General features: G+C 43.7%; 1 protein-coding gene, 1 long non-coding RNA gene and 1 pseudogene across 10 annotated transcripts; 2 read left to right on the top strand and 1 right to left on the bottom strand.

Annotated features, from left to right (window-relative positions):
• Window positions 1-22785: 22785 nt before the first annotated feature.
• LOC102952054 (melanoma-associated antigen 10-like) lies at window positions 22786-30190 on the bottom strand. 9 transcript variants are annotated; one of them, XM_042975178.1, is made up of 6 exons: window positions 29961-30190; window positions 26724-26799; window positions 26315-26386; window positions 25849-25952; window positions 24549-24632; window positions 22786-24472 (listed from the first exon to the last, which is right to left on the bottom strand). In XM_042975178.1, exon 6 carries the CDS (start codon window positions 24403-24405, stop codon window positions 23335-23337), a length of 1071 nt encoding a protein of 356 aa, XP_042831112.1. In that variant the 5' UTR covers window positions 24406-24472; window positions 24549-24632; window positions 25849-25952; window positions 26315-26386; window positions 26724-26799; window positions 29961-30190; the 3' UTR covers window positions 22786-23334. The 9 variants fall into 9 exon arrangements, with proteins under 9 accessions (XP_042831112.1, XP_042831114.1, XP_042831111.1 ...); XM_042975180.1 differs by lacking the exon at window positions 29961-30190 and adding an exon at window positions 28706-28830 and having other exon boundaries at window positions 26724-26809; XM_042975177.1 differs by lacking the exon at window positions 29961-30190 and adding an exon at window positions 28706-28830 and having other exon boundaries at window positions 26315-26394.
• Window positions 30191-30278: 88 nt separating this feature from the next.
• Window positions 30279-61580, top strand: LOC122235524. Its single transcript, XR_006213584.1, has 3 exons — window positions 30279-30338; window positions 31901-31965; window positions 61421-61580. It is a non-coding gene; the product is annotated as an uncharacterized LOC122235524 (long non-coding RNA).
• Window positions 61581-66270: 4690 nt separating this feature from the next.
• LOC107181203 lies at window positions 66271-70691 on the top strand (annotated as a pseudogene).
• The last annotated feature ends 1398 nt before the right edge of the window (window positions 70692-72089 follow it).

Here is a 72089-nt window from a genome sequence, read left to right as displayed (position 1 = left end):
CTTTGTCAAATGCTTTTTTTTTGCACCTATGGAAATGATCATATAGATCTCATCCTTTCTCTTATTGATGTGATGTATCATGTTGATTGATTCATGGAAACTGGACCACACTTGCAGCCCAGGAATAAATCCCACTTGACCTTGATGAATGATTTTTTTAATGTATTGTTAGATTTTGTTTGCTAAATTTTTGTTGAGAATTTTTGTGTCTAGGTTCATTGCAACATTGGCCTGTAGTTCTCTCTTTCTCTTTTTTTTTCTTTGTACTACCTTTATTAGGTGTTAGTATCAGGGTAATGCTGGCCTTATAAGTTGAATTTAGAATATTTCCTTCCTCTTCTATTTTTTGGAATACTTTGAGAAGAACAGGTATTAACTCTTCTTTAAATGTTTGGTAGAATTCACTTGTGAAGCCATCTGGTCCTGGACTTTCTTGGTAGTTTTTGAGTATTATTCAAATAGTCTATTTCTTTCTGTTTCAGTTTTGGTAGGTTTATATGTTTCTAGAAATTTAACCATTTCTTCAAAGTTGTCCAATTTGTTGGCATACAATTTTTCATAATATTCTCCTATGATCCTTTGTATTTCTGTGGTATCGGTTGTTATTTCTCTTCTTACTTACTCTTCTGATTTTGTTTATTTGAATCTTCTCTCTCTCTCTCTCTCTCTCTCTCTCTCTCTCTCTATTTATCTCTCTTTTTCATGAGTCTGGATGGAGGTTTATCAATTTAATTGATTTTTTTCAAAGAACCGGCTCCTGGTTTCATTGATCTGTTCTATTGTTCTATTGTTCTATTGTTTGTTTTTAGTTTCTATTTTATTTATTTTTATTACTGGTTTTGGAGTTTATATTCTTCTTTTTATAGCTCTTCAGGTGTAAGGTTACTTTGTTTATTTGGGATTTTTCTTGCTTCTGTAAGTAGACCTGTATTGCTATAAACTTCCCTCTAAGAACAGCTTTTGCTGCATCCCAATGATTTTGGACCATTGTTTTTCATTTTCATTTGTCTCACGTATTTTTTTAATTTTCTCTTCGATTTCCTGGTTGACCCACTCATTGTTCAGTAGCATGTTATTTAACCTCCATGTGTTTGCGCACTTTGCATATTTTTTCTTGTGACTGATTTCTAGTTTCACAGTGTTGTGGTCAGAAAAGGTGCATGGCATGACTTCAATATTTTGAATTTGTTGAGACTTGTTTTGCAGGCTAACATGTGATTTATTCTGAATAATTTTCCATGTGCATTTGAAAAAAATATGTATTCTGCTATTTTAGGATGGAATTTTCTGAATATATCTGTTAGATCCATCTGGTTCAATGTTTCATTGAAAGCTACTGTTTCCTTGCTAATTTTCTGTTTGGATAATCTATCCATTGATGTAAATGGGGTATATATAAATAAGGTATTCGTGGTTGCAGGCTTTTTTCTTCTTTCAGCACTTTGAATATATCCTGCCACTCCCTTCAGGCCTTCAGACTTTCTGCTGAAAAATCAGTTGCTAGCCTCGTGGGATTTCTCTTGTACATAACTGTTTTGCTGTGTTTAAATTTCTCTCTTTGTCACTACTTTTTGCCATTTTAATTATTATGTGTCTTGGCATGGACCTCCTTGGGTTAATTTCGGTGGGGACTCCCTGTGCATCCTGGATCTAGATTTCTGTTTCTCTCCCCGGATTTGCAGTTTTCAGCTATCACTGCCTCAAACAAATTTTCTGCCCCCTTTTGTCTCTCTTCTTCTGGGACCCCTATAATGCAAAAGTCATTATGCTTGATGGTCTCACTGTGTTCCCTAAGTTTATTTTCATTTTCTTCCCCTCTCCTGTTTAGCTTGATTGCTTTCCATTACTTGGTCCTCCAGGTCACTGATCCATTCCTTTGCTTCCTCTAGTCTACCTTTGATTCCTTTTAGTGTATTTTTTATATCGGTTATTGAGGTCTTCGTATCTGTTTTTTTTTTTATGTTTTCTATCTCTTTGTTGATGGTCTCATTGAGACCATCCGTTCTTCTCAAGTCTAGGGAGTATCTTTATGAGCATTACTTTAAATCCTCTATCAAGTATATTACTTATTTCTGTTTCGCTTAGGTTTCTTGCTGCGCTTTTGTCCTGTTCTTTCATTTGGGACATATTCCTCTGTCTCCTCATTTTGTCTAACTATCTGTGTCTGTTTCTATGTGTTAGTAATGTTAGCTATGCATCCTGCTCTTGAAAATAGTGGCCTTACGAAGAATAGGTCTTGTGGTGCCCTGCAGTGCAATGTCCCCTGTTCACCAGAACCTGGCCATTCAAAAATGTCTTCTGTGTGTGTTGCATGCGCCCTACTGTTGTGGCTGAGCCATGGTGTCTGCAATGGCTCTTTGCCTGTTGTGAACATGGTTTGGGCCCAGCGCTGTTAGTGGGCCAGTGTGTGGCCATCTAGGGCTTGAGTTGAGTCAGACCAGGTTTTTGACATAGCTGTGGTTTCACCAAACTGCAGGGGCGTCTCCCTGTATCGTCCCTCAAGAAATTTTCATTGGTGGGCAGGGTCTTCGGTCAGACTCGATGCCTGCCCCCAAGCCCACCGCTGGGGCGTATAGTCAGACTGGTGTGTGTAGTTATGTTCCCCTCTCCCCGGAGCAGAAGTCACTTTGGAGTGGTGCCGACCCGTGTCAGGGCTGCTTGCACACTCGCAGGCTTATGGAAGCACTTTGGATGGGCTCCAGTCAAGGGCAATCAGAGGGGGCAGGTCCACAGAAGGACAGTGCCGGCAAGGTCTGTGCTAGTCCACTGCAGAAAGAGGGCTGCAGCCGCCCAGAAATCTCTTGCGGAATCTGGCCAGGTGGGAGGGGGCAGAGCCACGGAAGCGCGTGCAGTGGTAGGGTGCACTGTTAGCAAGGCAGGTGGAGAGTGCGGGTGTCTGTATATCTAGGAGGGGGGGCAGAGGAGGGAGAGGAGGGAGATGGCACCCACTAGCTCTTTTGTTCTTGAAGAAGGCTCTGAAAGTTCCCTGACCTTCCAGCCCACACTCTGATATTATTAAGTATATCTCCTTCCCGTGCATCCCATGCATTTTTCAAACTGCTGCTTCTAAGCTGTATCTCGGCTGGGCTGTTTGCTGTGCTGTCTCTTTAAGGTCAGGGATTCCATTTCTTCTCACCCTCCCGGCTCTCTCAGAGCCAAGCCCACTGATTTTTAAATTCCAGGTGTTAAGCCCCACTGACTGTAAAAACCTCCCAAAGCCAGGCCCTCTGGCCTTCAAACCACATTTTATGGGGGTTCCTCTTCCCAGGGCTGGCCTCCCGTGCCTCAGGTGCCCAGTGTAGCTTCTCTCCTCTCCTCTCTCCACAGCCATGGCGTCCCTCCCTCCTGCAGACTCTCCCACGAGTCAGTTTGGCTCCCAACCATGTCTCTGCCTTTCCCACCCTCTTCTGTGTGGCCTCCCGTCTCCATTTAGCTGTGGAGAGTCTGTTCTGCTCGTCTGCGGGTCATTTTCTGGGTTACATACGCTGACGCGAGTGTCCTCTAGGTCTGTCAGGGGGATGAGGTGAGCCCAGTATCCTCCTACTCTGCCATCTTCCTTGGGATTCCCAGGTGCGCTTCTTTGTGGAGAAGCGTGGGGATTGGGGCTCACTCATGTTCAACTACTGTTAACTCAGAGCCAATTTTGTTTTGTCTGTATTCTCCTGCATTCGTTTTCTATCGCCGCAGAGCGATTTGTTAGCATTCTTAGAGGCTCCAAGCTACCTTCATGTATCATCTCACAGAAGCTCTGAAGTCTAGTGCCACTGGGTTCTCTGCTTATGGTCTTACCAAGCTGCAAAGTATTGCCTGGAGTTCGAGTCTCACGTGGGGCTTGGGGCCCTCTGCCAGGCTTACGTGATTGCTGGCGCATTTCAATTCCTTGTAGTTGTAGGACTGAAGTCCCTGTTTTCTTGCTGGCTGTCAGCCGGGGGCTTCTCTTCTCTCCTACCGAGCGCTCTCAAATCTGTGGCACATGGCCCTCTGCGTGGGCAGTTTACAACATTGTTGTTTGCTTCTTCAAGGACAGCTGTTTCTTGTCCCTTTTCATGGCTAGCCCCATTATGTCAGGCCCAACTGGGCAATTCTCTCGTTTTATTAACTCAAAGTCAGCTTATTAGGTATCTTAATTAAATCTCAAGACGTTCTGATGCCATATAGCATCATGTAACCATGGGAACAAATCTTCTCATATTCACAGCTCGTACCCACACTCAAGGGGTGGATGTCATTCGTGCATGTCATTCGTGGGGGCCATCTGAGAATTTCGTCCACTCTAATCACCCACATTATTTGGAAGCAAATCTCTGACAGACTATCAATTAATAAATATTTGTGTGTACCTCCAAAATATAAAGACTGATTTTTAAACATAACCACTATGCCATTAGCACACTTAAAAATTTTAATTCATTAATACCATCTGATATACAGTAAGGGTTCAAGTTTTTCCTATTTTTATTATTTTTAAAGTTTATTTGCTCATATCAGGATCTTAATGAGCTTTGAGTATTCAAGTTGGGCGATATGTTTCTTAAATTCTTTTAAATATACAGGCCCCCCCCTCCATCTTTTTTTCTTCGTAGTTTCTTTTTTTAACGTTTATTTATTATTGAGAGACAGAGCATGAACAGGGGAGGGGCAGAGAGAGAGGGAGACACAGAATCCGAAGCAGGCTCCGGGCTCTGAGCTGTCAGCACAGAGCCCCATGCGGGGCTCGAACTCACAAACCGCAAGATCGTGACCTGAGCCGAAGTCAGACGCTTAACCCACTGAGCCACCTAGGCGTCCCTGTAGTTTATTTGTTGAAGAAACAGGGCCATTTTTTCTTTTTTTTAAAGTTTATTTCTTTATTTTGAGAGAGAGAGAGCATGCAGGAGGGGCAGAGAGAGAGGGAAAGTGAGAGAATCCTAAGCAGGCTCTGCACTGTCAGCACAGGGCCCGATGTGGGGCTCGAACTTACAAACCGCGAGCTCATGACCTGAACCAAAACCAAGAGTCCGACCCTTAACCTACTGAGCCACCCAGGTGCCCCAGGGCCATTTTTCATATAAATTTCTTAGAATAGATTTTTGTTTTTATTAAATTTTTATTTTGAGATAATTGTAGATTCACATGAAATTTTAAGAAATAATACAAAGATGTCACGTTTACATCTACCCAGTATCTCTAATAGTATCAACTTGCAAAACTATATTATGTAGTGAAGAGACAGAATATTTTCATCATCACAAGAATTCTTCATGTGCCTTTTAATAACTATATCTACTTCCCTCCTGCCCCTAACCCTCCATCATCCCTATCAGTCATTAATCTGATCTCCATTTCTATACATTTGCCATTTCAGGAATGATATACAAATGGAATTATGCAGTATGCAACCATTCAAGATTGGTTGTTTCACTCAGCAAAATTCTAGAAAGACCCATCCGAGTTGTTGCATTTTTCAAGAGTTCATTCCTTTTTATTGCTGAGTGTTGTTTCATGGTATGTATAGACCACAGTTTGTTTAGCCAATCTCAGACATGCAGATTGTTTCCTGTTTGGGGCTCTTATGAATAAAGCTACTATCAGCTTTCATGTACAGTTTTCCATGGACATCAGTTTTCATTTCTCTGGGATAAATGCCCAGAAGTGCAATTTCTGGGTCATGTGGTAAGTGTATGTTTGGATTTTTGGGGTTTTTTTAAGAAGCTGTCAACTGTTTTCTAGAGTGCCTATACCATTTTACATTCCCATCAATTTATACATGACTGATAGTTGTGTAATGATGTCTTAGCATGGTTTCAATTGAATTTCCCTAATGGCTAGCACATCTTTTCATGTGCTTATTGGCCATCTGTATATACGTAGTAAAATGTTTTTTTCATTTTGCTTACCCACTTTCTAATTGGATGTTTGTTTTTTGCTGTTAAATTTTGAATTATCTATATATTCTAGATATTACTTCTTTATCAGATGTGTGGTTTGCAAATATTTTCTCCCAGTCGGTAGTTTGTCTTTTCATCTTCTTTTTTTTTTTTTTTTAACGTTTATTTATTTTTGGGACAGAGAGAGACAGAGCATGAACGCGGGAGGGGCAGAGAGAGAGGGAGACACAGAATCGGAAGCAGGCTCCAGGCTCTGAGCCATCAGCCCAGAGCCCGACGCGGGGCTCGAACTCACGGACTGCGAGATCGTGACCTGAGCTGAAGTCAGACGCTTAACCGACTGAGCCACCCAGGCGCCCGTCTTTTCATCTTCTTAACAGGGCCATTCACAGGGCAAAAGCTTTAATTTTGATGAAATTCAATTTATGCATTTTTCCTTTTATGCATCATGCTTCTGATGTCAAGGCCAAGAACTCTGTCAAGCCCCAGACCCCAAAGATCTATTTATTTTCTAATAGTTTTATAGTTTTTCATCTTACATTTGTGTTCATATTCTGTTTCGAGTTAATTTTTGTAAAAGTTGTGATATTTAGGTCAAGGTTCCTTTTTTTGCCTCTGGATGTCCAAAGGTTTCAGGACTATTTGCTGAAAAGGCTCTTAAATTGCTTTTGTACCCTTGTCAAAAATCACCTTGGCATACTTATATGAGTTTACTTTTGAATAGTATATTCTATTCCATTGATCTATGTGTCTATCCCTTCAACAATATCATAGAATGTTTATTACTGTAGCTATAAAACAATTCTTGAAAATGGGGTTGACTGATTCTAACTAGTTTATTTTTTTCTATAATTGTTTTAGTCATTTTACTTCCTTTGCCAATCCATATAAACTTGACAATAATTTTGTCTATATCTATACAAAAATTCTTGTAGGGATTTTTATGGTAATTATATTAAACATGTATATCAATTTGGGGGAGAATTGGCATCTTGACGATGTTGAGTCTTCTGGTCAATAAATATGGTATGCCTCTATTTAGATCTTTGAGGTCACCTCAGCTCTTTAAACCTGTAGGATCATGTCTTTTACCAAAGTTGAAGAGTTTGTAGTAATCACTTCTTTGCATATTTTTTCAGCCCCTACTTTCTCTTACTCTGAGTTTCCAATGACTTGGATTTAGATCGTTTGTTATATTTCCACAAGTCATTTAGTCTATGTTTTTCAGTCTATTTTTCCTTTGTTGTTCAGATTGGATAATTTCTACTGTTCCTTCTTTGTTCAAATTTGTCCTTTTAGTTCATGGATTGTTTCCTCTGTCTCCTCCATTTTGCTGTTAGCCTATTCACTGGATTTTTATTTTAGCTTTTGCATTTTCTCAGTTATAAAATTTCTGTTTGTTTTCTTTTTTACATCATTTATTTCTTTGCTGAAACTGCATTTCTGTTCTGAGGCTATTTTTAATTTGTTTTAACTATGTTCATAATATCTTATTGAAAATTGTTATGACGGCTGTTTTGTTTTTTTCAGTTAAATCCAAGTTAGTTAACATATAGTGTAATAATAATTTCAGGAACAAAATTTAGTGATTCTCACATATACTACCCAGTGCACATCCCAACAAGTGTCCTCCTTAATGCCCCTCACTCCTCTAGCCCTTCCCCCAACCCAACACTCTGCCAGCAAGCCTCAGTTTGTTCTCTGTATTTAACAGTCTCTTACGGTTTGTTTCCCTCTCTGTTTTTATGTTAGTTTTGTTTCCCTTCCGCTATGCTCATCTGTTTTGTTTCTTAAATTCCACATTATATATTTGTCTTTCTCTGACCGACTCATTTTGCTTAGCGTATTATACTCTAAAATGGCAAGATTTCATTCTTGTTGATCACCAAGTAATAGTCCATTGTATATATATGCCACATCTTCTGTGTCCATTCATCGGTCGATGAACATTGGGGCTTTTTGCATACTTTGGCTATTGCTGATAGTGCTGCTATCGGGGTGCATGTGCCCCTTCCAATCAGCACTCCTGGGTAACACCTTGTTGTTGGCCTCCAGTCGTTGCCATTCTCATTCAGTTTGAGATCTTCATAGTGCTTGGTATGATGATTTTCAGTTGACATCTGGGCATTTTGTGCATTATGTTATGAGACTCTGAATCTTGTTTAGACGTTTATTTTAGCTGGCTTTCTCTGACACTGGTTCGGCAGGGTAAGAGGGAATGTCATCATTTTCTTGCTGACAGGTGGAGGTAGAAGTCTCGATTCCTACTTTGGCTTCTATTCATATTCTGTTCATAGCCTCAGATCCTCTCCACTGGATGGGGTAGAATTCCAGGCACCCAAGTGGTCTCCACTGTCACTGCTGATGCCCAAGGGTGATGATGGTCCCCAGTATCCATTTGGCCTTCTCTGATGCCACTCTGGCAAGGTGTTTGGAGTGTGCCTCATTACAACCCGGTGAAGGTGGAAGTCTGTGTTCCCACTCGGCCTTGACTGGTGTATGTGGGATGGGGCTGCAATTGTTTCTGTGGAGTAGAGTGGTTATGGTCTAAAATATTTCTGTCTTGCTAGGTTGCTCCTTTCCTGGTCTTTTAGCTAGAGAGAGTAGGCTTTTGCTGGGACTTATTTTTTTTCCTTTGGTCCATATCCATTGGCATTTCCTGATTGCTGGCTTCTTCAGCTCCAGGTCTGGGATATATGACACAAGACAACAAGAAACTAAGGGAACTCATCATTTTTCCGTTCCTCCCATCGCTAGTCCCCAAGCCAGTCTGGCTTTCCAACTTTCGGTGTCTTTTTACATTTGTTTTAAATACAATATCTAGGATTTTTAGTTGTTCTTAGCAGGAGTAAAAGGTAAAATACATTTACTCCATGTTCTCAAAAGCAGAAGTCTCCAGACTGAATTTTGATGATTGTATCTACAAGGTCCGTCTATTTTCCCTCTGCCTTTCAGATCAGTAAATTCTATTGATCTCTTCAAGTTCACTGATGCTATCCTCTGTCACCTCCACTCTACTACTGAGCCCATCCAGCAAGATTTTTGTACCAGTTTTATATTTTTCAGTTCTAGATCTCCTACCTGCTGCTCTTTTCATAACTTCTATTTCTTTCCTGAAGTCTAGTTTTCTTTTGTTTATGGAGAATCTGTAGTTGCCTGTTGAACCAGTTTTATGAAGCCCTATTTAAAATCCTTGTCAGATATTCCGGGACTCTTTTCACCTTAGTGTTGGCATCTCCCAATTGTCTTTTCTCACTCCAATGGTGATTTCCTTGGTTCTTAGTGTGGAAAGGTGTCTTTCAACTGTGCCCTGCACATTTTGGACCTTATATTATGAACTCCTGATCCTGTTTCTTTTTCTTCTAAGCAAGCAATTCCCCTGTTGAGACGCCCAACCAGGGCCTGTGGGTGTCCATGGTCGGCTTCCCTCTGGTCTCCACCCACAACTCCCCAGCAAAAGTGGGGTGCTGACACACACAGCCTTACTCCAGACAGATGGAGTGGACGTTCAGCTCCCTCTTTCACTGAGCTGACACCTTCCTGGCAAATGTGAAAAACCAACGAACACTTCACACCGGCTTACTTTTTTCCCAAAATTGTTTTCGTTATTCTATTTCCTGATTGTTTTTTGTCTTTTGAGTAGGATAAGGTAGATTCTCAGCTCACCACTGGCCCCAGTGATACAAGGGAAGTGGAGGGGAGAGAGGAGGTAGAGCCCTGAATAGCCCTGCTTGAGACCGCCTGGCTCAGCATCACGCAGAGGGAAGGGGGTCGGTACCCACCGCATCCTGTCCATGTTACCTTTGAAGGGGAATCTGAGCACCTCCTACTCTGCCACGTGGGAGATGGAAGGTCAGCTCTCAGCTCCAAAGTCTTCATGACCCAAAATGAGGCAAAGATGTCTTAAACGTGACACACAAAAAACATGGCTTATAAAAGAAAAAAAAATGATAAATTGGCATCTTCAAAATTAATTTTTTTTTCTCTGAGGCGCTCACTTGTTAGGAGAATAAAAATCAAGCTACAGTCTGGAAGATGTTTTCAAATGAATGTCTAATAAAGGACTTGCATCAAGACTCAGCAGAGGTCTCAAAACTCAAAACTTAGAAAACAACCCAATTTTAAAAATGGGCAAAAAGCATCAGCTGACACTTCACCAAACTGGTCGTATGAATGGCAAATGAATAAGTGAAAAATTGTTATACATCATTAGCCATCAGAGAAATGCATTTTAAAACCACAATTTTATACCATGATACACATTTGAAAATGACTAAAAATTTAAATATGTATATGCACATTACTAAGTGCTATAGTGTTATCAAGTATGATAACTCTCGTACATTACTGGTGAAAATGTGGAGTGGTACAGCCATTGTGGAAAATGATCTGGCAATTTCCTGTAAACTCACATTTACCATATGATTCAGTAATCCCATTCTTGGGAGAAAGGAAAACTTATGTTCAAACAAAGGCTATACACAAATGCTTATGACAGCTCTATTCGTGTTTTCCAAAGCCTGAAAACAACCCAGAAATATCCTTCTACAGATGAATGGATAAAGAAACTATGGTGCATCCACACAATGGAATACTACCCGGCAATAAAAAGGAATAAACCATTGACATCCAAAACCAATTGAATGATTCTCAAAGGCATCTTGCTGAGTGGAAAAAGCCAGCATCAACAAGTTACATACTTTATTACTCCATTGTTTTTAGAAAATATGAATCTGCATTTTAAAAAAAGAAAAAAGAAAAATATTAAAAGTTTATTCTGGTGAAAACAATAAAGTGCAAACATTTTACAACTGAATATCTATAGAAACACTTCAAATCAAAATCAGTTGGTAGAACTCAGGGATTGATGAGTTTCAGAAAGAGGGCCATGGGCCAAAACACAGAGAAAGAACAATGCGTACAGGAGGAAAGAGCATGTGTGGTTCTTCTAAAATGGAAAAGAAAAGAACAAAGAATGAATAATACAGTGGTGAGAATATTTCTGAGGCAGAAAAATAATACATGAATGTGAAAGAAAGCATTAATAACTTGGTTAGGACAATGTGTAAATGAAATTGTTAAAATGGAAGAATGGTAAATGCAGGTAACACATATATGAGATACAGCTAACAACCAAGCAAATAACTTTTACAATAAAGAAATATTAACAAAACCAGGAATCATAGTTCTTTTTACATTGAATTTACTTTGTGAAAGGTAGTCCTGTGTTAGCGTAAATAACTACGTGTTGAATAATAGTCTGAAGGAATATAGTGATTATCATTATGTAAATCTTATGAAAATCAAGGAATGTTTAAATAAAAGTACATTTTCAGGCATGACTCTGAGTTAATGGCAGTTATGACTGAACAATAGATGTTCAAATACCACAATTTATTATAATCATTGACAAGATAAATGTAAACAACATTCATAATAATTAATATGATTGTTATCATTCCTCCTACCAATATTGCCTATATGCAGTGCTTCATATCAATATTGAATCCAATCATGTCATGGAGAATACGGTTTATATATAAATATAATTTTCCTTTCTAAAATATAAGTTAACACTTTTACTGGAGGGAAAGCCTTAAAAAACAAGACAGATTATTACCTGTGTTATACTTGAAAGTGTGAGGCAAATTGGATGACTCACATTGTATACTCATTGGAATTCAGTTTTTTTCTTTCTAGTTATGCAAGTCGTAAATATGCCAGAGGCTGAACAGAGTCCAGCAAGAATATGATCAATATTGAAAAAAAAAAACATGTAGAGGATATGTGTTTATTTCTGGTAGTCTGTATCACATTTTAAAGTGTTTATATTTTATAATTATGAAGGTAATTTTTATGTGTTCAGAAGTGTTGGAAAATATTGAAGCCATCAATAAGAAAATAAAGATATCACTTATAATTTCACTAGCAAGAAGAAAACATTGTTGCTATTTCCTGTGGATTCTCCCCATTGTTTGTATGTCTATATGAACAGTCTTTCAACCTTGGTTTTAATTTAAGTAGGTTTGAATTATTAGGATATTCGTCAGATATTTTAGGTTTGTATTACACGACTCCTCCTTCCTCCCAAAATTGATTAATAGGGACCAAATTGATACTCTTATCTGAAACAGCTAAAAAGTGACAAAAATAGACGAAACCATGATTTTCAATTTATCGGACATCACGCAACAAAGGACCACGATCTCAGAGATGAAAACAATGAAACGAGCCTGACAATCGTTGCAGCTTAGAGCCTGGAGAGGGACTGCAGGTCAAAGTGCAAAGAGGGGAGCCTGGCAGTCACCTCGAGTTGATTGAGATGGAGCTGGGCAGCCAAGGAGTCCAAGGAATCCAGAATTTGAAGTACAGAATACCAGAGAAGAGAAAGCTGCACAGAGAAAAAGCTCCAGAGCTCACACAGGGCTAGGAATTGTTCTTGTTCCCATCAGAGTGGAGAAACTAATTGAGCATTGATCAGAATAGTCAAAGGATTTGGGGTGCCTGGGTGGCTCAGCTGGTTGAACATCCAACTCCTAATTTTGGCTCAGGTCATGATCCCAGGGTCATGGAATGGAGCCCCACACTCAGTGCAGAACCCGCTTGAGATTCTCTCTCTCTCTCTCTCTCTCTCTCCTTTGGCCCCTCTCCCTTGCTCACACTCTCTCTAAAAAAAAATAAAATCTTTGGGGGGGTGCAAATGAGTAAGGGGCAGAGAGAGAGAGGATCTCAGGAGGGGCAAGGGGGGCGAGAGCGAAAGAGAGAGAGAAGCGGGGCACACCTGAAGTAGGGCTCGTGTTTTACCCAAAACAGGGCTCATGTTCATCTGAAGTGGGGCTCAAGTTCACCTGAAGTGGGTTGATCAAGCTCACCCGATGTGGGACTCGAGCTCATGAACTGTGAGATCGTGACCTGAGCCGAAGTCAGATGCTTAACGACTGAGTCACCCCTAAAATAAAAAAAAAATTTAAAAAAAGGGTATTCAAAGGATTTTGCCTTAGGAATCAGGCAATATTTTTTTTTTTGAAAGAAAGAGTGCACGTGTGTGCACACACGCACACAAGACTGGGGGAGGGGCAGATGGAGAGAGAGAATATTAAGCAGGCTCCACACCCAGTGCAGAGCTCGACATGGGGCTTGATCTCACAACTGAGATCATGACCCGAGCCGAAACCTTAGAATCAGACATTTAACTGACTGAGCCACCCAGGCGCCCCAGAAATGAGGCGATATTAACCATAGATTACACATTAGTCTGGTCTTTCCCAGCTGAGTTTAAAAACTGGACCTGTGCTGTGGGTTGAATTGTGCCCCCTAAAAGGATAGGTGCAAATACTAACCATGATATCTGCGGATGTGACCTCATTTGGAAATAGAGTCTTTGTGGGTATAATTAATTGAATCAAAGTCCTAAAAATAGATAGTGGTGATGATTGTGCTTTAAGTGCCACCGAATTGTACACTTTAAACATTTTTTTTTAATTTATGTATTCTGAGCGAGAGAGAGAGAGGGCGGGGAGGGTCCGAGAGAGAGGGGGAGAGAGAGAATCCCAAGCAGGCTCCTCACTGACAGTGCAAGGGGACTGTGGGCCGTGTTGGGGGAGCTCAGGCAACAGGAGAAAGTAAAATCAGTAAAAGTCCGTGCTGTTGTTGAGGGAGCTGGAACTTGAACTGAAAATACTTTTGAAAGAAGGAAACATGGGTGCAAAATCAGAGAAGATCCCCCATGTTATTTGGCGCTGAGAAGCTGCCAGGAAAAGGCACTGGCAGGAGCCTCTTTGCAAAAGAGAGTCCGAAGCAAGGCTGGGAAGGAAGAGAGAGGGGTTGGCGTCGGCAGGAAGAGCCTGTGAAAAATCCTAGCAGAATTCTAAGGGGGGGGGATAGTGGGTTACAGGGATGGCAACCAATCCCATGCTGAGAATCGAGACTGATGAGTGTGTAAGACAGCGTGTGCCGACGTGTCTGGTGAGGGGTGGGGCCGTGACGGGCTGGGGTGGGAAGGTAGGGGGACACGGAGGCTGGGGCCTCACAAGTTGCTGGCAAGGCCGGAAAACCAGGCAGCAAAACTGGGTTTCAGTGCGCTGGGCAGGATGGAGTCCACACAGATACGTGCCTGAGCAGGGACATGGCAGTCCACGGTCGAGGAAGAGTCTTCTAGCACAGGGCTTTCCCAGCAGTGCTCAGAGGGAATCCAGAGTTCTGTGGTTGGGTGACAGGGCCACGGTCCCCAAGGAAGAAGGAAAGGTACTGAGCCAGCAAGACTCTGGGATTATAGTCCTCGCCTCAGCCAGACTGTTCTGCCTTCCTCATTGCGGTGTTGAGACCTAAAATTAAGGCCTATGATTAAGGCTCAAGAGTTTTTAAATTTCTTTCTTTCTTTATTTTGAGAGAGAGAGAGAGAGAGAGAGAGAGGGAAAGAGAGCAAGCAGGGGAGGGGCAGAGAGAGAGAGAGGGTGAGAGAATCTCAAGTAGGCTCCACGCTCAGCTCGGAGCCCATCGCAGGTCTCGATCCCGCAAGCCGTGAGATCATGACCTGAGCCGAAATCAAGAGTCAGATGCTTAACCGACCGAGCCACCCAGGCGCCCCCAAGGCTCAATATCATGTGCTGCCTTGACATCTGGGAAATTGAGAAGGCCTTGAAAATCTAATTCCCTGTCCTCCTCTCCACTCTGCTCTTGAAGAGGTGGTCTCCTAGCCAAACAATCCTCCTTACAAAGAGAACCAGGCCAAGTTCTTACTCATCTTTGACTGGGTTTCAGTTCCTGCCAGCCCGCGAAACGATTCAGGCAAGGCTGTCACATCCTGCTGTGGGAGCCAGGGGTCATCCCACTGTCCCGATTCTACAAAGTCCATCTACCTCCCCCCTTCTGGACTGTTCACTCTCTTCCCGAGTGCACCCCCCATGTGGCCCTGCATGGCATGCTGTGTCCCCCTCCCCTGAGATGTAAGTACATGACCCGTCAGTCTCATCATACTGTCAGAGGTCGTGGGCTCAAGCAGCCCCAAGACCTAAGGCAGGAGTCCCTCCCTCACCAGCAGGGTGAATAGGAGATGATTGCAACCCTTGCATCTGTGGATTGGACTTCTGTAGAAGGCTTCAGTTGGAATGAGAAGTCTCATGTCTAAAATTTTGATGACCACTGTCCGCCAGTTAGATATAGAATGGATCAAGGAGAAATGGCCTCCAGGTACCCTGACCCAAGTTCAACGTCCAGTCCCTTGCTTGGTTCTCCATGACCAACTGTAGTTACTGTAGAGCCGACAGCTCCCTAAAACCAACACACTTGATTAGAAGAGGGGGTACTGGAGTGTGTGAGCTTAGATTCGCACAAACAGTGCCAAGAGCAGAGTCTGAGAAGTGACCTAAAACAGCAGATGTGCGACTGAAAACTCTTATCGCTGTGTATGTAAGATCAGCCACAAATAGACGGGGATATCTATGTATACGCATGTGTGTATATTACATATATGTGTGTATGTGTATGTCATATACAAAAGTATATGTAAGTATATACACGAGTACATATAGCTGTACGTGTTTTTAGAAGTACTCACCCAGAGATATACCAGAAAAGGTTCTCCTGTTTCCTTATACTCGGTGAGTACTTTTTCCCTTTAAAGTCTTTCCTGGATTTATTAAACTTTGATTTTAGCTGCAACCACATGACCCTAGAGATGTGGCCTGATCAGGTCTCTAGCCCAAGTCCCTCTCTTTGTAGTACAACCCAGGTTTCCTACTGCCCTCTGGACAGCTTCACCTGGACGGCCCACTCAACCTTGCCGTCAACATGGCTCACTCGTACCCTCTCTGTCACACCCCTCCTCGTTGCTACCCCTGACTCCAGTCCCCACAAACTTTCCCCCTCTATCCTTGATCTCAGGTAGGACAAACAGCTTCTGCCTAGTCAGCAACCTTCAGAACTCAGAAGCATTAGACACTCCCCACCCCCTTTCACAGAATCTCCTTAAAATCTGTCTCTTGACCTTCTCCCGCCCGCAGCCCGAATCAAGTGCCTTGTCACTTTCTTTTGCTCTGTTTACTTGGGGTTTTTAACTCATTACGTGCTCAATAAATATTTGCCGAATCACTAAATGAGATCACGGATGAATCGATCAAAACGCAAGAGGGTCACATTCGATGATTCAAAATGTGGAGCGTGTCCCCTGCCTGGGCCTCCCGACTGCATGGAAGAGACCCAAAGTGCTACAGCTGTTCACATAACTTTAGAATTCCCCTGGGAAACTCTCACCGGGAGTGTCACTTAGGACATCTCCTCCCTACATACAAACATCATCTTAGAGGTGGAGGAACTCTCAACGGGTAGTACACGATGCTTCCGGCACAGGACCCCACAAACCCCCTCACCCCCCAGTGATCTCCATGGGTTTCCATCCACATCATGCAAATGTCTGCACCCTTGGGCCAATCCTCTATCTGGTGGCAATGTAGACCAAAGTCCTAGCCATGGGACACCTACCCTCTAGTGTGCCAAGAGCTCAGAATCTGTGGGAGGCAGCCCGAGCCAGGGACAACACGGGGACCCGTTTCGAGGCATGTCCACACCCAGCCCTTTACCTGCAGAGTCACCGAGGTGATTAGTCCCAGGGCACTGTGTCTCCACTTCCCACCTCCTTGCAGCCGCACACTCCCTTCCCCTGCTCATTAGTATCTCTGGTCTGTCTCAACCGTCACACGTCGGTCACCACCCCCGTGCACCCACATAGCCCCAGCCTCCACAGAGGGGTCCACCGTGCGCAGGGGAAACACATTCTGGTGTCCAGCCGGCACCAAGGCAGCTCTCAGCCCTGGGACGCCAGCAAGGGTGCCCTGGACCACTAGAGTACCCAAGAGTGCTGCTCACCCAAATGACACAGGGAGCAGCTGTGCTCTTCTTGACAGGACTTAGGGTGGCCCTAAGGTAGGGGCTGGTGCCCGGCATGCTGCGGGGCCACTCCTCCAGTTGACCTATTTACTCAGACCTCACTGAGACGTCCAGCCAGTGAGGACGATTCTGAGATCTCCCAAGCTGATTCAAGTAAATTGTCCAGTACCACCCACCCAGGTTCCCCACCATCTCTCCTTCTGGACGCTTCTCCCAATGCTGAACTCCGCACTCAGAGCCCTGCCAGAGGCCCCCTGCACTCGGTTTTGCATACGGTCTCTCGTGTGGACTCTGACCCTTGCTCTCCCCACGATGCTTTCAGTTCCCCTCACTGACTAAGGGGGTCCTGTCTGGTCCCCTCCCCCAGCTCCTGGTCATTCTGGCCGAATCCTTGCTTTTCAAAGTAAAAGAAAAATGTCCTGCTGACCTTTCAGGGTTCTAATCATGCCCAGAGGAATCTTTTTGCTCAGGACATCACTGCATAAATCCAGCTTTACATGGATGAGAGATTAATTTTCTGCCTACCTAACCTAATGAGAAAAGGGGAGACGCAAATTAAAATAACAATTGACACAATAGTTTTCACTCATAATTTTGATAAAAATTGAAAAGATTGGTAAAATGTTTGTGAGCGTATAGGATATTCACATATAGTAATTTGTGAGAAAACATGGTGGAACCCGATTTAGGCAATATTGATTAAAAGTTTTAAATATTCATAACCTTTGCATGTTATCCCAACTTCAGTGGTTTGTCTCTTTTATTAGAAAGCAAATTCATTTTCCCAAGAATTCATGTTTAGAAAGATGTTGATTTCAGTTCTGTTAACCATAGCAGCCAATGGAAAACAATTGTGTGTCCATCAGGACGAAAAGTGTTTAATTATTTATGGCACATACATACTTTAGAATTCTAGGGAGTAAGCGCTACCATGGAAAGATCTTTCATTCACTATATGAAGTGCCAAAGGTAACTGGAAGGTTAATATACACATCGCTACCCAGTATGTTAAAAGGAAAACAACGTTATATATACATGAAAAGCCTAGAATAAGCTTGAAAATAATACACACCAGATCGGTAATTGTGGTTAACTCTGAGAAGAGGGCTGAATTTTGGAGGAACTTCGTAAAAGGGAGAATTGTGATTGATTTGGATTTTTGGAGTTTTGTTTACAAGAACGTATGAACGACTACCTTTGTAAGTAAAATACTTTCAAAAGCCTAAGGCCAGAAATAGGAGGTGTGTATTAATCAGTTAAAATAACTGCAAAGCTGGGGCGCCCGGGTGGCTCAGTCGGTTGAGTGTCCGACTTCAACTCAGGTCACGATCTCACGGTCGGTGGGTTCGAGCCCCGTGTCGGGCTCTGGGCTGATGGCTTGGAGCCTGGAGCCTGTTTCGGTTCTGTGTCTCCCTCTCTCTGCCCCTCCCCCATTCATGCTCCGTCTCTCTCTGTCTCAAAAATAAATAAACGTTGAAAAAAATTTTAAAAAACCCTGCAAGCTGTGGCAATCGACACAACCTGAAATATGATCAGCTTAACACGTCATTCACATAAATTCTGATGTGGGTTGGCAGGGACTTTTCTCAGGTAACTCAGGGATCCAGACTGCTTCCATCTTGGGGCTCTACATCTCAACATAGGGTCCCCATGTTTGCTGCAAACGACAGGTGGGCCACCCAGGAAGGAGAGAGAGACAAGGTGTGGATGAGCACTTCTGATGTCTCCCAGAAGCTGACCCCCACGAGGTGCTTAAGGAAAAGGAATTTGCTATGACATCAACCCTCTTCAATTCTTGGAGGAGTTTCTGAGAAAAACAAGTTTGCCTTGAAATCCACCAGCTTTTGCAAGAGCCTACGATGTGACAGGTGCTCTCAAATACAGGGTCACATCTAGTTTTCCAGGGAGGCTCTCAGTCTTAGCGGGGAGGACTCACCCTTCTTCACTCACTAGCACTCTTTCGAACTGACTGCCTTTTGCAATAACTTCTATCATCTCAGCAGACGGAGGATTTTCTCCTTCCTTGTAATGCAGAGTCGGAATCTTAATTTATGAGCCTCTGCTGCCTTCCACACAACTGTAACATCCTGAAAAGCTTTTGGCACACTGCAAACCAGGATTTCGCTGTGGGGCCACTACACAGACAAGGAGTAACGGAAGGATGGTTGTGTTAGTCAGCGTGGGCTGCTCTAATAAGATTCCATCAACGGGGTAGTTTAAACAGAAATTTCTTACTGTCCTAGGGTTTACAAAGTCCAAGACCAGGGTGGTGGCAGATTCAGTGTCTGGTAAGGACCTTCTACCTGGTTTGCAGCCAGGCAGCCAGCCAGCTTCTCCTTTTCTCATCACATGGCCGAGAGGTCTCACGTCTCCTTCTTTTATAAGGACACTAATCTCATCATGGAGGCCCCACAATCATGATCCCATTGAAACCTAATGACCTCCCTAAGGCCCCACCTCCTAACACTACCCCACTGGGGGTTATGGTTCCAAAGGATGAATTTGGGGAGAACACAAAACATAGAGTCCATAACAGTGATTGTTTTTTTTCTTTTTAAATCAGAGCTAGTATGTCTGCTAAGGAACTGTTCTTAACTTCCTAGAAGGACTCCAAGGATTTTAAGAATTCAGCCTCGGTAGATGTTTGCTTACACAGAGATTTCCATGGCCTTTCCTTATCTACCATTTATGAGGGAGGCTTTAGGATTTGCTTGTTTGTGTTTAGTTTTTTTGTTTTTTTTTTTTTTTTGAGGCTTTGGGTTTTAACCACGTGGGTAAACTTATTCATCTGTGTATGTGTTCAGTGGACAACGTCAGAAACAGGCAGCCCATTAAAATCTTACCGCAAATATCATGGTGGTTTCAAAAGTAATCTGACTTCAGGGGCGCCTGTGTGGCTCAGTCAGTTAAGCGTCTGACTCTTGATTTCGGCTCAGGTTATGATCTCCTGGTTTGTGGGATCGAGCCCCGCACTGGGCTCTGCACTGACAGTGGGGGGGCCTGCTCGGGATTCTCTCTCTCCCTCTCTCTCTGCCCCTCTCCTGACTATGATAAATAAACATTTTTAAAAAAAAAACTCTGACTTCAGAGTTATGTCCCGATAACCGGTAGATTACGTGTCATATCAGACTCCACTCACAAGCCTATTGGGAAAACACTCTGACAGGTTTTTAAATACACCCAGTGGGGATGATCCTAGGGCTGTCATAAAAAAGTACCCCAAACTGGCTGGCTTCAAACAACAGAAATGTATTCTTTCGTAGTTCTGGAGATCTAACAGTCCAAGATGAGGGTGTCAGCAAGGGAGCTCCTTCTGCAGACTTGGAGGAAGAACTCTGTCTCCTGGCTCTCTCCTTGCTTCTGCCAACTGCCAGCCATCCTTGACGTTCTTTCCTTCCAGATGCTTCACTCTAGTCTCAGATTCCATTCTTCACAGCCCCTCTTCCATGTCCTCCGTGTGCTTAAATCTCACTCTCCTGTCCATTATCATGCCGCTCACTGTTTTTAGGGCCCACCCTAAGTCCAAGAGAATCACAACTCAAGATTCCTAAAAGGCATTCACGTTTGCAAAACCGCTACTTCCAAATAAGGCCACATACACACATACGAGTGTGCCCCGTTGTTCAAAAGTTCACACTATGCCACTTCACTGTCATGAAAGATCTAGGTCAGTACCCGTTTCTGCTACCTGAAAGAAATCCAAAGAATCTTTTAAGAAAAAAAAAAAAGGTGAAAAGCAAAACTAGATGCCAGCATTTGTCCCGCAGCGAGCCCTTGCAGGGGAGGTACACGCCCCGAGCAGAGAGGGCAGTGCTCCCCAGCTCCTTCCCCTAGCAACTACACTCAGCGTCTCAGCCTCAATCCACCATAACTTTGAAGTTGTCTTTGAGCATCTGTACTTTACCTTGATTTATTCTGTGCATCTACTAGCAAGATGTGTCCTTTAGTATCAGAAAAGCCTAAGAGAGGTGATTTTGGGGGTCTGGGGATGCTAAAAACGTTTTCCATATAATTAATGGTAGTCTTTCCTCCACGTTATCATAGGGATGCTCCACTTTCAGATACAGGGGGAATTCGATAGGAGATCGGGGCTTGGATATATCTTTGGCGGGGGGGAGGGGGGGCGGGGGGGCGGTCACCATGCAATTTACTACAGATGGATCTAAACAACACTTGTCAAAATCAAACTTTGAAGTCCATGGGGCTCTTGCAATCAGGGCTCCAGGGTGGTCTGGGACAACCAGGGGACTTCTGCAGGGGTAGGAATGTCCTATGTTAGGGGCAAGGCAGATGGTTCAGGGGTGTCCACTGGGAGCAGAGCACAGCCGTCAGAGGAGACAGTGAAAAGCTGGGCAGTAGGCCGGGGTTCAGAGTTGAATGGGAGGACACATGGGACGACCCAGAGGAAGGTGCTGTAATTCAGGGAATTGCTGGGACTGGACACAAATGCCAGGACCTGGGCAGAATCAGCTATGAAGGTATCAGAGGGATCAGAGCAGGAGTCCCCTAGATAAGTGAAGCTCCATCAGTTCCCAAATTATGTTTTATTCTCATTTCCTCTTCCTTCTTTAGGGGCCTGCTTTTAGTACCTTGTCACATCGTCCCTCTTTTGCCACCTGAGAACCATTATGAAGTACTAAGAGAAATGGCGTGGGACAGAAAACCTGCCTCAGGTTATGGGGAGTGGAAACAATGTGGACCCTAAATAAACTCAGACCAGAGTTATGGTCCCAGCTCCATCACTGGGCTGGGTATAATCTTAGGGATATTACTGATCACTATGAGCCTTCGATTCATCATCTGTCAAATGGGTTTGACGATGAAGCAAGGCTGCTGGAATGTATGTGAAGGAAAGTAGCTGGCACAGTGCCTGGCATTTATTGGATCTTTAACAAATGGCAGCTATTTCTAATATTATTTTGTCCCCAGACCCTACTGCCCCCTCCTCTGGGATTTTGTGTTTATACAGGACATCTCAGACGATACACAGCTCAAGAGGAGACAGAATATCAAATCAGGCAAAAATGCAGCTTCACAGATAAAATTCATTACATTTTTTCTCTTAGGGGATATATTAATTTGGTTATGGGTTAGCCTTTCTCAGCTGATAGAACTCAAGTTCCCAAACTTTGAATCAAAGACCAACTCCTTTCTTCCCTTCTTGCTGTTCATCCAAAACACTATTTTCCTTCATTTCACTCTCCCCCAAAACCGAAATATGCTTAGATTTGGCTTAATTACACTCAAGATAACCTACCTTTAGGGGCACTTGCGAGGCTCAGTCAGTTGGGCATCTGAGTCTTGATGTCAGCTCAGGTCATGATCCCACGCTTGTGGGATCGAGCCCTGCGTCATGCCCCATGCTGAGCGCGGAGTCTGCTTAAGATTCTCTCTCCCTCTCCCTCCGAGCCTCTCCCCTGCTCGTGCACACTCCAAAATACAACACATAAATACATTTTTAAAAAATAAAACCTACCTTTAATGTTATTTTAATGGTGTAGGCTCTGGTTCTCTCAGGCCAGGGAAGAGTGGCAGCCAAGTGGCTTCAAGGGACTATTACCCTATGCTCAGGAAATCATTGCAGACGATGGATAGAACACCTAGTCACTGCACTGTGTTAACCGTGCTGGGACAAGAGCTCAGGCCATCTTCCATACCTGCCCCGGATGGAGATTTCCCTCTGGCTTCTCCATGATACAAAATTGACTACTAGGCAGTTTCCTATTCCAGGCTTTTCTGTCACCTCTAGAACACATCACCCTGCTACCACACACAGGAGGAACTACGGTTCCTAAACTGCCTTGGCTCAAGGGCATTTCTACTTGACTGCTCGCATCTGGAGTTTCACCTCCTCGCTCCTTGTTTTCGCATGTTCTTCACGTATTGGAAGACATCTCACCATCTTCCTGGTGATAGCTGCTCCTAGCCCCTACCGTTTTATAATTAGGGGCGTGACTTCCGCTATCAACACAGTGCTTTCTAAGGAGAAAATACCCAATTAACATTTGGCAAATAAATGAGCCAGTAAGCTGGATCTTTCATTTAATAAGATTTATTAAGATTATGCCTACTTCCTTCAGTAAGCCAAGCAAGTCCAGGTATATGTCTTTTAATTTTACAGAACAATAAATTAGTGGTTAAGGGAATCCAAAAATGAGCCACCTTTTACATTCCATTTTTTTCCCATTTTCTTTCACATTTCCAAGGAAATTCCCATTCCAGTGTTGTTATCTTGTCCCAGATCACAATATTTGATATTGTGATATTTGATATTTTATTTTGTAAAATATCAAAAGTCATATTCTTAAATCTGAGAAACATCAACAGATATGTGACAAATTCATTCACACACTTAGATTCTAAAGCTAAAAAACCTTCCAGTAAAAGAAACAGCATTTGAAAAACACCAAAAGGTAAAAAAAGATAAACTTCCAAATCATCTATGTAGAACAGGAACACAAAGTTGTTGCACACTGTGTTCTCCCCAGTTTGACCCTGACCCTCTACTCAGAGCCAGGACTGCCCTCTTCAAATAGAGAGTGAATATTCGGGCTCCCTCTTCAGTTGGGGCGGAAGCTGCTGATCAATGCTGTGCAATGAACATAGCAGCAGTACTTTCCCCAGATCCAATTCTGGCCCAAGCCCTCTCTTTCTCGTATTTTAAAGCCTCCTCATACCAAAATGAGAAGGAATGGGAGTCAATCCCTTTGATCTTAAGCAAAAATTCTAGAACTCTCACCTTGGTGATTTCAACATGGGCCCTGGGACCCCACAGGAATTCATAGCGTGGAGGATTGCTGTCAGGCACCCGCCGGTATTCTAGGTAATTCTCATACACCCAATCTATGGTGATGAGCTTCCTGGGCTCCCCATAAATGAAATGCTCCCTCCCGGGATACACTCCCATAATATTCAGGAAATCCCAGAGGTCTTCCTCAGGGATGCAATTGCCCTCTATGAAGATCACACCCAGGATGATTATCAGGAGACCGTTCTTAGGCATGCCGTGGGTGTCACTAGACACCTCAACACTAGTGAGGTCCAGTGAGTTGACAAAGACATAGGAGGGGACAGAAATGTCCACCTCCCACATATCAATGCCAAAGATCACCTCCATAAACTTAGAAGCTTTCTTAAAGATCACAGGGAAATGTTTCCTGTACCTTTTCATGATAACCGTCAGCATTTCTGCCTTTGTGACGGGCTCCTGCAATTGGTACTTAAGAATCATGAAATTCACTAAATCAGCTACCCTCTCATCTAGTGGGTCTGTGGGCGAAGATTCGGTGTCTGTTGAGGTCTGCGGGAAACATATATCTTCTTCTTGGCTACTGGAGCCTCCTTCTGATGTGCTCCGTGATACGGAGAAGAAGCAGGGGCTCTGAGGGTTGTGGGGAGGACTCAATGTTGTGGCGGGCTCCTTCTCAGGCTCCTTCTCCTCCACCTCCTTCTCCTCTTTGGAAACCGGGATCACAGGAGAGGAACGCAGAGAGGAGGAGGTGGAGGGATAGGAGAAATTGAAAGAGCAAGAGGAGGAAGTCTCCTCCTCCTCCTCAGCCTTGAGAACGTGGGCCACCGCCAGGTCCTGTATCTCATTTTGGGCCTGAAAGTCTGGTTCCAACGTGAGCCGCGGACGCTTTGGAGAGTGAAGCATGATGCCTCTAGTTGGCAGCAACAAGTAGAAGTGTGAGCGGGATGGTGGGAGATCGGGTGCCACAGGCCTGGAGACAGAGGGAGAGGATCAACAGTCTCAGTAGAGAAACACATCCTTGGCAGCTCTGACAAAGGCCAACTTACAGGCTCTTTTGGCGGCGGGGGCGGGGGGACGCTCTCGGGCTTCACAGGGCTCCTGTCTTCCTGGACAGTTCGTCCTCTGGAAACCTGTAGGAGGATGTGAGAAAGTTCCTGAGGGTGCAGCCAGCCGGCACAGCTCAAGGCTTCCAGAGCCAACACTGGGCAGGTGGAGTCGAGCACTGGGGGGTCCCTTCTGTTCTGACACGGGCGGGTCCTTGATAGACATTCAGGATGTGTACCTCACCTTGGCTCCTAGCACTGCCTGGGCCTCCTCTGCTCTGCTGAACTGAGGACATGTGTCTCACACCAAGACCTCACCTCATCATACCCGGAGCCCCGAACAGGCTCTGTGAGGTCCCTCCTGCCCTGCAGTGGATGATCCCCTCTGTGCTCACTAAGGTTCTCACCTTTTCCCTAACAAGACCTGCCCAACCTTGGCCCCCTGACCTTGGCCAAACCCTCTCCGACTTCCCTGCCTCTGCCAGCCTCAGGCGAAATTTTCTGCACAGGAACTCACCTTCCGGAGACCAATGAGAAGGAAATGAAAGAGGAACACATTTGACCTTATGAGCCCAAGGCCTCCCTGGGTGACAGCAAAGGCCGGCCAAAGTCTGTGGGAATCCCTCCGTCCTAGGCGAGCGTTACCCTCGTTCCTCAGTTTGATGCCTGATAGGGCCTGTGACTCCTCCCTCTGCTGTCCTGAGTCTGGTCCCTTCAGAACAAGCCTTCACCTCCCTGAGACCACCAAGAGAGTGGCGGCACACCACATCTGTTCACTCTGGCTGGAGCCTCCCAGAGCAGACAGCAGGGGCAGGCAGGGCTGGGTGTGCCTTCAGTCCTCACTCAGGGTCCCTATCTGAAATCCTGGCAGTAACGGGGCCACCTCCCTCTGCTGACCTGACGTGGCTCCTCCTCAGAGCAACGCTCTCACCTCCCCGAGAAGCCCTGCACAAGAATGAAGAGGCAACACCTCTTGCCGCCTTTGCTAGGTCCTTCCAGTGCTGACAGCAAGGGCTGGTCCCCATCTGTTCTGTGGTAAGGCTAACCTCAATCCTTCCTCATGGCATTCATCCCTACTCTTGGCATGGCCCGGACCACCTGCTGCTGACTTAACATCACTCCCTTAGACTATGACCTCGCCTCTCTGGGACACCTCCCTCACCCTGGAGAAAGTGAGGGCGTGCCATATGAAGGCAACCCTGCTTGGGTCATCCTAGGGCTGAGAATAGGAGAAAGCCAGACCGTAGGGGATCTCTTCTTTCTGGGGTGGGAAGTACCTCTGTTCCTCACCAAAGGCCCTTACCTTAACTCCTAGCAGAGCTTGGGACTCCTCCCTCTTCTGATCTGATGTGGCTTCTTCAGTTCCCCTGCCTTCACACTCAGAGTAAGGACCTCAGTTCCAAGTCCCTCAAAACAAAAGTGAAGAGACATCACAGCAAGCCACACCTTCCCAGGTCTTGCTGACATCAGGGGCGAGGCCTCCTCTGCCCCAGATGCAGGGGGTTTCCCTCTGTCTTTCCTCAGGGTGTTCTTTCTTCCTGGTAGGGCCTGGGCTCACTTCCTCTGAAATCACCCTCTCAGACCAAGGCCTCACTTTCCAGAGACCCCCTCCACCCACCCCATGCAGGAAGTGAGGGTATAACACATCTGGGCATTCCTACTCAGATCCTCCCAGAGTGGATAAGTGGTGACAAGGGAGAGTTTCCGTGAGGCTCTTTCTGTCTGGGTTGGGGGGCACTCTTAGTCTTCCTTCAAGATCCTTACCTTACCTTGACTCGTCACAGATCCTGGAACTCTTCCCTCTGCTGATGTCACCAGCTCAGGCCAAGCTCTTCACCTTCCTGGGATACTCCAAACAAAAGTAAAAAGACACCAAATCCAGCCACTCCTGCCCGGGGTCTATTCCAGTGTGGGGAATACACCCAATCCTCCCTCGAGGTATTCATCTGTACTCCCAGCAAGGCCTGTCCTACCCTCCGCTGACCTAAAGTCTCCCGCTCCAACCAAGACCTCACCTCTGTAAGACACTCTATCCCCTTGACTCCTGGCAGGGTCTGTGGCAGAAGTGAGAGTTCCTCCCACCTGGCTACTCCTGCTCAGATCCTCCCAGGGCCGTGATTCTGTGGGTCCTTCTTTTCAAGGAGAGGGGCTTTCAGGCTTCGCACCAAGGATCCTTACATTGACTCCTGACAGGGCCTGGGAATCCTCCTCTTCTGAACTGCTGTGTCACCTCCTGAGACCAAGGTCCTCACCTCTGTAAGACACTCCCCCAGACAACGTAAGGAAATGCCACATCTGGCCAACCTTGCCTGTGGACTCCTGGGGTGGACACGAGGGGTGGGACAGGGCTGAGGCCTCCCCTCTCTTGGGGTATTTTCAAGGCAGGCCAAGACCCCATCTATCTGAGGTGGAAGGTCCTCTCCATCCTCCCTCATAGTCTTCTTCTTAATGACTGGCAAGGCCTGGGACTGTACCCTCTAGTAACCTGATGTTACAACCCTCAGAAAAAGCCTCACTTCCCTCAGACTTCCAAAGTGTAAATCAGGAAACGCTGCGTTTGGCAACCCTGCTGTGTGGCCTCCCACGGCTAACAGCAGGGCTAACTTTCTGTGACACCTTTCTGCAGGATGAGAGATACTCTAAATCCTCCCTCCGAGTCCTCACCTTGATACCTGGCAGAGGGCAGTACTCCTCCTGCTGCCCTTGGGCTACACCCATCAGATCAAGGTCTTCGACCTCCCTGAGACCCCGCACCAGAAAATACGGAGGGGAGGCCACATCCAGTAGCCACCGCCCTGGTCCTCCCGTGTTGCCAGCAAGGGCAGAACAGCACTGGGTCCCGTCTGGGACCCCTCTGGGGAAGGGGGTGCCCTGAGTCCTTGACCTGACTCCCGCTGGGCCCTGGGACTCCTCCCTCCGCGAAGCTGCCCTTGCCCCTTCAGGCCTACGCCTTCATTCCCCCGACAACCTCCAAGCAAAACTAAATAGAAGCCACATCCTGCCCCCCCTGCCCTGGGTCTCCCAGGGCTCCCAGCAGGAGCCGAATCCCCTCTGCTCTGCAGGGGGGGCATCGCCTCTGCGCTCCCTCAAGCACTCAGAATGCTCCCTCAGACAAGGCCTCACTTCCCTGACACAGGCCCCGCCACGCCCTGGAAGAAGGGAGGGGACACCCCATCTGACCACCGATGCCCGAGTCCTCCCTCCGCGGGGACTGAGTGGGGCCCATCACGAAGCCTGCAAATAGTCACATTGACTCCTGACAGGGTCCGCATCCCCTCCCTCCTGCTGACCTGGGGACGGTCCCTCAGCCCTGGCCACCGTCCCCTAGAGATGCCAGGGACGGCAGTTGGGGGGGGGGGGGGGAAGGACCGCCACCTGGGCTCCACGGTCCAGCCCGGCTCCTCGGGGCTGACGGGAGGCGCAGGGGGTTCTGGGCCCCCGGCGTCCGCACTGGACGGTCCGATCACTTGCCCCCGGGTCTGCCCCTCGAAGCCCGCCAGGGGCCCGGGCTTCGCCCACCACCGAGCCGCAGCCACCTCGGCACAAAGAGCCGCCCGTCCCTCAGCCGCCCACGTCCGGGGCCCCGCGCGGGGCCTCGCGGGGCGGCGGGCAGGGGCGGCGCACGCCCTCCGTGGCGGGAGCGTCGTCCCCTCGCCGCCTGTCCGGCCGGGGCCGCGTCCCCCCGCCCCGCGAACAGGCCCCCGGCGCGCAGACCCCGCGGGGGGAGGTGCGGGCCCCCCGCCCGCCCCGGGTCCTCACCCGCTGCCCGGCGGCCGGCCCTCTGCTGGCCCCTGAGTCGGGGGGCCCCGCACCCCCAAAATGCACATCACCGCCCGCCGTATTCGCCCATCCCGCTTTGGGGCTTCCCCAGGGCGGCTGGCTCAGAGGGCCGTGGGCCGTGTCCCCCTCCTCCCCCAGGGACCTCACCCTGCAGCCTCGCAGAGCCCAGGCCTCCTCCCCCTGTGCCCTAAGTCCGCAACCCCCGGGCCAAGCCTCGCGTCCCCCAGACGCCCAAGACCAAGGTCGCCAAACGCCACAGCCCACCACACGTGCTCGGGGCTTTCCAGACCTAACGGCACCGGCGGGGCCCAGCCTGGCCCCCGTCCCCGCGGGGGGTGGGGGGGTGGGGAAGCCTCCCGCCTCTCCCTCAGGGTCCTCACCTCCGAGCTTGGCGCAGCCCGCGAGTCCTCTCTCTTCTGACCGGAGTGGGCTCCGGTCAGGCCGAGCCTCACGCCCCTCACGCGCCCAAGACGCAAGGCCAGCCGCGCCACGTACGGGGACCCTGCCTGGGGTCTCCCCGGGATGACCGCAGGGGCGGGGCGTGGCTAGACGCTCCGTATGCGCGGGTGGGCGGTGCCCCCGCGCCTCCCGCCTAGCTGCTCTGAGGCCCCGCCCCTCAGGCGCCCCAGATACAAGTCGCGAAGTAGAACATCCGGGGACCTTGCCCCGTCTCTTCAGCGTTGGCAGTAAGAGCCGGATGGGAGTGGGGGCCCCGTGATCTGTGGTGGGGTCTCGCCTCACTCCTCCCGCGGGGTCCGTATCCATCGCTGGCAAGGGCTGGCACTCGTCCCTCCCCGCACCTGAGTCGGGCCCCCCCAGACGAAGCCTCGCGTCCCCCAGACGCCCAAGACCAAGGTCGCCAAACGCCGCTGCCCACCACGCGTGTTCGGGGCTTTCCAGAACTAACGGCACCGGCGGGGCCCAGCCTGGCCCCCCTCCCTGCGCGGGGTGGGGGGTGGGGGGTGGGGGGTGGGGGGTGGAAGCCTCCCGCCTCTCCCTCAGGGTCCTCACCTCCGAGCTTGGCGCAGCCCGCGAGTCCTCTCTCTTCTGACCGGAGTGGGCTCCGGTCAGGCCGAGCCTCACGCCCCTCACGCGCCCAAGACGCAAGGCCAGCCGCGCCACGTACGGGGACCCTGCCTGGGGTCTCCCCGGGATGACCGCAGGGGCGGGGCGTGGCTAGACGCTCCGTATGCGCGGGTGGGCGGTGCCCCCGCGCCTCCCGCCTAGCTGCTCTGAGGCCCCGCCCCTCAGGCGCCCCAGATACAAGTCGCGAAGTAGAACATCCGGGGACCTTGCCCCGTCTCTTCAGGGTTGGCAGTAAGAGCCGGATGGGAGTGGGGGCCCCGTGATCTGTGGTGGGGTCTCGCCTCACTCCTCCCGCGGGGTCCGTATCCATCGCTGGCAAGGGCTGGCACTCGTCCCTCCCCGCACCTGAGTCGGGCCCCCCCAGACGAAGCCTCGCGTCCCCCAGACGCCCAAGACCAAGGTCGCCAAACGCCGCTGCCCACCACGCGTGTTCGGGGCTTTCCAGAACTAACGGCACCGGCGGGGCCCAGCCTGGCCCCCCTCCCTGCGCGGGGTGGGGGGTGGGGGGTGGGGGGTGGAAGCCTCCCGCCTCTCCCTCAGGGTCCTCACCTCCGAGCTTGGCGCAGCCCGCGAGTCCTCTCTCTTCTGACCGGAGTGGGCTCCGGTCAGGCCGAGCCTCACGCCCCTCACGCGCCCAAGACGGAAGGCCAGCCGCGCCACGTACGGGGACCCCGCCTGGGGTCTCCCCGGGATGACCGCACAGGTCGTCCGAGACCAGGACCCGATGTCTGGGGTGAAAAAGCCCTCAGTCCTAGCTCGAGGTCCTCGCCTTGGCTCTGGGCTCTGGCTGAGCCGCTCTCCTCTCTGGAGCTGAGCTCATTGGCTGCAGCACAAGCCCCTCCCCTTCCGGAGAACATCAAGGTGGACGTGAGGAAGCACGGATGGCTATCTGCTCCAGGGCGACGGAGGGTTGACGCCAGGCGTAGGGTAAGCTCCCTGCCACCACCCTCCCATCTGAGGCTCTAGGCGTACCCTGGGCCATGTCCAAGGTATTTACATTTACTACTGATAGGGCTTGCCTGTCAGCCCTTTTGCGGACCTGATGCGGCCTGCAGTCCAAGGCCATTTGCCTGAGACTCCCTCTCTCGGAAGAGGAAGTCAGGGAGGCAGCGCTTCTGCCTGCCCGACCTGCCTGGGACCTCCCATTCTGATACCGTGGGCGGCTCTCTGTGCGTCGCCCTGGGTCTGGGGACGTAGTCTTCGCAGTCCTCCCTCCAGATCCTCGGGATGCCTAGCAGAACCTGGGTCCCCTCCCTTCTCCTGACATGAAGCTGGGCCCCTCACATCGAGGTTCTCACTTTTCCCTGATGCCCTAGTAGGGGCATCAGGGGACACCGCGTTTGGCCACCAAGCTCTAGGGCCTCCCAGGGCTGAAAGCAGGTCAAGGACTAGATTCTGTGGTGCTTCCTCTATTTGGGGCCAAGCTATATAGTCCTCCTTCAGGGTCCTCACCTTGATGTCTGGCGGAGACCAGCTGCTCCCTTCTGAGCACATCCAGTGACCATGCCCTGGAGCGTCCCAGGGCTAACCACAGAGACAGGGCAGGCTTCTTCTGGCCCTCAAATCCTCCTTCAGGACCTCACCTTGTCACCTGGCGAGATCTGGACTCCTCCCTTCGCTGACCTCTGTCTGCCACCCTCACACCAAGGCCTCCACCTTCCCGAGACCCTCAAGCTGGAAATGAGGGGCCTGCTCAGCCTGGGACCCCTGCTCGGAGTCTCCCAGGACTCACATCAGCAGTAAAGCACGATTCTGTGGGATAACCTCTGTTCTGGAATGGGTGGGCCCCTTAGTTCTCTCTTAAGGGTCCTCACCTTGTGTCCTGGCTTCTCAGTTAAATACCATGAGGGAAATTAGAAATCGTCCCTGCCTGCCAGCGACTCTTTGAGAATGGTTTCAGGTTCCAGGCTATTGCATTGTCCAGTGCAGTGATTTTCTTTTTTTATAACTGTCACTCATAGCGAGAAATATATTATACACATTGTGCATCTATCCAAAGTGTTTATGTAATATTTTTTTCATGAAAAAATACTTATCCTTACTATGGGTGATTCATTGTGATACTATTCCGTTTTTAGTTCATACTTTATATTCTGCTAAACTAATTTTTTTGAAGAGTCCTTACTCATTAGCATGGTTTCAGATGATTATTAGGAGACTGGAGTCATAGTGCCTCAGTGAACCCCATCTTCCCTGCCGTTTTGACATTGCCCCCCCCCCGGGGGGGCTACTGGCATTTGTGCCCTGAGGCACGGTCTCAGATTTCTGCAATGAAGCAGGAGCAGAAGTTGAAAAGGTTTGCTCCTCCCTGTCCTGCCATCTGCCTTCTGTTATTACAAGCTACGAAGTCTCCCCAGCTTAGGCCCAGAACTTCCTCACCCCAAACATAAGTACCTATTCAGCACAGTCCTCAGTCTCCCCCAGGGGTTTCTCATGTTTGGTTGTTTCGATTTTATTGTTGATATTTGTTTTTATCCTCCCTTCCGTAGTTTTCTGGGCTTCATTCTGGGAGAAGACAGCAGCCCAAGCTCTGTAGTCATCTTGACATCTACAGGTAAGACGTTAAGTCTGTAAATACGAATTGACATCTTTACTATGATGTGTATTCCACCAATGAATATGCTATACTGCTCTGTTTGTTTGGGACTTATTTTACCAGAATCTATCAGTAAACTTTTATAGTTGTTTCCGTAAAGATCTCATACATTTTTGTGATGATTCGTTTAAGGTAATTTTTGGATCCTGTGGCTGTTGGGATGTCTTCTATCACGTGTTCTAATTAGTTACTGTTTTTGTGTGACAAGCCTCTGGCTGTTTGTTAGAGTGAACTTATACTATCTTTCTGAGGTTTCGTATTCATTTGAATATTCCACATGCTTATTCCTTGGAATTTTCTACATAAGTGATCATATCACCAAATAGTATCTTTCTTTTCAGTATTCATACTCCTTACTTATATATCCACAGCTATGGTTTTGCATTTCAGTGTAGTTTTGAACAGTTGAGGTGATAGCATATACCTCTATCTTTTCTCAGACCTTACTGGAAATGCTTCTAACATTTCACACGAAAGCATGTTTGCTGTAGATTTTAGGAAAGGGAAATTCCCTTGTAATCTTAGCTTGCTAAAAGATTTAAAAAAAAATTCCCATGAACTTGTGCTGAATTTCTAAGTTTTTTATTTCTGTACCCACTGATGTAATAATGTTTTCTTTTCTCCTGTTATGGACTGAATTACGTACCCCAAAATTCGTATGTTGAGTTCCTAAATCCTAGTAACTCGGCATTTGACTGAATTTGGAGATCTTGCCTTTAAAGAGGTAATTAAGGTAAAAACAAGGTCATATGGGTGGGCCCAAATCCAGCATGACTGGTGTCCTCATGAGAAGAAGTTAGGTCATCCTTTAGATGACACATAAAGGAAAGATCATTTGAAGACACAGGGAGAAAACAGCCAACTGCAAGCCAAGAAAAGAGGCCTCAGAAGCAACCAACCCTGCCATCACATTGATCTTGGACTTTTAGGCTCCAGAATTATAAGGAAATGAAGTCCTATTGTTTAAGCCACCCAGCCTGTGGTAATTTGTTATGACAGCCCTAGCAAACGAATATACTCCTTTAATTTGTTAATGTAGGGAATTACAATGGAAAGTATTTTCTCATGTTAAATCATGTTTTCGCTCCTAAGACACAGTTTATTCATTTAATTCACTGCTATGCTGAATATGCTATTAATCTGTTTAAGATATTTACTGCTATGTGAGCGAGCTTAGCTCGCGTGTTATGTTCATGGGGAGCCCTCATCTGGCTTTTGAATCAAGGAGAGCTAGCCTGGGAGAAGTAGTTGAATAATTGCCCATCATTTTGGATGCTTTAGAAGAGATTGCATGAGATAGTGAATTACTTCTCCCTGACCGTTTGCTAGAACTGGCCTTCAAGACTGCCTGACCTGGAGTATGTAAGGGTTGCCTGATCTTTGAATACAGTTTCAGTCTGTAGCACTCGTTAGAATTCTCTGTTTCTTTGTGAACCAATTTGGCCATTGTTTCCCTAAAAAGCAGTCTATTTCACTAAGGTTTCAAATTGAATGGCATATTTATAATAAAACCTTTCTTACAGAAGTCCTAAAACCTACACATCAGTAAAGAGAATAGTATACTGTACCCAATATGCCAGATACTCAACATCGACAGTCACCAATGCATGGCCAATCTGGTTCTAAATTATACCCCCACCTACTCCCACCCCCACCCCCAATCTCTGTCGCTAGAATAATGTGAAGCAAATCCAAGACATCATACCATTCCTTCTCTAAGTATTTCAGGATGCATTTTTAAAAGATAAGGACTCTTTTATAAAATATAAACCCAATACAATACCCCAAAATTAAACAAGTCATTGATATCAAATATCCAGTTATTTCTCACACTTAACTGAAGGCCTTACATACTTTTTTAAAAATCTGTTTCCTTGAATTGGTGCCCCAATAGGATCATTTTTCCCCTAAATCATTTTAGTCTATAGGTCTAAATATCACCTACATATCACCTCTTTTTTGCTGCAATTTTTATCGTTATACAGTAACAATACAGGTCTTCTGTTTTGTCCTGGTTCCCGTAGTCTGGATTTTGCAGACTCTAACACTTCGGTGTCCTTTGAGACTGTGTTCCTCTGCGCCCTGTATTTCTTTACATTGCTAATTAGAAGTAGAAGCTTGAGCAGATGTTTTTTGAATTTTTGTCTTTTGTTTTGCAAGACTACTCCATAGGTGATGCTGTTCACTTCCATTAGGAGGTACATAATACTGTTTGTCCTTGTGCTGATGCTGGGTCATCAATGGTCATTGTGTTTATCCATTAATCCTTGGGGGTTGAAAACTGATCATTCTCTCATTCTTTTCTAGCTTATTAACTGAAATATCTCTATATGTAGAAACTGTCCCTTGTCCACCATTTGGTTATCCTGAGGGAAAGATATTTGCTGTGTTCTTTTATAATATTTAAATCTCCTCTGCATCTATATTTTGTACAATTTAAGTTCTATTGTTTATTTCTGCCTTTCTCTTCAGTAACTGATATTTACAAAACTTGTCTAATTTTATAAGTGTTTCCAAAGAACTGGCTTTGTTTTGGGGCTCTATTTTCTATTCTGTTATTTATGCATTTATCTTCACTATTTCCTACCCTTTATTTCTTTTGCTTTAATGCTATTGATTCCCTAGCTTCTTGAATGGTTTACATGTTTTAAATATTTGTTTTCTAAGACATTTATTTCATGCTATAATATTTCCCTCTGAGGATCACTCGGGCTGCATCACACAGGTAAGTTAAATATATCACCCTATTGCATTATTGGAATTTTTTCAATATATACAAAAAGTAGGCAGTGTAAAAACTTTTTTGAGTAGGATTCGAAAAGGATGAGAGACATAGAATGGTATTTAGAGCAGGTTTCAATATCCAAGGGTATTTTGGGTTTTGTTTTCTTTTAGTTATTAATTATAGGAGAAACTGAAACCTATTTAATGGCAGGTAAAAGAATTGACCTTGTCCCAGGAATGTGATGAAGTTTAATACTAGAAAATCTATCATTATAATTGGCCACTCATGTAACAGTCAAGAATCATCCAGGAAAACAGAAACCATAGTAGACATTTAACACAGAAATGATTTAATTCAGGGAATTAGTTACATAAGTGATGACGAAGCTAAACAGGGGCAATCCAAGGAATCCAATAACCAGCAACATAAAGAAGTCATTACCACTTCTAGGCTGGAAGAACAATGAAAAGAAGAGACGGTGTTTCTGGAGCCTTGGTGTTGGGTTCAACAGGATCTGGAGCCATGGGGCTCCTGACGGGGCTGGAGCCATGGAAAATATGTAGCCATTAAAGAGGAAACCAGCTGATGCAGAGGAAGGAGGAGAAAACTCTGGCTGCTCCATCCTCCTAGCTTCTAATCTTCTGTTGGTCTGCCTTTTGGCAGAACCCAGATAGCATTTGTTGACCAGCCCAAGGATTCAGCCTGTGTGTACTGTAAGGCAGAGGACAAGTGAGGGATGGATGTAAGGGCAGATAAGTCTAGAACAAGCATGCCGCATTGACAGATTAAATGAGAAAAATCATACCCAAGCCGATACGGAAAAGCATTCAATAACATATCCTGGACCCATCCCACACCTTCTCAAGTCCAGGCTAGTTTAGGCACCCATCTCTATGCTCCCGTACCCCTTTCGTGCCCCCCTCTCATTCTAGCATTGATTTCCAAGCTGTAATTGATAGTTTACTCATCTATCTCCTCCACTGGACTATAAGCTCTATGAGTGTAAAGACCATGCCACGTCTCCCACTATATCCAGTGTCTGCAATTGCTTGGATCAGAGTATGCACTGTAAAATATTTCTTGTTGAATCATTTGATTTGTTGATGCCTTTTAATTGTTAAATAAAATGTGTAATTATTTTACTTTATAATTTTTCCTAAGTTGAGTATCCCACAAAAGATATGATTGTACAAACGTAAACATAGAAATTGATTATGGTAACTGCTTCCATCTAGTCAGATTACACTCTTACTTCAAGTAATTCGCATCAACTATTATCTAACCTAGGAATTGCATCGTTCTTAATGTTTACCTGTCAATGTTTTAGAGACATAATCTTAGATACCTACGAAGACTGGGAAGTTAAGGAATCATGGAATGTATATGTTGATAGCCTCAAGGAAAAGGTCTTGAAAAGTTAGTTCTTTTTCCCCACAAATTACTTTAGTAATGGAATTTTCTCAAAAACAGTGAGTAGAAAATAGAACTATTAATCTCAGAGATTGACAGAATATATTTCACCCAGAATTTAATAGAAAAATAGACAAGGCCACCTAGTCTGGGTGTCCTAAATGACCTTAGTATTACATGGATATCTGGCTGGAAAGAAATTCTCTCCATAATACATCATTCCCAACCTTTAGATCTTATAATCATTGATTCACAGCATAGGAAAGGGACCTTGAAGGGGGCATCTAGTCTAGTCACCCATTAAAGTTTTTAGACACACTGGTTGTTAGAAAGTTCTTTATATAATGTCAGTAACTGGTCCCTGTGTAACCATTTATTCATGAGTTCTATTTCTGCTTTGTGAAATCACAATGAGGCTGCCCAAGCAACCACATGACAAACCTTCAGATGTTTGCAAATAGTCAACATGTTCTCCTCCAGTCTTTCTTATCCAAAGCAGACATTTATTTTTTTCAGGAGATTCCCATATATCATGGTGTCTAGACCTTTACCGTCCATTACATTAGCCACTAGCCACCTGTAGCTATTGAAATTGAAATTTAAAATATTTACTTCATCCGTCACATTAGCCACATTTCAAGTGCTCGATAGCCACACTTGGCTAGTAGCTACTGTACTGGAAAGCACTGATAAAGAGAACATTTCCATCATCATCATCTTTGCAAAAAGTACTGTTCTTCAGCACTGGTCTAGGCCTTTCGTTTTCTTAGTATCTTCCCTCTGGAAACACTTACACTTTGTGGATTTTCGCCCTAGATCACTGTATTCCTCACTGTTCAGCCAGAGAAACCGAAACATTAAGATCCAAGTCCTCATAAGGAAATATTCTTTTCTGTGAAATATGTTCTATAAATTTGATTTCTATTTCCAAGCCTGTGGATATTTGCTTTGCAGTGTTGCAGTTTTCAAAACCAGAAATTCTAAACTCCTTGAAGAATTCTAATAAGTTCCTGAAATGGTTATTACAATACATATCTAACTGCTTTTATTCTATGATAATTTATTCACATGTGCTGCTTAAGCACAGGCAACCCCCGTCCTGGCATTCAGGCCAGAGAGTTAATATCTGTGCACATGCTACAGTGACAGGTTATGAGGACAGATAGGCAAATTGAGCTCCCACCTCTGGTCCCCACACTTCACCCCTGTAGAATACCTCTCTCCCTGATTCACATCTGCTGCCATCACCGTTACTGCTTGTGCTGCCGCCACCACCATCACTGCCCCCAGTAGGAGCTCAGGTTCCAGCTGTCACCCTGCTGAGGATCCATGACACCCTGGACTGCACTAGGCGGCCATGCCAACTGCTTGGCATGCACGCTGCCTACCACCCACTGAGCCTGTAGTTCTGAGCTCGCGCCTAGCACATCTCCCTTCCTCATGCACGAGCTTCATTGCCCCGTCACCCTCCACGTACAGAAAACAAGATCAAAGATAAAATGAAGAATTTTAAGATATCAACAGCAGAGCATTAAACCAAGAACAAGGCCCTTCTAAGAATGGGGCTTTATGCATCTGTACGGGACACACATCCATGAAGATAATAAATGCAATAAAATGAAATACAATTAAATATTCACTTTTTCAGTGAACATGGGGAGGCTTGGCGGGAAACTATTTTAACAGTAGAAACATGAGGTCGTGGAAATATTAACTGGGCAGTAGGAATGGAAAGGTGTGAACAGATTAAGAGTGTTTTCTTCTTCTGAGAGTGAGATTCTTCGTATAAATAACTCAAGTCTAACATTATACAAAACGGGCAAGTCAGTGGTTCACATAACCAAATGAGAGGGTATGTCTGGTGTCAGAACAGCTGGAACTGAGACCTCAACTGCCTCCTGACTGCCCTAATGTCCCTGTTCTCTCTTGTGTGCCTACCTCTGTGACCAAGGACACTTGGATGCTCTACTAGGACTATTGGGTTTGACTGGGAAGAAGAAGCAGTTTCCTTCCAAGAAGATGGAGATGTTCCCGAGAAGGAAAGAGATGCTGAGACAATGAACCAGGCAATAGAAACTGCAGAAACAGTCTCTAAACAAATGTCACACTTTTTCCAATGTTTTATAAATAGAAATGGAGGCTAGAGGGCAGTACCTTATTCCTCCTAGGGGGAAGAAGCCAAATTTACATCTTGCTTTTCCTGTGCTCAGGCTTTTCTTCTGATATGAGGAAGGGATATGTCAAGAATGATTCCCCAAATCAGAATAACAGATGTCTGAAATTATCTCTTTGGGTTGTCCACCCTTTGTTCACCTCCATTAAATCTAATAACAAAGAGCAAACCACAGATGCCAAAAAATATCCAAATAAAGCACAAACAAAAAACAGTAGGAACTCCACACCCAGAAAATCTACACGAACTGTATTTTCAATAATTCTTTTGTACATTGTTAATGTATTTATAGATGAGGAAGATGAAGTCTAGAACCAGGAACTTTGATCTTCCTGATACTTTTTTTTAATATTACACGATTGTATCTTTCCTCTTGGACTCACAGGATCCAGGTAAATGAGAATGTGAAGAATATTCTAATGTGAGCATCTAATCAAAAATCAGATGCTAATTGGAACAGAGTTTAAGTGCTATGATTTTTTTACTTGTCCAGAAAGTAAGCCAAATGGAGGCATATTGGGATAGTGGGTATGATAGGATTGGAGGGTTAACAGAAAAAGATTTCTCCAGTCTTACCCTTTCCCCAGTGTACTTCACCTTCAAGAGCAGAGCATTCGTCTTAAAGCATAGCTCTTAGCAGCTCTGTGTCTCAAAAATCAAACTTCCTGCTCTGGTGAGATGATCAAGCCTCAGGAAGCCAAAATGCCAAATGAAATAGGATTGTCACCAGACCCTGAGTGACTCTCATCCTTGAAGGATGATCAGCTCAGATGCCACCACTACCCTCAATTCTCCAAACGGTATTCTCTCTTTACCCACATGTGCCGGCAGTACTTTGCCTTCTGTTGCCAATCACGGTTTGCCTGGGTTTGGCACGATTTTGTAGATGTATGTCTTCCCTTCTAGAATTCCAGAATTAAGTGCACAGGTTGACACATAACTAGTCAGGGGTAGAAATAAACTGTGATGGGGCCACCGAAGATTGCTTTCAGCATCAGAATACCCATGCCTCTTCTTGCCAAAGGAATCATTGTGCTAGAAGTCTGAATTGCATGGTGGTAGCCAAAGGTGACTGCCTCTGGTAGCTGGCTAGGCCAAGCCAACTGAGGACAAGGCAACTTGGGAAAGACTGCATCCTAGCTCCAGTCTGGCACTAACTGGTATTTTAGTAGAAACAAGTAGATTCGTAAAAGGTGCACCCGTTGGTTGTTACAGCTTTTGAACACTCGACGCCAGGTTTTCTCTATATACTAAAAAGTAACGTTTTCTGGTTCCCTTGGAGCATCTTGTGAAAAATCTGCTCTTTTCTCTCCCAAGTTCAGTTTCTGTAGTACACTTACATAATTATGCTCAATACATTTCACTTGAGTGTATTCCTTTCTCCTCTTATTTATTTCTGATATTTTATGGAAAATCACTTAAGTGATGAAACACTCTATTTCCAAGTGTATCTTCAGGCAAAAGAGGAAGGAGTAGATTTACAGACGGTGCATAAACCCAACATTATGAATATCTCCCAACAAACTGCTATTTACAACAAGCAGGCAATTTTTGCCATACTTACAAGAAGACATAAAATTTTCTAGAATCCATAACACATCATATGGACATCAGAAAGGAACTCCAGGCAGCTATTTCCTCATGGCAAAAGGACAAATCAACAAACCAAAGACCTGCTGGGATATCAAAGTAGTTACACCAGGACAGGACATTAATTTCAAATATAGCTTAAATGTTAGAACTGTTAGAATAATAGAAAGATTCTTGAGGTCAATGCTAAAGAATAACCCTGTAGTCGAGGCTACTTTTACTCTTCCATGTCATTTTCAATATTTTTAAGATAACCTTCTAGTTACAAATATTTATAGGAAATATGAAACATGAAAAAACATGTAATGAAAAAAATGAAAAAATAAAAATTCACCTATAATATACCACTCAGGGATAAGGGTCTTGAAAATACTGATATATTTTGGGGCACCTGGGTGGTTCAGTCAATTAAGCATCCAACTCTTGATTTCGGCTCAGGTCATGATCCCAGGGTCGTGGGATCAGACCCCAGGTCGGGCTCCGTGCTGAACATGGAGCCTGTTTGAGATTCTCTCTGTGTGTGTGTCTCTCTCCCTCTCTCTTTCTCTCCCCCTCCCTCCCTGCCTCCCTCAACCCTTCTCCCCTGCACTCTCTCTAAAATAAATAAATAAATAAATAAATAAATAAATAAATAAATAAATAAATAAAATGTGAAAATATCGATATATTTCCTTTCAGTCTTATATTCAATGTAAATATAGAAGACCTTATTTAATGTAAACAGTCTAAAGAGTCAGTTAAAACAAGAATCAAAAATTATACTAAATATTTTTAGTAGGCTTTATTTTTTAGAGCATATAGTAGGTAGGCTTTTCAAATTGGCTTCTTTCACTTAGTAATATGCACTTAAGATTCCTCCATAACGTTTCCTGGCTTGAGAGCTCATTTCTTTTTAGCTCTACATAATAGTCCATTGTCTGGAAGTATCACAGTTTATCTACCTATCCATTCACTTCCTGAGGGACATCTTGGTTAATCCCAAGTTTTGACAATTATGAATAGAGCTGCTATAAACATCCATGTGCAGTTTTTGTGGGGACATAAATTTTCAACTCTATTGGGTAAATACCAAGGAGCATGATTCCTGGATCATAGGATGAGGGTCTATTTAGTTGTGTAAGAAACTGCCAAACCATCTTCCAATGTGGCTGTACCATTTTGTGTTCCCACCAGCAGTGAATGAACATTCCTGTTGTTCCACATCCTTATCAACATTTGGTGTTGTCAGCGTTCTGGATTTTGGCTAATACTTGTGCAGTTCTGTCTCATTGCTTTAACTTGAAATTCCCTAGTGATATATGGTGTTGAGCATCTTTTCATATGTTTATTTATTTGCCATATGTACCTTTTCCCATGAGGTGTCTGTTTAGATCTTTTATCCATTTTTTTAAATTGGGTTATTATTTTCTTCTTACTGAGTTTTAAGAGTTGTGGCATATTTTGGATTATAGTTCCTTATCAGATACACCTTTTGCAAATATTTCCTGCCAGTCTGGTTTGCCTTCTCATTCTCTTGACAGCATCTTTTACAGAAGTTTATAATTTTAATGCAATCCAGGTTATCAGTTATTTCTTTTATGGATCATGCCTTTGTTGTTATATCTAAAAAGTTACTGCCATACCCAGAGTCATCTGGGATTTCTCCTATGTTATCTTCTAAACTTTATAGTTTTGCATATTATATTTAGGTCTGTGATCCATTTTGAGTTACTTTTTGTGTAAGATCTATTATCTAGATTCATTTTTTTACATGTGGATGCCAGTTGTTCCATCACTTTTTTCTTAGTTTTTATTTAAATTCGTTAGTTTATCATATATAGTGTAATATTATTTTCAGGTATATAACATACTCATTCCACACTTCCACAAAACACCTGGTGGTCCACATGACAAATGCACTCCTTAATCCCCATCGCTTATTTAGCCCATCACCCCACACACCTCCCCTCGGGTAGCTATCAATTGGTTCTCTGTAGTTAAGAGACTGTTTCTTGGTTTTCCTCTCTCTTTTTTTCCCCTGTGATCATTTGTTTTATTTCTTAAATTCTACATATGAGTGAAATCACCTGGTATTTGTCTTTCTCTGACTTATTTCACTTAGCATAACATTCTCTAGCTCTGTCTACGTCATTGCAAATGGTAAGATTTCATTCTTTTTCGTGGCCGAGTAATATTCCATTGTATATACCACCTCTTCTTTATCCATTCATCAGTCGATGGACATTTGGGCTCTTTCCATAATTTATTGTTGATAATGCTGCTATAAACATCGAGGTGCATGTATCACTTTCTGTTGGAACTTTTCTCCGTCATATGACCTTTGCTCCTTTGTCAAAGATCAGTTGACTCTATTTAATGGAGTCTGTTTCTGGGCTCTTTATTTTGTTCCACTGATAAATTTTCTACTCACTTACCAATACCATGCTGTCTTAATTCCTGTAGCTTTATAGTACGTCTTGAAATTGGGTAGTGGCAGAACTCCAATTTTGTTCTTCTCTTTCAGTATTGTGTTAGTATTCTGGGTTTTTGACTTTCCACGTAAACTTTATAATGACTTTGCTGATGTCTACAAAATAACTCCTTGGGATTTTAGTTGGGACTGCATTGACTCTATAGATGAAATTGGAAAGAACTGACATCTTGACAATATGGAGTTTTCTTATTCATGCACATGAAATAGCTCCATTTAGATCTTTTTAAAATTTTTTCATCAGAGTTTTATAGCTGTCTTCATATTTTTAACATAAAACATGAAAGTGTACATTCTTTTATCAGTCCTTTGATGTGAAGCCAAGGTCTTCTCTTTGAGATGCAACCAATGATTGGAGTTCTGTTCATTTTTTCTTGTGAAATGCATGCTCATAGCAAATACACTGTAATTTCTAGTTACATTTTATTTGAATTGGAGCAGTAACTTGGAAAATTACTTGCCAAGCAATCTGTGAGAAGGCTTCTATTGTTTATAATTTTTTTTCCAAATCTATTCGTTATCTTGCTCACACTTAATTAATACAGATTGATTTTAAAAGCTCACCTTTATTGTGTCTGTCCAAGGCTTTTATCTGAGACTTCCTATAAGAAAAAAAAAAAACCCTTTCTTTTTACAGGTATATCTCATTGGTTTTCATGATATTTAATTAAACAATGAAGATATAAAGCTTAATTAACATATAAAAGGATTTGTGAACACATACAAATGATTCTTGGTAAGCATACAACTCAACTGGTAGGAAAAGGGCCATTTAGATACACAGGGATATGCCTATCAGCCATGAGCTGTACATGTGCTACAAGTATTACATGTTTCATAGAGTAACCAGAAGCCTCGCAGAGGCTACCTAATAGAACTTGTACTGTAGATTTTTTTATGAAACTGAGAAAAATCACAAAGGAAAAATGAACAAATATCAAATTTGATCACTATGCAGCAGAAACTGTCAATAGAACAATCTTTATCTTAATAAAAGAGGCATTTTAAAGGGTTTGGGGGGGTTGCGATGTTTAAAGTGTTTTGACATAATTTCTGGTTTGTTTTTAATTATGAAATATTTTATACGTACAAAAAGCAGAGACTATTATAATGAACATCTATGTACCTATAACTTTGCATATTAATATGTGCTGTATACGCCGTAGGAAATATATATTACAGATATAAGTGAAACCTCCTCTTTATCCTTATGTGTCCATCTGGGTCCCAACAAGAAACATGGTGATAACACTCACTATAAGATCATTCCAGGAGAGTTCGATGGAGAGGGGACTATTTACAAAGGTGTGGGTAGTAAGAGAAGCACAGTGGATAGTATAGAAAGCTGGATCTGGTAGCAACCAAGCTGTTACCACCCCTAGGCTGTTACTACCCCCAGGCCCAAAGGGATAAGGAAGGGAGAGGTACCTAGAATCCAAAGAATAATCGCATAAAATTGGCCACTTTTGAGAGTAGCAGAAACCTCTGGTCAAGGACACAGTATGAGGTGACCTCACAGAAAGAGAAAGGAGCCAGGAGATTACTCTCCTCCCTCTTTCTGATCTCCTACTGGCTTTCCCACTGTCTAAACCCAACCTGACGCCAGAGAACTTGGAGAATCCATTGACGCAGTTCATATAGGTCAGCCCCTCCAGGCGGAGAGCAGAGTCAAGGAGGGTAGAGAGTTAACTGGGGTGGCGCACACCAGTTACCCAGCTTTCTCATCCCATCCCACTTCCCTCCTCCCTTCCTCCCATGGAGGTATCACTAATCTACATGTGGTGTTCAATACTGCCATTCAAACCTGTATACTTTTACTATACTTGCATATATCCATATGCATTATAGAGTATTATTTAGTTTGGTAGTTATTAGAGTTATTCACCAAATATTTGGGGTGATTTTCTCCTCAAATCACATGGTAAGATTAGACTTCCCAGTCCCTTTAAAGTTCAACGAGGCTATGTGACTTACTTTGGGCAATGAAAGATGAGTGAAAATGAAATGTATCGTTTACAGACAGGACCTTTAAGAACTACCACGCAAGGCACGTTATTTGCTTCCCATCCGTGAAGTGATCGGTGAAGCATTGATAAGATGAAGCTTATATCAGCCTGGGACTCTGAGTTACTCATGAACAGAGGCCCCAGATAAGCTGTGCTAGACATATGATGGCTATAAGCCATGGAGATTTGGAAATGTTTGTTAAAGCACCATAACCTAGCTTATCCAAATACGTTTTGCATGCTTTTAAACTTTGTAGAAATGGTATCCTATCGTATTTATCATTCAACAGTTTTTTGCTGGACAGTTTTGAAATTCACCAATGCTGATGGACGTAGCTGTAGTTCATCACCTATACAAATATATGTCATTTATGTATCTGTTCTCCCATTGAGAGATCATTTAAGATGCTTAATATTTTTTTTTTTGCTATTGCTAATAATGCTAAAATGAACATTCTGGTACATGTCTTCTGTGCAGACGTGCAATAGTTTCTCTAGGGGATACGCTCAGGAGGAACAACGAGCTTTTAACTTTTCAAAGAAAGTAACAGATTGGGAGGAGACTTTGATCATTGTGAACCATAGTTTCCATCAAAAGAGTCTTCAGAAATCTTTGCCCCTCAGGAGTGTGAATCCTTGCCTCTCTCAGAACACTAAAATATATTATGCAGGAAAACTGTATTTTAAAACTGGCCTGACCTCGAAAAGACCAAAGGCATCCTTAAAACTTAAAGAGACACACCTTAGAGAACAAGGACTACACAAAATAACACCAATTACTCCTTTAAAAATCTCTCAGGAGAGAAGGCAAATTGAGATAAAAAAAAAAAAAAAAGCAGAAGACTAAAACTTGGAGGAGCTTCTTGAAGAATTTTCTTTTCATAGATGTGCTGAGAAACTGCATAATCAGTCACTAAGTGATTTGAAGGTATCAATGAGACAATTTGTGAGTAAACAGTGAGCTGCCAGTCATAGGTCAGAGACTAATGATATAGAATTATCCATATGATTTTTTCCATTTTCAGTCTGGATGACTAATCTCAAACAATCACCATATAAAAGAGCAATCTGAAAAAATGGGATTGGGTATCCCACCCCACCCCACTCTTGCCCAAAGGTGCTGAGAAATAGAAAAGCATTCTGGAAATACTTGAATGAGAAAGGAAAATGCCTCAGAATAGGTCACATACATTTCTTTGGAACCCACCATAGGAATTTCCATAGTACAGTTTGTTATTTGTGTAAATAACAAGTATTCTAGACTGTAATATCAAGGACGTAGGTGTAGTATGTATCCCTATGGCACTCAAGGCCCTCGGGTATGGTTATAAAGATGATCGGGAAGGTTTCCTCAAATGGGAAAAGCAGAGTATAAAATGCTGTAGCGATAGCCTAATTGTGTTTTTTTTTTAATCTGGACATTGAAAAAGTCTGGAACAATACACACAAAAATATTGAGAATTGTTGTCTAAGTACTGGGATTGTGGATGTTTTTATTTTTTGTCTTTTACATGTATGATTTTTCTACAAAATGAAAGACACGTTATATATTACATTTAAATTACGTTGAAAATTTGTCAGTTCCTGGAGAAAAAGGAAGAAAGGAAGTATTTTCTTTGCCTCCATGTCAGCATTTCTCAACTACCAGTTTCTCGGCTCTCAGTGTAGGGCTTTCTCCTGGTCTTCATTCCTTCAGATCCAGACCATTGGGATATGCTCACCTGCAGAGGCTACTGTGCTAATAAGAGGAAAAGCCAAAGCAGAGCCTTCTCTCCTCATGTCCAGATACCCTTCTCCCTTCCTTTAGGGCTTTCTAAAGCCCAGGACAAAGAAGGCTAGTGAGAAAGGTACAGACTGACTCAAAGTAGAGGAGGGACTCCCATCACAGAGTAAGAGTGCCCGTCCACCTTCTAAGTTCCTGTGTAGCCTGCACACCCTTTTCACACCAGCTCCCCCATTTCTCCACAACACTTTACCCCATTCAAGAGTCTACCTACCTATTTTTTCTTAAAAGACTTTAGATAGAGATAGGAAAACCCACAGTCAAGTCCCCTCATTTTACAGATGGAGAAATTCTCAGAGAGGGGAGGTATCTTCTCCAGGGTCACACAGCAGAAAATGTTAGATCTGCCTGAAGAGTCATGTGGTAGACGAAGAGTTAGAAAACTGGGCTCTGGAGTGTAATAGCCATGGGTTCAGATAATCCCAGCTTTTCACTCCCTGAGCCTTTGTTTGCTCAGTAGTCAACGGAGCAACCTCACAAGGTTGAGCTGAGGACAAATGTGATAATACAGGTCAGACTTTAGAGGAAAGTGCCTGGCACATAGTATGCACGAAATAAATGGCCGTTGCTTTATTATGACTTAACACCATTGTGATAAAATTTGGCTGCTTTTTAAACTGTATCAGCTTCCTTCTAGACTCCTGTTTTAACTAGCTCTTTTCTAAGGTGAGCTCACATCTTTGCAGTTTCCTGGTTACTCCAGCAAAATGAAATATCACTCATTAACCTTAAGTACCTTGTGTAAGACCTGTCACTTTGCAGCTGACATATTGACAGTTGCTCTCATTTCAGTTGTGATGCACCCACTGCAGTTCTCCTTTGTCAAGGCATTTCATTTGTAGTCACTTCAGTACATTCTGACACTCTGTGATTTTTAAAGTCAAATAAATAATTGCTCAATTTCCTCCCGAGCTTTGATGAAATGTCAAAATCATTACAGAAATTGATGAGAATTGTGTGAAGGACTTGTCAGTAGCCTATTGGATCACTACTGTGCTCATCCCTAGTCAAACTCCAGGGTGATTTAAGGAGCAGATTTTGACCTAAATTCAGATTCTAATCATAATAATTAGGATACAGTGTTTTCTAATGACTGTTTACTTTTGTTTGGGATTAATTTGGATGGCACAATCAGTACTAAATTAGGACCAGGCAAATGTGTAGGGAAAAATTTCCAGATAATTTAAAAATGCATTCTTGGGACACCTAGGAGGCTCAGTCCCTTAAGTGTCTGACTCTTGATTTTGGCTCAGGATATGATCTCACAGTTCATGAGTTTGAGCCCCAAATCAGGCTCTGTGCTGACAGGCAGAACCTGCTTGGGATTCTCTCTCCCCCCTCTCTCTCGGCCCCTACCCAGCTTGCTCTTTCTTTCAAAATAATTAAATAAGCTTAATAAAAAGATTTTTTTTAATTTTTTATGTCTTTATTTTATTCTGAGAGAGAGACAGAATGCGAGCAGGGGGAGGGGCAGAGAGGGAGGGAGACACAGAATCTGAAGCAGGCTCCAGGCTCCGAGGTGTCAGCATAGAGCCCGACGCGGGGCTCGAACTCACAGACTGTGAGTGAGATCATGACCTGAACTGAAGTCGGTTGCTTAACTGACAGAGTCACCCAGGTGCCCCAATAAAAAAATTTCTTAAGAAAATAAATAAAAATGCATTCTTGTCCGATAACTTTAAAATTTTTTTTTAAATGTATGTTTATTGTTGAGAGAGAGAGAGAGAGAGAGAGGGAGAAAGAGAGCAAGTGGGGGTTAGGGGGAGACACAGAATCCAAAGCAGCCTCCAGGCTCCCAGCTGTCAGCACAGAGCCCAACGTGGGGCTTGAACTCACAAACCACAAGATCATGACCTGAGCCAAAGTCGGATGCTTAACCAACTGAGCCACCCAGGCGGGCACCCCTAACTTCTTCTTTTAAAAAAATTTTTTTTAACTTCTTCTTTTAAAAAAATGTTTTTAATGTTTATTTTTCAGAGAGATAGAGCACGAGCAGGGGAGAGCAGAGAGAGAGGGAGACACAGAATCTGAAGCAGGCTCCAGGCTGTGAGCTGTCAGCATAGAATCTGACACAGGGCTTGAACTCACAAACCATGAGATCATGACCTAAGCTGAAGTCAGATGCTTAATTGACTAAGCTGCCCAGGAGCCCCCAATAATTTCTTCTTTAAAAAATTTTGTGTAGGGTGGTGGAAAAAGATCACATTTTGGACTGAAATCAGTCACCCTCTCTCACCCTTACTTGCTTACCTTCTGATTGGAATTGAAGCTCACACTGTACAAACAGTGGGCAGCAGAAGAAAAAAACAGCCCAGTAGAGGCCTTGGAAAATCCACAATCTCAAAAATTAAGAATTGGCTGCGTTGAAATGGAGAAGCCCCAAACCATGCATCACTCTGTTCATGTGCCATGCACTAACTACCCTTGCTGTTATAATGAAAGAAAATAAAGCTCAAAGGCACTGGTGCAGCCAGCTGTAGAGAATCAGTGTCACTCCCAGAGGATTTACATGGTTTACAAAGTCAAGTTCCTTCCATAACGAGAGCTTCATGAGCTACCTAGAATAAAGTACCTCTTTGGTAGTAGCCAGGTACAAAAGGTCTAATCCTACAGTGAAAAGAGCCACAGACTACAAATCTGCAGACCTGTGTGACAGTTCCAGGAACTCTAACTGTGTGGCCTTGGGAAAGTCACTGTGACTTCCGAAATCTCAGTCTTCTGACATATAAAAATGGAGGTACACCATAGGTTATAATGTATGTGAAAATGCTTTGGCAACTGGGAAGCACTATTTATGTGTATGTGATAACTGTAAAAACAAATGCTCTAAACATTTGTTATATAGATAGCACTATAAAGACATAAAGAAAAACATTAAAGATGATCTCTATCCTCAAGGTGCTTACAATCATGTCAGACAGATAAAACTGCTAATGTCAATAAAAAAACTAAACTTCAACACTAGAGTTTCCAAAATGTTTGTAAGAATCCTATTTGTCCCTCACGATGGCCTGATGAGGCAGGTAGAATTATTAGTACTATGCTCATCTAACAGATGGGAATCAGAATAACTGAGTTATTTGCCCAATGGGGGCAGATGGACACAAACCAAAATCTGTGTCTTCTAACACTTAATAAAGGACACTTTCTTTATCATACTATTTGGTCTACTCACTCAGCTATGTTCAATGGTATGGGCTCAGAAGTTCTGTAGAAGTTCAGAGAAGGGATGAATGGTCGATGAAAAGGAATGAGAAGGGTCAGGGGCACCTGGGTGGCTCAGTCAGTTAAGCGTCCGACTTGGGCTCAGGTCATGATCTCATGGTTCGTGGGTTCGAGCCCTGCGTTGGGCTCTGTGCTGACAGCTCAGAGCCTGGAGCCTGCTTCGGATTCTGTGTCTCCCTCTCTCTCTCTCTCTGCCCCTCCTCTGCTCGCTCTCTCTCTCTCTCTCTCTCAAAAATAATAAACATTAAAAAAAATTAAAAATAGAAGAATGAGAAAGGTCAGAGAAATCTTTATGGAGGCACACTCTCCAGAAAGCTAGGTAGGATTCCAGAAGGCTGAGAAACAATGAGAGAACATTCATATTAAAATTCCCTGGGGAGGTGTGGGGCGGGGGCTTTTGGAGCTACACACAGAAGGCCCTTCAGAATTTGCTCTGGCCCCATTCCCACTCTGAGAATCACTGCAGTGTGAACCACCCTTACTGAGGGAAGTGTTGTTCCTCAGGTCTGTTGAAGCAGGAAAAGGCAAGCCACCTAATTACAGTTCCGCTCCTTTGTGTGTCTATCTCCCTCACACATTCACCCTTCCCCACGAAATAGGTGTGACTGTCTTCACTTGTAAACCTGAACTTGTACGTTCCACAACAGTAGAAACAGCTTTATTTTGTTGAAAAAACGTTACTATAAAGGCGGATAAGCATTAGTGACAAATCTTTCTGAGAAATTATGTATGCAACATTAAGTTAATGAAACCAAATGACCTCATTTGATCCCATAGCCTTCAACTCTGAAATCCCAGAATATCTCTTTACAGATCGATGATAAACTGACTAGAAAGGGAAATAGTAACAACACTATAAAAATTTAAATATTCCTTCAGTTCCCCCAACTAAATTTTTATACACAGAGCAATTCTATTTCAACTGGAGAACAAAAGGCTATTGCTTTGTTTCTAGGGGGCTGTGCTTGAGACAGTAGGCCAAATGCACATCCGTGCCTTGAACACCACGGGAAAATTCCCATGAACACCCCATTGCTAGTGCTAGCCTGACCATATCTTCCTATCCACCACAAAGTCAGCCTAACGAAGTTTGCGGCAGCTTAGAGTAAAGAATACTGCTATCGGGCCTGGATTACAGAGTTCTCTAGAACTCCTGGACCACCTTGAAGTGCTTCAAGGGTGCAAATATATTGGATTGAATTTAATTTTAGAAAAACACTCTAAACTCTTTGTTAAAACTATAGTAAACATAATATGCTCACACAAATGCACCATGTGTGAGCACAATGAAAGCCATAGGTGTATTTCTTTATGCAGTGCAGAACAGGTTTGGGGCAGATCTCAAAATATAGTTCTTCCTGTCAGATCCAATATGGATTTGAACTTCTTGGACATACGTCACTGACTGGAGGAATTCTAGGTTTTCACTCACGCTTTTGATTTAGGCCCGTACTGGTCCACTCCTATAAAATTGTGCACGAGAAGAGGGTCACGGAATACAAATATTGGGCCCAGTGAAATGCAAGATAAGGCACAGTCATCACATGATCACCACTTCTGCCTAATTTCTGCATGATAGTCAGTTGTAGGATTACAAAGGTACATATAATATGTGGCATTATGAGGATATTATCACACTCTAAAGTATTTCAGCAGGCTTTCTGTAGGGGCTTCTTGTCAGACCCCATTAACGATGCGGCATGGGAGTTAACAGAGTTTGTTAGTGATTCAGATTTAAAATAAAGATGTTCTCTCCTAATCCTCTTTTGTGTTTCAGGATCAGTCAAGTTTAAGTGTCCTGAGATTGTTGGCATGCTATTTAACACCTGTTACCATTTGCAACTACTACACTTCCTATGATTCATCTGGATTTTCGTGTGGGCATTCAACACAAAATCCATTAATAAAAGTAGACAATAAGACTTTTATATGAATGCCGCGGTCATCCAGATGCCTAGCTACCTAATTTCTATGTCCATCAAAACAACTTTCATCATTCTCAGTGAGGGATGTAATAAATGTTAGGACATTGAATTTATAAAAATATACATAATGCATTTATAACAGGTTTTTGTCTGTTTTTCACATCATGAATGAAATTTTAAGAACATAGGGTTCTGCTACTTGAAGGAAAAAGGAAGGAAGGAAAAGAGGAAAAGAAGAAGAGGAAAGGAGGAGAGAAAGAAGAGGAAGAAGGGAGATTTGGACATCACTGGCCAAGTTATAACACTGGCCTGGGAAACTAGAGCCATGAAGTCTAGTTGATTCTTTCTCGGACATGCTGTGTTCCCTTGAACATTTAAGTCCTTCCCCCTCAAGGCCTTGAGTCTCCAATCTGTGAAATGCATGCATTTCTCTTAACTGAGCACTTCTCTTAACTCGGAGCTGTGCCTGGTGTGGGGGTACAATGGTAGAACAGGCATGGCCCCTGCCCTCATGAGGCTTATCATCAGAGGGAAGAGAGAGAATAAACAGGTTGATTGAGCACAGCAGCAGTAATTCTCTCTGCCATCAGGGAGATGCCATCAGGCTATCACGAGGGTCAAGTCAGAAGATTCATGCAGACGTGATTCGGAAATTCAAAGCATTGGCCAACTGCAGGCTGTCTCAGGTTGAAGTTTGGTTGTTTTGTTGACATTAGCAGTTTTGTCTCCCCGATACAAGCTCCTTGAAGATAGAGATCAACTTCAATGCTTTTTCTTTAGCTCTTTGTAGAGATGGTGCATAATAAATATTTAGGGCATTTATTGTTTTACTATAAATTTGCCCCCTCCCCCACTGCTATATTCCACATTTGGTCTCCCTTCATTTCCCGGGAAACACCAGGCTTTTGTGCCTCTGAGTTTCTGGCCACGGTGCTGCCAAAGCCTGGACTTCTGTTTCCCCACCCTCTCCAGCCGTCACAGGTCTTCTCCCTCCTCACCCTGTGGATTTCAGAGAATGGGAATCTCGCCCCATGTCATGAAATCGTAGGCTTAACACCCTGAGCCACCCAGGCACCCGCCCCCCCAAGGTGATTCTTTTAAATGCAAATCAGGTCAAGAAACACCTCTACTCAAAACCATGCAAAGGCTCCCCATATCATTCCCAATAAAAGCCAAGGGACTCACATAACCTGGCCCTATTACTACTCTGCCTCCATTTCCATTTACTCTCCCCTTTATTCACCCCATTTCATCCTCACTCATCTTGTCATTCCTTTGCTTTATCAGGCATTTCTCTACTTCCCCCACCTCTCCCCACACCCCACTTGTAGCAGTTACCCCAGATATGGAGATGGCATACTCTCCCTACTTTAAATCTCAGCTCACAGGTCACCTTTTCATTACAACTTTCCACCCCACCCCACCCCCGTTCCCTTACCCTTGCCTTTCTTTTGCTTTGTTTGAAGCACATATCACCTTCTGACATATTCTATATTATTGACTTGTTATGTTTATTGCCTATTGTCTGTCTCTGCTCTCTTGGCTGTAAGTTACATGAAGGCAGAAGCTTTTTTTCTTTTGGCTTACTCCTACACCCCCAGCCTCTATGTGGGACCTACCTGGAGAGTAGGGATCGGTATACACTTTTCTCAAATGACTAAGTGGGTGAATAAATAAATACTACAAATTTCTTATACGAGGAAGCTACACACATCAGGGAAGCAGCCATTGCACAAAATATTTGGGGGTGGGGAGAAAAATGAAAAAACACATTTTGGGGGAGATCTTAATTAGGATTGTCTTCAGATACTAGGGACATGGTCTGACGGTCTTTGTCCTTAAGGATGAATTTACCTTTTGGAGACTACCAGAAGTCTCTCAGAGCCAAGGATAGTCAAAACAGAAGGTGAACAAATTGGACATTATCATTTTACATTGAAAAATAAATGTTGATATTACGAGATCATGTTTAATTCTTTGGCTCATAGGCCTGTTATAAAGCCGTTCTCGGGAAGGAGTTCCAAAAACATTTCATCTGCCTGCTGCAAAGTTTAAATTGGTATGTGGTTTTCTAATGGAACATTTTTGAAGTTAAGGGTTCGGGTTTTTTTGAAGCACTGCATTCATCCTTTGCAACATTGCCAAGATAATGACATCCACTGAATTTAGATAGTCTAGCCAAATTCAGCTCTTGATTCCTATCAGATGTCAGTATAGAGAGTTTTCTCCCTTCAGAAAGTGTGGGCTGTTAAGTCTGGTGGAGCTGGAAAAGACACCTGGGTCTGAAGGGTCTTGATTCCATTGCTACTGGTGGTTAGTGCCATCATTGCTGTAGTTTAGTAAGGAGAGAAGAAAGTTTAGTTAGGGTTGACATTAAAGGAAATTGTTGAGTTGTTTTTCTTTTGGCTTCTAGTATTCTTAATAGTGTATTTTTATTATTAGTTGTTTGTATTATAATCCCATAGTATACTTGAACTACTTTCTAAGTATGCTTTAGTAGGTTTTCTTTTATGCTTATAATCACCCTACCTCTTCTCTGGGTGATGAGTGTCCATACAGGTCCTAGTACTTTTTAATTGGTCGCTGATATCAAATGAGTAATAAGCTATGATTTAACATCATGGTTGCTTTTTAAGCAATCCTTCCTAATACTGGGTCTTCATTTAGTTAATGGCTGATTTCGCTCTCTATTGCTCTGACTCCACAGGTTTTTCTTTGGTCTCCTAGCATCAGACTATATAGACACGACTGTTTGTCCTTATACTTTTAACTGTCAGCATACAAAGAAACCCGTGAGCGGGTGATCAGGCCTTCCTATAGTTGTTTCTGATTCTTTGTCCTGATACTATAGACCCAAGACATCACATAGGTTTCATCTCAAGTTCTAAGGCAAACAATTTACATCTGTGGAGCACTGTGTTGAGGAGTGTGTAGCCAGTCTAGCTGGATGGGAAAGCATGTCATAATTGATTAGTGATGTCTGCCATCGGCTTATGATAGGAGAGCTTCTCTGTCCCACCATGTTGCAGCTCCCTTATTCTCCTATATAAGGTCAATCATCCCCCCCAAAATAGCCTGATTTTTTGTCCCACTGGCTGCCTAGTGGGCCCCAAATTCCCAGGTGTCAACCTCCAGCCACTGAAGGCACAAGTTGCATGAGCAGAGTGGTAACAGTCTTATTTTTTAATGTTTATTTATTTATTTTGAGTGAGCACGAGCAGGGGAGGGGCAGAGAGAGAGACGGAGACACAGAATCCCAAGCAGGCTCACGGGGGCTCAGTCCCATGAACCACAAGATCATGACCTGAGCCGAAACCAAGAGCTGGATACTTAACTGAATGAGCTGCCCAGGCGCCCCAGAGTGGTAATGGTCTTGATCTCCCTCCTATCATACTGCTAGGTTTCCCTCAACCTACACCTGTGATCTCATGGGGATGTTTCTGTGACCAGGTGAATAAAGGGAAAATTTAAGCCCAAGATGCACATGCTGGCCCCAAAGTGGTCTCTTACAGTATAACAACTTCTCTTAGACCTGCCCCCCTTCTTCCTGAGACCTCTCTGTTATTATTTACATCTGGTATTGGTTGCCTCTGCCACTGGATTTTAGCCTCCCACTGGATTGCTATTCTCAAGACCTGGTTTTTGTTGTTGTTGTTGTTGTTGTTTTTTCATTTTTCTTCTGTCTCTGATCCCAACTCTCACCCCTTCCTGGCTTGATTCTTTGTAGATCATTGAAACTTGATTGGAATCCTCTTACCCCTGATCCTGCTGTAACCAACAGTGCACTCTAAAATTGAACCACAAGGTTGGAAAGGCTCCTTGCTATACTCTCCTGGTTCCTGAAAACTATATCACAACTCATTTGATAAACTGTTTAATGATATCATGGATTATCTTTCATTTTCTGCTAACCACTCATCATTTAGGAAGAGAACTCAGGTTCCCGGACACTGAATACTTATTCCACATCTATTATCAGTGAGCAATTTACTCTCAAGACGATTTGTTAAGGTCCCAGACTAACTATGGAACCAAGCCTGCAAAGAATTTCTATGTTAAGAAGTCTAAAAGTGTTCTTGTTCTCTTTCCAAATATAGAGATAAACATTCTTGATAATATGAGCATACATTCTAATTAATTAGTCAAAAGTTGTATAGAAATAGCAATACTTTGTATTCCAGAAAAAGTACTGGTGGTAGTTAATAAATAATAATTATATCCTCATTTTCAGTAATCTGAAAAATAGTGTGAATAGAACAGATGAGTGGTTTCCCACAGCTGAATAAAAATCAAAATAATTAGCATAGTATCATAAAAGCTCACTTTAGAGACAAGCTATTTTTAGGACTCTATCCTTGCAAATATCCTAAGATACCCTACACAAAATAAATAAAAGAAGAAAGAAGGAAAACTGCCATGAACAGCTCCAGTGACTTATTCTGAATAAGAATGAAAGATGCTTGGACTTGGAAAAACAAAGTGAGAAACAGACCAAAATGTCGTCCACATAAAACACACCAGCAAAGGGCGCCTGGGTGGCTCAGTCAGTTAAGCGTCCAACTCTTGGTTTTGGCTCAGGTCATGATCTCACACAGTTCGTGAGTTCGAGCCCCACATCGAGCTCCGTGCTGTCATTGTGGACCCTGCTTGGAACTTTCTCTCTCTCCCTTTCTCTCTGGCCCTCCTCCACTTGTTCATTCTCTCTCTCTCTCTCTCTCTCTCTCTCTCTCTCTCTCTCTCTCTCTCTGTCTCTCTCTCTCAAAATAAATAAAAACTTTAAAAACAAAACACCAGCAAAGTGGACAAACTACAGACCCATGTCCTGAAGAGCAGGAATCCACTACCTGGTGCTGAAAACATAGTCAGGAAGTCCTGGCTAATTGAAAAAGGTACAAGAATTGCTCACAACAATTTGAAAATAACTGAGTAAAATCTGTTGTCACAGAAAGGACAAAGTTCATTAATTTCCCATCTCCTGAAGGTAGAAGTTAATTGACTGTAAACAGGCCATTCAAGCTTAGAGATTTATTATTTACCTACTTCTTCTAAATAGTTTAGCATCTTTAAACAGAGTAACAAGGCAAAAAATTCAAGACTAAATTAAGTCATATAAATAGTGTCCTCCTGGATATTGGTTCAAATACACTTGATTCCCAAAATACGGGTACTACCCTGAATCTATTGATGAAGTAACATTTTTTTAAATACCATCACCAACCAACAAGAGAGCAGAATGTCCAAGGTCAGAATAGCAGCTCTAATGCTGAAATTTATTTTGGACACATTGCACATTACAGGTTTCCTTTGTGAAATATGGCCATAGTAGAAAGCCTCCAAAAGCACAGGTTGTAATTGTGTTGCCATGGGAAGTTCTGGATTCTACAGCCATAGTTGGATGATCGAGAAATGCATTTCCAGCTGTTTGCTGACCATATCCACCGTGTGCCCCATATGTATCTTCGATTCAGTATGCCCAGATTAGACTCATTGCTTCTTCCTTACCTTGCCAAAAACAAAAAAAGCAAAACAAACAAAAACTTAAAGCAAACTACTCTTCTCCTCCTCATTTTTTGGATACCTAGAAGGTATCCAAATAATCCATGATATCCAGGGATGCAGAACTATATCCCAGGTAAAATGCATGGGCTTGGGGCCACCAGTGACCTAGCAGGTCAAACTGAAGTAATTAGAGTTAATTAGCATGTTAAGCTGTGACTTAGGTAGAATCATCCATAGTAGCGCCCAGTTCTCTAACTTTTGATGAAGATCCCTAATCTGTAACCATACTGTGGTCACAAGTCTTTGACCCTCTAACAATGTTATGGCCACAAATCTTTGAGCAAACAAGTAGAGCCCATCAAAGATGGTGACTCAGCTCTCCTAGTTGGATAAGTGATTTTGCAAACTCAGGAGAGTTGCCAGATCGAATACAGGGTGCCCAGTTGAATTTCAGTTTCTAAAATGTTATTCGTTGTTCATCTGAAATTCAAACTTAACTAGGTATCTTATGTTTTATCAGCTAAATCTGGCGACCCAGGTAGTAAAATCTAGCAGTAAGTATATGTAAGTATTGAAGCAAATCAAACGCTCAGTAAATAACTTATTTTAGGAATACATTTTGTTATGATAATCTGTGTATGTGTTTGTAATTTAAGGTACTGTATTTGAAACGTTTGATAGAAATGGACCTGTTAAAGATTCTAAAATGATAGCTTTAATTTGAAATGTTTAATTATCATTAAACTATTGAAAGGGTAAGATTTTGTTACGTATGTATACAAAACTCGAGAAAGCTTAGCAGAATGTGACTTATTACCATTATAATTGTGACTAATTAAATTTGTAAGCATTATTATAGGACTTAGAAACATTTTGCTTATGAGGTATGTAAGATTACCCTGTCAAGCATTGGGAAGGTTTATGGGAATCGAATTTATTCAATTTCTAAATGTATTTAGGGTAGACATTTAAGGGAAAATCTATTGAGAGTTACTCAGAGAACAAGTGAAGTGATTTTTTACATTTTTGTACAGAAATACTAGATTTATGTCTAGAATGTTGAACTTAAAGGCTTAAAGACAAATTTGATTTTCAGTTTAGAGCTCTGATTAGTGAACATTAATGTGATCACAACTGAATGCAGCTTCACCCTCACCACACCCCAGTCACACTAGACTTTTTCCAGGCCTCTCTAGGCTGCTTCCCACCACAGGTGTTTGCCCCAAGTTGTTCCTTCTTCCTTGAGGCCATCTATACTCCCACCCCACTGGCCCCTGATTAACTCCTCTCCCTTCAGGTCTCAGCCATAACTTCAGAACTCCCTAAGTAGGTCAAATCTCAGTACATGCTCGGCAGTATAGGGACTAAGAGGCTATTAGTGGTTATGGTTATTATTGCTGGATTTTTTACCTCTTCCTTTTCTTTCTTGGCACTTGTCTTAGTTATAATTAGGGTCACTTTGTTTATAAGCTCTGCAAGGGCAAAGACTACATTTGTCTTTATTCATCATTTTATTCTAGGTGGATGGTGGCATCTGTAACATACCAGCCACTCAATAAACACGTGTGGAAACAAGAGGCAGAGGTCAGCAAAGACAGATCCCGTTCTTCTTCAGGAGGTGAACTTTGGGGCTGAAAACCTGCATAAGCACCTACGCTCACAGATCTCCCTTCCCTCCTTGCACATCCAGGCTCTCTCCCCTCTGTTGTAGACACAAGGGAAGTTTATATTTATACTTTTGAGGAAGTCAACTTAGGGACACCAGGCTGAAAACAAAGGACGTACATGAAAGTCTAAATGCCGAATGGCAAGGAGCCTCAGTAGTCCCCTTTCCCTGCTTGGCTCCCAAAATGCTGTTAGCCAAGTTCCTATCACCCAGGAAGAATGGAGCATTTCTCTCCAGAGTAAGAGAGAGAGATACTGACAGCTAGTCCCTTATTAATTGCCCTCCAAGGCTACCAATCAAAAACACTACTCATAAACAGAAGCTTATCGGTTTGTTTGTGCATGGCCATTAAATACAATGGAGAGCAAATCTAAAGAAAGCCTCCAACACGAAAGAAAAAACCAAAATGAAACAACTCAGTGGAACTAGACAATCCATAAAGTAGAAAAACTTCAAAATATTTATAATTAGTTGTTTTAAGATTAGACATGTCAAACCTATGAAAATATTAAATCGAGGATATTTTTCAAAAGAAAAACAATCATATTTAGAATAAGAAAGAGCTCTTGAAAATTTAAAGCATACTGGCCAAATTTTAAAATCCATTAGAGGTGGTAGGGGATAAAGTTGAGGCTATTTCCCAAAAGTAGAGCTAAAGACAAAGAGAATAAAGTGATTAAATGTAAGAAAATCAAAGACTCAATTGAGGAGAACCCATGCCCAAATAGGAGAGGTTTCAGAAATAGAGAACAAGGAAAGCAAAGGGGTAGAAAATCAAAGAAATAAAACAAGAAAACTTCCTGAAACAGAAGGGTATGTTTGCATATTAAGAGGCCACACTCGTGCTCAGCACAAAGCATCATTACCAAGTGTTAAAGCAGAATAAAAGACTTTTCAGAGATTCAGGGTATTGCAAACACCTATTGCCCAGGAATCCTCCCAGGTTGGAGAACCTCAGTCTCTTCCCTCCTGTGTTTCTCGTTTACTCTCCCACTACTGCCACACTCACAATACTTTGGACGCCACATGTGTGCGTTTTCCCCACACCACCAAGCAATTCTCCTACGTGGGCGGGGTGTCCTACAATTCAACCCAATTCTGATACTATCCACCCGAGATTGCGTCAGACCCTGCAGGTTAGTGGCTCAGTCCCCCGACACTGCCCTCCATCCCCTACTTCAGATGCCAGTTTCCAAGTCCAGGTTGTCACCTGTGCCTCTGGCTGCCTAGCTATAGATCAGAGGTCCCAACGACCAGGGGTTGAATTAACTTGTTACAGGGGCTCACAGAACTCAGAGAAACATTTTACTTACTAGATTACTGCTTTATTACAAAGGATATTAGAAGATATGAATCAACAGCCAAATGAAGACATACATTGGGCGAGGTCCTGAACAAAGGAGCTTCTGTCCTTGTGGAGGTTGGGGCCCCACTGGGCGGCACGTGAATGCATCCTGGTTCAGTAACCCAGAAACGCTACGGAACTGTCCTTTTGGGTTTTTAGGGAGGCTTCGTTACACAGTCGTGATTGATTAAATCATTGGCCATAGGTGACTGAACTCAATCTTCAGCCCCTTTCCCCTCCCCGGAGGTCAGGGGGTGGGACTGAAAATTCCAACCCTGGGTTTGCTGGGTTGGTTCCCCTGGCTACCAGCCCCCAAAGTTACATTACCTAGGGGCTCTTCCAAAAGTTACATCATTAACATAACAAAAGGCACCTTTGTTGCTCTCATCACTTAGGAAATTACAAGGGTTCTAGGAGTTCCGTGCTTGGGACCAGACCAAATACACATTTCTTATTATACATAGCAATATCACACCTTTTTAGCAAGCTCTTTGCAGTTGGTCTGCACCAAAACAAAAAAGTAAACCAAGAATGAATAAGGTGGAGCCCAGGAAACTGGGGATCGACAGAAGAAAGAAGGGAAGAAGATTCCCTCACGCGATGGTGAAGGAGAGCCCCCAGGATGGCAGCTGTGGAACTGGCTTAGAGAGCAAGCAGTCCAGATTGGAGTGGGGAAGGTCAGGGTGAAGGACCGGAAGAGGTGGGGGGAAGAGTGAAGGAAGGGAGGAAGGGATGGAAGAACACCTGATGTGTGTGATTGTAACAAGCGGTTTTTGCGGTCTAAGGAGATTGTAGGAAGCAGTATATAAATAAAACAAAGAAACAGCAAACAAGGGAATTGTTATTCTATGGAGAGTAAACTGGCAGCTATGTACAGTATTTACATAATCAAAATAATGTTTGCACAGATAATACTGATTTTTAATTCATTATTTTTTCAACGTTTATTTATTTTTGAGAAAGAGAGACCGAGTGTGAACAGGGGAGAGGCAGAGAGAGGGAGACTGTTTCCATTTAACAAATTTTACACATCATCCATTAAGTTGCAACTTATGGAACAAATAAATCAAGTTCCATAAGTTGCAACTTAACGGATGATGTGTAAAATGTCAAAAACAAGTAATAACTGTAGAAGCATATTACTAAGCAATGTGGAAATATTCCATACTCCAGACCAAGAAAAAAGCTGAAAAAGGTTGATGTGGTTGCCTCTGGAGAACAGGACTGGAGTAAGGTTGAGGGTAGGGGACTCCTGTTGTTCTTGTCAAGACATGTAACACAATTTACCTTTTTAAACTGTGTGATCTGATTTCTAAAAAAAAAATTTATGGGGGCGTGTGGGTGGCTCAGTCAGTTGAGCCTGGGACTCTCGATTTTGGCTCAGGTGATGATCCCAGGGTCATGGGATCGAGCTCCACGTTGGGCTCTGTGCTGAGTATAGAGCCTGCTTAAAATTCTCTCTCTCCTTCCGCCCCTCTCCCCCACTTACTCTCTCTCTAATATTAAAAAAAAATTATGAAACAAACGGGAGCACCTAACATTGTACGCAACAACCTTTTACTACCGGATGAATGATGGACGTGTTTCCCACTGTAGCGAGCGAGCAGCACCTGACATCGCCTGTTACCTCTACCACTGAAAGAACCACCTAATGACCTCGCATAGGAACTTGAGTTCGAATTCTGACTGTCAGGCACCAGCTACAAGATTAGGACCTCAAAACAACTCTCTGAGCCTCCGTTTCCTCAGCTGTCAAATGCAGGTAATACTATCATTCTTTTTTTTTTAATTTTTTTTTATGTTTATTTATTTTTGAGACAGAGAGAGACAGAGCATGAACGGGGGAGGGTCAGAGAGAGGGAGACACAGAATCGGAAACAGGCTCCAGGCTCTGAGCTGTCAGCACAGAGCCCGATGCGGGGCTCAAACTCACGGACCGCGAGATCATGACCTGAGCCGAAGTTGGCCGCCCAACCGACTGAGCCACCCAGGCGCCCCTCTCATTCTTAAAAGGTTGTGAGGAAGGAAGGAGTTACTAGTGAAAGCAAAGGTAACAATGCGATGCTCTGCCATCAAGGACCTCAAAGGCTCCCATTACCTTTAAAATGGAGTCGGGCTCCTTTGGCGTTTCTGCCAGGCTCAGTCAGTAGAACATAGAACTCTTGCTCTCAGGGTCGTGGTCTCGAGCCCCACGTTGCCAGTGGAGCTTACTTAAAAAAATTTTTTTAAACATTTGTCATAAATAAATAAAATGAAGTCAGACTCCTTCAAAGAACTCCACAGTCTATACTCGGCCCTCTTTATTGTACCCTGCACCTCAATCCTACAGGCATCTTACAATCCAGCTTTATCAGACTGTGCCATTCCCCACGCGCTTTCACATGCCTACCTTTTTGCTCCCTAACCTTCCAGCTGGAATGCCTCCTCTCACCTCCTGATTCTCCCCGCCCCCACCTCACTATATCCACCTGTAGCAGTCCTGCCCGTTCCTCATTGCCCAGCTCAAATCACACTTCCTTTTGCAGACTTCCCTAGATTTTACCAGTCACGTGCCATCTACCCATCCCCTATACTCCCACTGGGCTCTGTATTCTATTTTACCACAGTTCTCTGTACACACCTGCTGTTCCTTCCAGACCACTGCTTTTTAGAGTGTAGATCAGCATCACCTGGAGTTCTTGGTCGCAATTCAGACTCCGGGGCTCCACTTCAACCCTGTGGAATCAGAAGCTCTGCCATCGAGTGCCAAAAATCTGCATTTTCACAAGCTCTCCAGGCAATTCTTAGGCCTAATAAAGCTCTGGAACATTTGCCCAAGACTGAGACACCCCTCCAAAAGAATCACGCCTCACTCTTCTGTGGATTCGTTCTCCCTTCATATCTGTTGCCCATGATATAGGAATCCTTCAGTAAAGGTTTTAAACCTAATTTAATGTGGGCACCAGGGCATCTTGGAACGGAAGCCATGGCTGCAATTTTCAGGAGTTCCACAACACCTTCTACAGGTTTGCTTTCAGTGAATTTTACTTTGAAGACAAGGGAAAGCACTCAGAGATCTCAAGGATTTCAAAATGCATCATTCTCCTTTCTCTCCACATTTCCAAATCCACTCTTGAGTTTCCAGAAATGTATAATAAAAGGTATAGCTTTTAATAACTACTACACTAGAAAAAGAACTGTCTGTAGCAGTTCTTAATCAGAGGGAGAATAATGTTCTTACGCTTCATCCCTGCAGCTTTTAATATCTGTACACTATATTTAATCATCTGGGCCCCTTAATTTACTGACATTTAAATGATCTCAAATTAGATTTCCCGGAGCACTGTTCCAAATAAGTAACTTTTTAAGATAATGCAGGGTCTTATTAGTTGCGAATCGTGCCACGGGTTGCCAAACTGGTTGCATTTTCTACACCTTCCTGAAAAATTACCCCGTTTCTATGTAAAGAATGTTGTCAGTGTGGTCAGAGTGTGTAAGTACGTAACCATCTGAGTTTCTACATTTTAGCCAGAATAACATGAAAAAAGTATAACAATAGATAAGAGGCTTCTTTCTCATCCTTTGTGCAAAGCAGGTTCAACCTTTAAACACTTTAAATTATAATATTTTTCTATCTCTACTGTATTACTTGCACGTGTGTCATTGCATTTGGTCCTCAAAACATCCTGCGAAGCTTCATAGAATTGCTATTATTTATTCAGCTTTACAGATGAAGAAGACGGTTTTCAGGGAAGTCGTGCAATTTCGCCCAAAGCATACTGTTAGAGCTTAAACCCAAATCTTCTGACAGTAAAAAGCGTGTTCATTTGACTGTATCAGAGTTTCTGAAACCTTCTGGACTGCCACAGTTAGGACATAACATCCCTAAGCTCTAACTACTCACTCCTCCTCACCGCTCAAGACACCACTGATTATGTAACTGACAAGCTGTAGCCACTCCAGCTCCCTACAAGTGCCTTTAAGAGATGGTGAGGTCACACAGTACAGGCAGCCTCTACTTCATACACATACAGAGCCAGGCCTTCCTAGACTCCCAATTGGAAATGGATGGCAGAGTACAAGTGCCGTCTTTGTGACAAGCGAAGCCTCCAGCCTTATCGCCGTCCCTAGCATACACGAGGCCTGGCCTGCATAGGACGTACCTCCAGTGACGATGGTGCTCAATTATTTAAGGAATGCACTAGAGATTACACGCTCCCTCAAAACTTGGGGATTTTGCTGAATTGAAAGCTCATCGGGATTTAATGCATTAACTACTCAAAAAGAAGCCCCATGTCACCCTACATTTCTCCAAGCACAGTGACCAGAACCAAGGACATAGTAGTCACAAGCCAAGTACAAAGACTTCAAGAAAAGCACCTGGAGGTCGTGACGTATATCTCCTGGAGAACATAGGAGCTGGTTCCTCCTGTCACCTGGAAGTCTAAAGATGAAAGACAGGGTAGTGTGGGCTCTAGGGGGATCTGCTGGCATGGCCAGAGTTTAATGGGAAAAGGTGTTTTCCACAGTGAACAAGAAACACTGGGGAAGGTCGATGGGTGTGAGCCACCCTGAAACAACCCAACCCAAGAGATCTGGCTACCAAGGCAGGGATATCTCCAAAGAAAATGAGCATTGGGTGTACTGCCGGAAGCAGAAGGAGAGTGGTGGGAGGAGTCAAAAGTAGTCAATTCTGAGGATGTGTCACCCAGGTAAAGATGGTGCAGTGCAATGTCACCGTGGCGGGTAACTCCAGAGAGTCCTTAAAAGCACTTCACAAGCCAAAGAGGCAGCACTGGAGCGTGCACCAGACCCAGACCCAGACCTGCGTGCCAATGCAGGATTCACACTGCACCACTCAAGTAGGATCTCATCCATTTCCTTCCATCCATCAGATCTAGAGGCCCAAGTGAAGCCAGAAACAGCATCATGGGTGGAAGAGTAGGAGGGCAAGAGCTGAAAGGCATGGAAGAAAGACTGTGCCCTTTGGTGGACTCCATGACATGCTGCCCATCTCCTCATGCGGGAATGCAGGACCCACTCCCCTACCCCTGCAGTGCCGCCACTTGACAGCCCTCAGCTCTCAGCCCCTTTAGGAGAGTGCCTCAGCTGAAAAAAAGCCACCTTGCCTCAGGTCACATGCTCTTTCGAGGGTGGCCCTTGTGCGATGGCTGATCAAGGCAGGGTATAAAGGCCCGGTCCCCTCACCCAACTCAGGACAACTCTGAAGGGTCATCTCCGCTTCAGAGCTCCCCAGAACGTTGGCCAAAACCACTGCAATGCATTGCAGCTCAACTTTTTCCCCTACCCAATCCTGCATCTCTCCCCTCCTTTCCTATCCACAGGTGCTGATCCCAAGAGCACCCTCGCAGACTCTGCTTCCCAGGAACACAACCTGCAACAGCTCCAACTTCGCTATTTGGAAGCTTCTGAGGCCAGAGAGCAGCTTCAAATTGAAAGAGACTCAAGTTCTGATTTTTATCTGACTGAGCTCTTTAATCCCTAAGATTGAGATTGTTCATTAAAAACTATACATGACTGAAAAAGTGATGGAATCTGCCAGACATTCTGTACAAGAGCAAGAAGGGAGAACTTATGGAATGGATTTGAAAGTCACTTGTGACAGGGGCGCCTGGGTGGCTCAGTCAGTTGAGCCACCGATTCTTGATTTCGGCTCAAGTCATGATCCCAGGGTCGTGGGATCAAGCCCCTGCTTAATATTCTCTCTCTCTCCCTCTGCCCCCTCCCCTGCCTGTGTGTTCTCTCTCTCTCTCTCTCTGAAAAATAAATTAAGAAGAAAGAAAGTCAATTGCGACAAATTACTTTCATAATTTCACCCCACTGAGTCCAGCCTGGTTAATAAGCTAGTTATATAAATTTCATACCACAGTTTTCCTGGTGTCAGAGCTTCGTTCTCCCCTAGTATCCAGTTTGGGATGTGATTGCTGTTACCTCTAAATCTGTCTGTCTCCTAGGAGGCCATACAGTGATCCCAGTGATGCTTCCAGTGGATTGCCACTCATTTGGATGAACTTTCACAGGGTTTGTTGGTTAGTTCATTTGTTTCTTCTCAATGGTGGGAACTCTTTATTCTGTGAACCCATTTTTGATTTGGGGGTATATTTAAAAGTGACCCAACCAAACCACTGAATCAGGTAGGTAATAATGTCCTCAGCCCAAGATATTTTTTATTTTATTTATTTTTTATTTTTTTAATGTTTATTTATTTTTGAAGGAGAGAGAGACAGAGTGTGAGTGGGGGAGGGGCAGAGAGCACGAGACACAGAATCTGAAGCAGGCTCCAGGCTCTGAGCTGTCAGCACAGAGCTTGATGTGGGGCTCAAACTCACAGACCACAAGATCATGACCTGAGCCACAGCTGGACGCTTAACCGACTGAGCCACCCAGGCACCCCTATTTTAAAGTAAAGTTATAAGAAAAATGTCTTCATTTAGCTGGATGACTGCCTCTACAAGCAAAAAGAATTCTGGACATATTTTGAGCAATGGCAGGATCTTTAGGATGAAGTGAATATTTGTATATGTCTAAGTTCTGCTATGTTTATTTTCTGGGCGTCATGTATCTTGAATTGTCGATTGCACTACTATTTGTAGATAACTCATGAAGGCTCTGAAGATGAGAGGGGATCCCCTGGTGCTGGGTACTGGCAGTGATGCCAGAAGAAGAATAGCAAAGTATTCAAGGCAAAGAGCCTCACACCAGGTTCTATATCGGGTAGCCTCTGTTAGTTACGAAATTGCCAAAACCAGACATTCGGAAAACTGCTATACATACGCTATTGGAACACATAAAATATCACCCCGTTCCCACCCCCATCACATATACTTGTATTTCAAAATACAGAAAAACTTCATAGAAAGCACAACTGACATTTGATTCACTAATTAACAAAATGGGATTTAGGCTGGAAATCATTTTTAGCAAGCGTAGAGCATAAGCCTCGGCAAACCAGCTGCCTTGTGCTCTGAGGGCCAGAAGGAGTGGGAAGAATTTGATGAGCTGACAGCTGGTTGCTTTCGCCAGTCTTTCCCATAGAGGACCTAGAAGATCTAAACATGACCCATCTTATTATGGCCTTCAAATATCAGCCCAATATATACACAAGTTAAAAACATATACAAGCATGCACCTCTACCCTGACTACATAAAGTTTACATTAGGGTGGATCCAATAGCTGAGATCGAGGGTATGCATCTACTAGAAAAAGAAAATAGGCATGGGGGAAAGAAGACAGTATAAATTTTTAATATCTCAGTCTTAGTTTGGAGCTTGGGGTATGAAAACTCTGACATCACAATAAGAAAAATCAATACAGAGGCAGCAAGATGGACACGGGATTCTGGAACAAGTGCAGAAAAGGACAGTCGGTTCAGCAACAAACAGAAGAAGCTACTGAAGCAGCTGAAATTTGCAGCATGCCTGGAAAAAAAGGTGGATATGAGCAAAGTAAATTTGGAGGTTATAAAGCCTTGGGTAACAAAACGAGTAATAGAAATCCGTGGGTTTGAGGATGATGTTGTGATTGAGTTTATATTCAATGAGCTGGAAGTGAAGAATCCAGTCTCAAAAATAATGCAAATCAACCTGACTGGGCTTTTGAATGGAAAAAATGCCAGAGAATTTATGGGAGAACTGTGGCCCCAGCTCTTAAGTGCACGAGAAAACATTGCTGGAATCCCTTCTGCTTCTCTAGAACTGAAGAAAGAAGAAATAAAACGGAGACAAATTAAAGAAGAAAAGTTGGCATCTTTGAAAAAGCAAGATGAATACAAGGATAAGAGGGTTAAGGAAGAAAAAGAAAGCAGCAGAGAAAAAAAGGGAGAGGTCTGGAAGCCCAAGAAGATGCAAATTCAGGTGTCCTTCCCCTAGAAGATGAGTTTCCCGTGTCAGGAGAGAGAGAAAGCGCAGTTATTCTCAGTGTCCCCACCACAGAACCAAGAGCCAGAGTCCTTCCCCTGCTCCAGAAAAGAAGGAAAAAACTCCAGAGCTCCCAGAACCATCAGTGAAAGTAAAAGGACCTTCAGTACAAGAGGCCATTTCTACTAGTGACATCCTGAAAGTTCCCAAACCTGAACCTGTACCAGAGTCTAAAGAATCTTCTCTGGAGAAAAACTCCAAAAAAGAAAGAGAAGGAGAAACCTGACCAAGATCTCAGTCACATTCAAAATCAAGATCCCAGACACCGTCTGCTCTCCTTCTCATACTCAACCTAGACGGTGTCATAGATCCCGATCAGGATCAAACTCACCTCGAAGGTGGCCATCTCCTCGAAGAAGAACTCCACCAAGAGGAATGCCGCCTCCACCCAGGTATAGGAGGGGTAGATCTCCAGTGAGGCGAAGGCGTTCGTTCATCAGCATCCTTGTCTGGAAGTAGTTCATCATACTCTTCATCTGGTTTCTGGTCACCGCCAAAGAATGCTCCTGAGAGGACATCCAGCCCCCCTCAAAAAAGTGGTAGGCTATCTCCTTCAGCAAGTCCTCTGAGGGGAAGGCATAGGCCATCACCTCCAGCAACTCCACCGCCTAAAACTCATCATTCCCAAACACCTCAGCAGTCAAACCGTACAAGAAAAAGTCCTGGTTCTGTCTCTCCAGGGAGAACTTCAGCGACAAAACACAAAGGTACCAAGAAAAAAGACTCCCCTTCAGCAGCACCTAAGCCTAGAAAAGTAGAGTTACCTGAATTGGAAGAAAATAAAGGTGGCAAAATAGCTGTAGCAGATTCTGTGCGGCAGAAACATCAGTCCAGATGACAGAACCAGCAGTATTCATCTGATTCTCGTTCCTCTTCTTCCTCAGAAGATGAGTGACCCAAGAGGGCCCATGTGAAGAATAGTGAGGTAGGCAGGTGGTGGAGACATCCCCCTTCTGGGAGTACCTCTCCATCACCTTGAAAGCACCAGAAAGAGACTTCTCCTCGTGGTAGATGGAGGGGGACCCCCTTCCCACCATCCACCAGAAGCCTCCGTTCTCCTTCTCCTGCCCCTCCTCTTCATAGGCGCAGGTCTCCCACGCTGCCACCTCGACGAAGGACTCCTTTTCTCCACCCACCCCCCACCATCGGCACTCACCTTCCCCAAGAAGATACTCTCCTCCAGTACAGCAGAGATACTCTCCTTCTCTGCCTCCAAAGGGAAAAATGGCTTCTCCCCCTCCCCTCTTAAATGCAGGAAATTGCCGTCTTCACCACCAAACTGTCAGGTCTCCCATTCTCCACCTCCCGAAGAAGCTCCCCAGTCACCAAGAGACATTCGCCTTCATTATCATAAAAGCATAGGAAAGTGTCTTCCCTGAGCTAATCTACCTCGGAGCCCCAGTCACCACAACCAAACAAACGGCATTCGTCCTCACCATGGCCTCGAGCTCCTCAGACTTCCTCAAGTCCTCCACCCATTCAAAGAGGAGCATCATCATCAGCCCAAAGAAGGCAGTCCCCGTCTCCACGTATGAGGCCCATTAGCGTCTCCAGAACTCTGAAAAACCAAAAAGACAAAAAAGGCTCCCTCACCAAGTCCTCAGTCTGTAAGGAAGGTCTCACCCTCCTGATTTGTCTCAAGATCTCCTGAGCCAGCAGTTAAAAAACCCCAGCACCTCAGTCTCCTGTCCAGTCTCAGTCACCCTCTACCAACTGGTCACCAGCAGTACCGGTCAAAAAGGCTAAAAGCCCAACACCAAGCCCATCTCTGGCGAGGAACTCGGACCCCGAAGGAGGTGGAAAGAAAAAGAAGAAAAAGAGGGACAAGAAACACAAGAAGGATAAGCACAAGAAGCACAAAACACAGGAAGGAAAAGGCCGTGGCCTCAGCCCCTGCAGCCATTGCTGCTCCCACAACCACAACAGCACAGCAGGAATCAGAGGCAGAGCCTGAGCCTAAGAAGGAGACCAAAAGTGAGCCCAAAGACAACCTCGACGACTTAGAAAACCGCCTGCGCGAAAAGGTGCTAGGTCGATGCAGAAGGCTCAAGTGTCCCCACAGTCTTAGGTGGGAATGTGTGTCACGATGTACATTTTATTCGGTTTGTATGCAATTCAGTTTCAAAATTGCTAGAGTGTGTTTGAGCTTTAAACTATATACATTTGTTGTAATAATTGCTAGATTGAAGTTCACTGTATAAAAAAAGGGCACAGATTTACACTGTGAATAGTGTCCACAGTGTGTTAGTGACATTCTTTTGTTGGACAGCTGACATAAATTCATTTACAGTGAAATATTTTAGCCAAAAAAAAAAATCCCCTTTTTTAAAAATGGGGTTTAAATATTGTTGGCATCCTTGTGGTTAAAGGCCTTGGCTATTCCCAGAGGTTTTTCTTTCTTTTCATTTTTTTTCTTTATTTTTTTCTTATTTGAATCTTAGCACCCATTTAAGTTATAATGCTTCCAACCTTATATGGTTTGCAGGCTAGCCCAGACCACTGTTGAACTACCACAGAAGTATAAACTATTTTAATGCCACAATCTTTCCTGTTGCCTGTGGAGTCCCCGGTGAAATGAATCCGGATTTGAGCTCTAGGATGAGACAGAAAATGAAAGCATGTTGTTTGCCAGGACACTGGGTTTATATGGATGTGTTACAAGTTGGTTTGGAACACTGCAATTTCATTCTATTCTGTTGTGGGTTTTTTTTGTAAAGGCAATTAACTAGTTCCAGGAAGGATCCTTCAGTTATATAAAAGTTTGTTTTATGAAATGTCACAGCTCCATTCATAATTTTGTCTTGTTCTTCCAACTGGTATATACAACTTTCAGAGCTCTCATATTTGGAAGGCTGGAAGGGCCCAGACTTTGAAACAGTGTGCTGTTTTCATTGTTTCTGTTTTGTTTTGTTTTGTTGTTGTTGTTGTTTTTAAACTAAAGCTATATAAAGCTTGTGGATTAAACAGAGTAAATTTCTAAATTAAAAAAAGAAGAAAAATCGATACAGTTCTATTTTCTTTTACAAAGCAAACAGCAAGCAACAGAGCAACTGTGTTTGGCCTGGCACAGAGTTGAACACTGCAGGGAATAGAGAAATGAATGAGACAGGGACTGTGGCCCTGAAAAACTCACACTGCAGAGAGGGAAGTAGACACATAAATAATTACAGAATAGTGTGATGGCCCCATGGACGAATGGCCCCATAATAGCAGTTGTCACTACTATATTTAGTAAGGAATTAGTGGGGCCATGTTGTAGATACACCATTGACATCACCATCTCATAACTAAGATTGTTCTATTTTGTGTCTATCCATTCCTGTCCTGAATTACTCCTCAATGAACCACTCCTAGACTCTCAAAGTGTTCAGTTTCATTAGAGGGCCACATCGTTTTATAAAGCAAAGTATGATATAATATTAATTTTTAAATCCCCATATGTAATATATAATATTAATTTTTAAATCTCCATATGTAATACAAAGCTTCATAAGAGACTTCAAAGATACTCTTACATTAGCTAGATATAGAAACTTCTGAAACAAACTACCCTGGAAATGAATAGATTTTGGTACAGAAATAACTGGAGGAAGCTGTTTGTTTCTACCAAAAACGTGACATTGTTACATCAACCCACCCAGTCTCCCAGGGATTCCAAAAAGTGGCTAAAGTGTCAGAGTATGTATGCCATTACCTCTTACTATTTCTGTATCAAAGAAATGAGTTCGGTATTTCAATTATATTCTTCCCTGTGGGGCAGGATAGCTAATGTATTATTTATTTAACAAAGGAATTAAAATTAAAATGCTAGCACTTCAATAATTTTGCCTAATTTCTCATCGATGAAAATAAAAAATAAAATCTGCAGGAAGTGAAGCACATGTAGGTCTTAACCGTTTAACTCTCCCAATTCAGCTATCTATCAAACTTTTGATCAAAAAATGTCCCTTTGGATGGCCAGTTCTAAATAACAAATTTATTTGATTGCACCTAAAGAAAATCACAATCTTAATCAAAAACTTATTGCGTGACATTTCTGAAAGGTAATTCTTATTGGAGACTTCAACAGAAACATTTGGAGGGGAGTGAACATTCCTGTATGTAGTTGCACGTAAATCTGAGTGAACATTTTTAACAGAACCTCACTAGGGTAGAAGTAATGGGCACTTGTTGCAAACTCACCTAAGTGCTTTTTTTGATATGATATGTAATGACGGTAAAAAATACATGAACCTGTATAGAGTTGTTGGATAACTATACCTGCAACTAATGTAACAGTGTGTGTCAATTATACTCAAATTAAAAAGGGGGTGGGGCGTAGATGGCTCAGTCGGTTGAGTGTCCCCCT

Source organism: Panthera tigris, chromosome X (assembly GCF_018350195.1).
Source record: "Panthera tigris isolate Pti1 chromosome X, P.tigris_Pti1_mat1.1, whole genome shotgun sequence".
Taxonomy (NCBI): Eukaryota; Metazoa; Chordata; class Mammalia; order Carnivora; family Felidae; genus Panthera; species Panthera tigris.
Note: the sequence above shows the minus strand (reverse complement) of the source record. Positions and strands in the feature narration are given on the sequence as shown.

Bases quoted from the DNA above. Each gene is read 5' to 3' on its own strand.
- LOC102952054 (XM_042975178.1), bottom strand. From the start codon at position 24,405: ATGCTTCACTCTCCAAAGCGTCCGCGGCTCACGTTGGAACCAGACTTT.